The sequence below is a fragment of the Zootoca vivipara genome, chromosome 7 (genome assembly GCF_965207765.1).
Source record: "Zootoca vivipara chromosome 7, rZooViv2.hap1.1, whole genome shotgun sequence".
NCBI lineage: Eukaryota > Metazoa > Chordata > Lepidosauria > Squamata > Lacertidae > Zootoca > Zootoca vivipara.
Window position 1 is genome coordinate 68,473,263 of NC_142590.1, and position 50,788 is coordinate 68,524,050.

Genomic DNA, 50,788 nt, shown 5'->3' on the forward strand with positions numbered 1-50,788 from the left:
GTGATCAACTCTTAAGATAGGTGTGGGGAACCTGTGGACTTCCAGATACTGTTGAACTCCAACTCCCATCGGTCCACCCAACGAGGCCAATAATCAGGGATGATGGTAGCTGTAGCCCAGCAGCATCTGGAGGACCACAACTTTCTCACACTGCAAACCTGCCTTGCTGGATCCGAGCATGGTTCACCCATGCTCCTGTTCAAGATGGCCACACCCTATCCCAGGCTACTTCATTCCATTCCCCTCTCCCCTGCTTTTCTGTCCCTCCACATCATCAGCCAGCATTCCATGGCCACTGAGCATGCTCAGTCCTCCATTGCCTGTTCTGGGGTTTCTATCCTGCCACAATTAGGATTTTTTGGGGGGGTGGGGGAACTTCTGCAAACCTCAAGGTTCCTCCATGCTTTCTGATATCTCTATTTTGTGCACAGATTATGCAACTCTGGCTACATGAGGTTTCATGGTGTATAGGATGGACTTGCCCTCCATTGACCCTACAGTTCCTTTGCTATTTGATGGTTTTATGGAGTCCTTCTTGGGTGACATCCGCTTGACCAAATTCCTTGCATCAGGCATGGGTAATAATAATAATAATAATAATAATAATAATAATAATAATAATTTTATTATTTATACTCCGCTCATCTGGCTGGGTTTCCTCAGTCACTCTGCAGCTCCCAGCAGAATATTAATAATAATAAAAAAGCGATAAAACATCAAACATTAAAAAGTTCCCTAAACAGGACTGTCTTCTAAAAATCAGATAGTTGTTTATTTCCTTGACATCTGATGGGAGGGCGTTCCGCAGGGCGGGTGCCACTACCGAGAAGGCCCTCTGCAATAGCAAACCCATTATAAAAACAGTGGCTTATCATACATAGTGTGGTTGATTGACCATTGCATTTAGTACTGAAATTCTCTATATCACAGATAAGACCATAAAGATGTTGCAGAAAGCATGCAAAACAAACACAAGGTCTTGGAAATGACCTCATAAACAGAAAAGCATTGGTTCATTAAATGCTCCCTTGCTGGAAACCCAGAGCCAGTAGTGTTGATGACTCAGATTTATTCTACACAGTGGACTGCATCTTTCTGCTTTTCATTAGCAAAAGATGTCCTCTTGTACTAATCGACCTTCAGAACAACCAGCTTTTTGTTCCTTTTAATGTTACAGAGAAGTGGTGTATGCCTCATACAGAGCATACCATTTATTTTCTCTTTGCTACTGGAAGCACAAAGGAAAAGTCTTCCTGATAAATGAATAACCGGGGATATAATAATGGAGAAATCAAAGCTATGGGTCTGAATAATGAAACAAAGAATAGCAAGCTCTTAAAAGCAAGGAAAGCTGGAAGGTCTCTCTATATGAGTTACTGTCAAGGGCAACAAGACCTTAGCAGTGGAAGCTGTAGCTCAGTGGTGGTAATGCTTTACATCCAGAAGGTCCCAGTACATGTGTGGTCATTGCGTGGCTATGTCACAATCCCCCCGTGGTGAAATAAAGACACATGAGACAATATATAAGGTTGACGGGTGGAAAAGGCCACAACTTTATTGGTTATAGGTGTTAAGCGGTATTGGCTTAGGCATTGGATCTAACCGGCTATATCTGACCCCAGCCTGTGTGCTGGGAGTCTGGGACGGGTTAATCACCAGTAAGGAGCCCTGTGGTGCAAATCGACTAGGAAACCCTCCTGAGGCCACCGATAGGGGCATGCCTTAGGCCCTAACCTCCTTAGGCTTCGGACAGGGCCACGCCCCCGGAAACCTTTAATGGAATACCCTTCAAATTGTGGGGCAGGTGATGGCACAACCTCCCCTCCTCCCCTCGAAAGAAATACTCCAATGCCTAACCGCCAAAACCAAGAGTTGTGACAAATTGCTATGAGGTAGGTGAAAAACCAGATGGCCGGTGCCAATTTGCCAAAGGGAGCAAGTATTAAATTGAATGGACTAAAATGACACAAGCAGGAGGGAAGTTTCAGGACAGATAAAAAGAAAGTACGATGGAATTTGATCTCATAGGAGACAGTGACAGCCACCAACTTGGATGGCTTCAAAAGAAGATTAGACAAATCCATATAGGATAAGAGATTCAAGTAGGTAGCCGTGTTGGTCTGACGCAGTCAAAATACATATATTATTGAGTTTCATTGGGACTAGGTCTGTTCATGGGGACATTAAAAAGGTATGAATCAGCCCTTACCTACAGGTGGAGTCAGTAAGGGTTTACCATGCCATTCATCACCCTGGGCAATTTTTATTGAACAACATATAACAAAAGCTATGGCAGAAGTGAAGTAAGTTTTCTTTGCAATGCCACAGCATTTCTTATATTTAAAAATTGTGTTGTAATTGGTTGGCTTCTGAATTAGTGTTGTGCTTTGGTTCCAAGGCCATGAATAGCAGTGATTCATAAAGTTATTATAGGAAATCATAGACCAGATCTATAATTTCACATATGGGGGTTTAGCTCCATCTGGGAGTTGGGGTTGTGAGTGGAACAATGTTGAACAAGTGTGACTCATGTGGGTTTTCAAACAGAAACCAATTTACAAGGAATTCAGCAAGAAGATTTTTTAAAAGCACCTGCAACCCATTCTGAACTTCACAACTTTTTCCTAGGTGAGATTTGTTTATTAATAAAGGGACTATGTGTGGCTCAAAACGAGTATTGCTACTCTACTGGCTGTGCAATCTCACACAATAACGGCACTTCCCAACTGTTGTTATTTTCAAGTGGATTCAGTTACATACTGCCAAACTGAAGTTGCACAATTAAAGTTGATTTGGTGCACTTGCACAAGTCCCCGCCTCCAAACCAGACTTTTTGCAAAATGGAAAATGACAGGAGTATACACCGGAAAGCCATGGGAGAACAGTTGCTTGATGCAGCCTCCCTGGCAGAGTCCCACCTAACAAATCAGAATGAATTTTCTGTATATAACTGACATAGTTTAACTTCTCTGCAAATAATTGTGTGAATGAATCAGGATGAATGCTGAATAATCGAGTAATCTGGAGGCAACCTAAGATTGTCTAATAAACCAATCTGTATATGACCCAGTGAACTGAGTGAGCAATCCTAGTCTCACATTATGCCAGTACCAGAGATACACAGCTGCTAGGCCAATGGAATGTCTTGTTTGCATGTCTTGCTAAGCCAAAATCACGGACATGCCTCCTGCTCTGCTGCACAAGTCCTTTGTCTTATTACTGGCTTACCACATGTGGTTTATTATAAACAAGTAGAACACAATTTGGGGGTAGGGGAGGGGAGGTACATCACAATTAAGCCACACTTTAAAACAAACCATGGCTTCGCATGACATGGAAGCTAAGCTCCTGTAAACAAGGCGTACTTGGCCTGGAGAGGAAAAACACATGGGTGGATAATACTTGCTCGATCCATCAGTGTGTCTTCAGAAGCAGAATGGGTTTGTCAGCAAATCTGAGGTGTTCGGCCACTTTCTCTGTCATGGTGGGGGAGGCATAGTTGACATTCCACTGATTTCTATAGGCCTTCAGCTGATGGATCTTCAGTATAGGATTGCGCCATTAATTATTTAATTATGGACAGGTGCGTGTGCTATCTTTAAATCAAATTTCCAGGACAAGGTATACAGTGGTACCTCAGGTTACAGATGCTTCAGGTTACAGACTCCGCTAACCTGGAAGTAGTACTTCGGGTTGAGAACTTTGCCCCAGGATGAGAACGGAAATCGCACGCCAGCGGCAGCGGGAGGCCCCATTAGCCCCATTAGCAAAAGCGCACCTCAGGTTAAGAATGGTTTCGGGTTAAGAACGGACCTCCGGAACGAATTAAGTTCATAACCTGAGGTACCACTGTACTGCATTTCCAACAGCATGGCATGAATTCTGGGAAACGTCCTCAGCGTTGTAGGTGTGGTTTTCAGTTCCACATGTCTTCCGATCTTTTCTTCCATTTGTGCTGCAATGCTATCAGTTTCTCCTTAAAACATCAAGCAGCATTAAAAGCTTTTTTTGTGGCTCTGTATTTGGATTCATTAGGACTCTGGAGTGTGAGTGGGTGGGTGTGGGTTTGAACAGCAGGTTGTGCAAGCTGGTGCTTAGCTCCCACAGTTAAAAGCCATCGTGTTTGAACTAAGCAGAGGAGGGTAAATTGTAATAATAAACTAGGCACTTTTTAAAAAGTACTATGGATTTGAGCCCTTTGACTACTGACTAAATCTCACTTTCATTAGAATGTATGTTTAGGAAGAGGGTTTAATGCAGGGCTGCTGAAAGTATAATCCTGTCCTAACTTCTGTGCTAACCAGCTTCTTTCCTAATGCACACAACACACTACCTTTCAGGATAGCTTACATTAAGATTTCCCTTCCATTTTTTCTCAAAACACACTGAATTCTGGGAAGCTATCCCATGCCCACTGGCTGATATTTTTTTTCCATTGGGGCCATGGCAAGGACATGTCTAACCATTAATTTATGTCTAGGTAGCCAAACGAACTTGCCTTTTCTACAGACTACTCATTCCATCTATCGGATGTCTTGTACAAAAGCTCTCCTGGACACACACTTGTTTCAAAAACAATAGCCAAACATTTCCTGTTTCAAATATAGAACTAAAGGAGAACATAGGTATAATTATTATTTGAATAGTCTTTGTGTGAGAGATTTTGAAACCTGTGTAAGGCTGAAAACATCATTATAAAGCAACACATGACAGCAGTTGGAAGAACAATCCAAAATCTTCATTTTCCTTCATTTGTCAGATATATATTTTTAGAAGAGGAAGGAAGGAAGGAAGGTGGAGAAAGCAAAACAACAGGAAAGATATATAGGAAGTACTTGGACGTCTGGACATTTACATATTATGTTGATCAGAAATAGGCCATGGGGTTGTAACCAGCTACGTTTTGCTCAGATTATATACCCACTGAAATTAATGGACCCAAGTTAGTCATATTCATTAATTTGGGTCTACTCTGAGTAGGACTAGCAGCCTTTGTGACATAAGGAGCTGTACCCGGAGATTAGTATTTGCACCTCCCAAGAAGTACCTCAAAGGAGTCACTTTTGACTCACAAGTGCTTTCCTTGTTTTCTTGGAGGTTGGATTCCCCCCCCCCACTACTGTATTCATTTTATTCCATCATGGCTGCTCTAGGATTTAAAGATTCCAGTGCTACCTTAGGCCTGGCAGGGCTGGATCAACAATTTTGGGAGAATGTAAAAAATTACGTCAGTACATCTTTTAAGAGAGCAGCTGAACTATTTTAAGGCATAGTTACAGGTAGGTAGCCGTGTTGGTCTGAGTCGAAGCAAAATAAAATAAAAATTCCTTCAGTAGCACCTTAAAGACCAACTAAGTTTATACCAAAATAAAAACTTAGTTGGTCTTTAAGGTGCTACTGAAGGATTTTTTTTTATTTTAAGGCATGCCCATGTAAACAGCCCATATATTTGACTTCCAGTAAAACAGGAGTGAAATTCTTGTTGTTCTTCAGGTGACTTTTTCTCAGTTTGTATGGTATTGTGGAAGTGGGAAGCTAGGATTACATAAAGGCAAAGGACAGTCTAAGGGTCAAATTGGACATGACGTGTCACTCACATAGCAATTGGTTTTTAAAATGGCTGGTATAGGGTCCCCCAAAACCATGGCAGGGGAAGGGAAGCTTTCACACTTTGCCCCTTCAACAGTGCAGATAAGAAATGGCTCTTCCCACCAGCTGCACCCCTGTGACCCCCACAGGTGGCTATTTTATTGTGAGTGTACTCTGCAACATGGCCTTCCCACAATAATAGTGGTGGAGGATTTATTCTGCTTTAGTCTGGTGTCCAGTGCGTCTCCATTGCTATCACAATACTGCTATCTAGAGAGGCTACAGTGCAATGAAACTGGTTCAAAAACAAACCAGAACATTTGAGGCATAAATAGTTATAGGATTTAAGCAGGATATGCACTGATTGGAAATGAAAGTGTGTGACTGCCCTAACACTTTTTCAGGTGCTAACTTTATTGAAAACTGGGTCACATACAGCTGCAGCATGAGCAAAAGCCATCATGAACACACAGTGAATACGATGTCCGGCCAAAGCCAGACATCTAGATCCCTGATTCAAGACCAACTACGCTTCCCTCAGGCTCCAGAGAGGGTTGATAACAGTGCTGGGAATGCAGAGTGTGTGGAGAAATCTTCTCAGGCTTTTCATTCAAGGATAGAGTGAAAAGATTAAGCAGGATGAAATGATGTCAAGTACTGTGTCTTATTATTATCAGTTATTATTGTCAGTTACTCTGAAGTTCATGCTGTTCTCTGTCCAAATGGAAGGCTTGCACTTCTTGTTTCTGAAGGATTCGGAGAGGATTCACAAACACTTGATAGATGATCACTTAACCAAGTTATATTGGAACTCTAAAGTGAGCAACTTATCTTTTACTGTGAGAGATTATTTATGTCTGGACGGCCAATGTTATAGGAGAAGGATTTGTGAAGGATCTACAGATCATCAACACATTTTAACCACCAGGAGATGAATAGACTTCTTTGAGAGACATAATGAGGACAAGGACTAATCTCTTACTGAAACAGCTTCTGTTGGTGGAGAAATGTGATAAACAGGGAGAACTTTTAGTTTTAATATGAAGTGTCTGTTACCATTCTGGGAATTTCTGGCTTGTTTAAACTATTTGACACCTTACCAGACCCTGCCTAACTTTGCAAATTGCAAATACGCAAGCGGTTTTCTTGCTACCTCACTACCGTAGGAGGAAAACTAGCAACTGGGGAAAGAGTTAAATATACCCCTCCCACCCACTCAAAACACCTCCACTTTTCATGTCAGAGGTAAAAACTTGCTTGTAGACCAGATGCACCAGCAAATGAAAGCAACACCCACTCAAGGTATGGAAGGAAATTCAAACCCAAAGAGTGGGAGGACTGTGTTGCACAGCAGAAAGCAATGATTTAGCCCTGTATCTGCTTCCTTGCTGTAAACATCTAGGGATATTTTCATTTCATGTTTTACTGGTAGATGGGGGAGGGATGCAATGTATGTGTTATCAGATAAATATCTGGCATGTGGCTCCTTTGAGAGAAGCAGCTATGACCCAGGAGAGGCTGGGTTCTACTCATTGCAGGAGAGGCTGGGTTCCATTCATTGCAGGCACCCAGGCCACATTAGAAATAAAGTCTGGTTAACCACCAACTCACCTTGCAGTGAATTTTTACATGAGAACAGACCAAGACAACACATGCAGGGCATCTCTTCAAAGAGAGGACTCCTCCCAAGAGAAGGCTGGGCACAGGGGGCCACCACATCATTCATTTTCCTTAGAAATCTGAGGATGGGACAAACAGGCACTCACTAGAAACGCACCTTGGCCCATCTGCCATGGATGCTTCAGCTGAGATTCCTGCATTGCAGCGGGTTGGACTAGTTGACCCTTGGGGTCCCTTCCAACTCTAGGATTCTCTACCGCCTCACCGCCACCTCCCGACATGGCCACTGTGTATGGAGAAGCGTCTCTTCGGTTCTCAACCGAAGGGCAATTTGGGAAGGGAGGAAGAGACGTAGCAATGTTTATGACAAATGGGGTTTAGCATTAGCAATAAATCTCCAGAACGTACGGACCTGGTCCTGTACTAAAAAGCGTTGCAAGGACTGGTCTTCGAGAGGTTTCTTTTGTCCAACGAATTTTACGGGGGGGGGGGGAGGAAACCGGTGATTGATCGTAGGATGAGAGCGACAACCCTCCACGACGCCCCTGTGGTCTCCTGGGAAGCAGCGCTGCATAACGGAACATTGCGTTCCGCCAGCCAATGTAGGGCACGCCCTTAAGAGCACCCACACGCACGCGCTCCCAGAAGAAACTGACCCTGATGTGTGGAGTAACACCCATTCCCCTCGCACACCCCCTCTGCCCAAGCTGGAGCCGGCGAGTGCGGGGGAAATCCCCAGCACTGCAAATAATCTCGCCCAGAATCTCGGGAGCCTTGTTTCGCGCGTCTCCAGTCTGCAGTTCCCCTCGCCTTTTGCTCGCTTAGGTGAGAGACGCAGGGAGCGCCCGATGGGGCAAGAGCTGTCCGCAACCCAGTCCCAGGAGGCGGGAGGCGTCGCCAAAAGTGGCTACGCAAGAAGACCTGGAAACTCAGGCGCGTGGGTTAGCTTTGGCTGAGCAGCCTAAGGACTGGAGAGCAGAGAAGGCTGGACATATTCAATCTGGAGGCGCATGGCGAATGTTTCCAGCAGCATCCTCCTTTTTGGAAACTCCAGGAACCTGTTGCATGGATTTTCGGGTAACCACATTTTGGGGTTGCAGAAGAGAGGCTATTTGTCGCGGGAAGCGTCTCGCTGGTCTCTAGAGTAACCCCCGGAGCGCCGCTTCTTCGCCCCAGGACGGGAGCGCTGCGAAGTCCTGAAGTCCTGGGGGAGGGAGACAGTTGTCCTGAAGGTAGGAGTCTATCAAATGCTGAAGATGATCATCCAAATGTCAAGGACCAAATGGAGCAAGCAGCATGCAGACCTAGTGGTGGGACGAAAATATCCTTAAATAAGAGACATGGGGGAATGATCAACGGTCTTCAATGTCTGTATACTAATGCACAGAGCATGGGAAATAAACAAGATGAACTTGAGCTCTTGGTACAGCAAACTAAATATGACATAATAGGCATCACTGAAACCTGGTGGGATGAGTCTCATGACTGGAATGTAGTAATAGAGGGATACAATCTATTTAAGAGAAATAGACCAAACAGGAAAGGAGGAGGAGTAGCTTTATATGTTAGGGATATGTATACCTGTGAAGAGATCCAGGATTTAAAACTTCAAAGCCAAATTGAGAGTATCTGGGTCAAAATTAAGGGAGAGAAAAACAACAGTGATCTCATTGTGGGAGTTTACTATAGATCCCCAAGCCAAACTGAGGACACAGATGATGCCTTCCTGGAACAGATGGCCAAGCATTCCAAAGGAAGTGAGATAGTAGTAATGGGGGATTTCAACTATCCTGATATTTGTTGGATGTCAAACTCAGCCAAGAGCATAAGGTCGAACAGATTCCTCACTGGCCTTGCAGACAACTTCATTGTCCAGAAAGTGGGAGAAGCAACAAGAGGATCAGCCATTTTAGATCTGGTCCTAACCAATAGTGATGACTTGGTTAGTGGGGTAGAAGTGGCAGGATCATTAGGTGGGAGTGACCATGCTCTTCTGGAGTTTATTATCCAGCGGAAAGGAGCAACCAAGCATACTAAGGTCCAAATTCTAGACTTTAAGAAAGCCGACTTCAGAAAACTTAGGGAAACGCTGGGTGAAATCCCATGGACAGTAATACTAAAAGGGAAGGGAGTTCATGATGGTTGGGAGTTTGTTAAAAGGGAGATATTAAAAGCACAACTTCAGGCAATACCAATGAGACGGAAACATGGAAGGTGCCTAAAGAAGCCAGGCTGGCTATCTAAAGAACTTTTGACTGAGTTAAGATTTAAAAGGGATATGTACAAAAAATGGAAAAGGGGGGAAATCTCCAGAGAGGAATTCAAACATATAGCCAGCACGTGTAGAGACAAAGTCAGAAAAGCTAAAGCACAGAATGAACTCAGGCTCGCTAGAGAGGTTAAAAGCAACAAAAAGGGCTTTTATGGGTATGTCCGTAGCAAAAGGAAAAACAAGGAAACAGTGGGGTCACTCAGAGGAGAAGATGGTGAAATGCAAACAGGGGACAGAGAAAGGGCAGAACTCCTCAATGCCTTCTTTGCCTCAGTCTTCTCCAAGAAAGAAAACAACGCCCAACCTGAAGAATATGGAGCAGATGATTCAGCAGGGGAAACACAGCCCAGAATAAGTAAGGAGGTAGTACAAGAATACTTGGCTAGTTTAGATGTATTCAAGTCTCCAGGGCCAGATGAACTACATCCAAGAGTATTAAAAGAACTGGCAGAGGTGATTTCAGAACCACTGGCAATAATCTTTGAAAATTCCTGGAGAACAGGCGAAGTTCCAGCAGACTGGAGGAGGGCAAATGTTGTCCCTATTTTCAAAAAGGGGAAAAGAGAGGACCCAAACAATTACCGCCCAGTCAGCCTGACATCAATACCAGGAAAGATTCTAGAGCAGATCATTAAGCAAACAGTCTGTGTGCACCTAGAAAGAAACTCTGTGATCACTAAAAGTCAGCACGGGTTCCTGAAAAATAAGTCATGTCAGACTAATCTGATCTCATTTTTTGACAGAATTACAAGCCTGGTAGATGAAGGGAACGCTGTGGATGTAGCCTATCTTGATTTCAGCAAGGCCTTTGACAAGGTGCCCCATGATATTCTTGTAAAGAAGGTGGTAAAATGTGGGCTAGACAATGCTACCATTCAGTGGATTTGTAACTGGCTTACTGACCGAACCCAAAGGGTGCTCATCAATGGCTCCTCCTCATCCTGGAGAGTAGTGACTAGTGGGGTGCCACAGGGTTCTGTCTTGGGCCCAGTCTTGTTCAACATCTTTATCAATGACTTGGATGATGGGCTTGAGGGCATCCTGAGCAAGTTTGCAGATGACACCAAATTGGGAGGGGTGGCTAACACCCCAGAGGACAGGATCACACTTCAGAATGACCTTAACAGATTAGACAACTGGGCCAAAGCAAACAAGATGAATTTTAACAAGGAGAAATGTAAAGTACTACACTTGGGCAAAAAAAATGAAAGGCACAAATACAGGATGGGAGACACCTGGCTTGAGAGCAGTACATGTGAAAAGGATCTAGGAGTCTTGGTAGACCACAAACTTGACATGAGTCAGCAGTGTGATGCAGCAGCTAAAAAAGCCAATGCAATTCTGGGCTGCATCAATAGGAGTATAGCATCTAGATCAAGGGAAGTAATAGTACCACTGTATTCTGCTCTGGTCAGACCTCACCTGGAGTACTGTGTCCAGTTCTGGGCACCACAGTTCAAGAAGGATACTGATAAGCTGGAACGTGTCCAGAAGAGGGCAACCAAAATGGTCAAAGGCCTGGAAACGATGCCTTATGAGGAACGGCTTAGGGAGCTGGGTATGTTTAGCCTGGAGAAGAGAAGGTTAAGGGGTGATATGATAACCATGTTCAAATATATAAAAGGATGTCATATAGAGGAGGGAGAAAGGTTGTTTTCTGCTGCTCCAGAGAAGCGGACACGGAGCAATGGATTCAAACTTCAAGAAAGAAGATTCCACCTAAACATTAGGAAGAACTTCATGACAGTAAGAGCTGTTCGGCAGTGGAATTTGCTGCCAAGGAGTGTGGTGGAGTCTCCTTCTTTGGAGGTCTTTAAGCAGAGGCTTGACAGCCATCTGTCAGGAATGCTTTGATGGTGTTTCCTGCTTGGCAGGGGGTTGGACTGGATGGCCCTTGTGGTCTCTTCCAACTCTATGATTCTATGATTCTATGAAGTTGGCGCAGGGACTCTCGCCAAGGGTGCCTTGAACTTTGAGGCGGCCGTCCGGCTAGCTATGCTGGGAGAGGCGGAGGAAGCAAACAGCCCGGAGCTGCGCACAGCGCCGCAAAGCTTGAGAGAGCGAACCGGGAGCCTTACAGGCTGATGGGTCTCCCAGTTTGTGCTGGTTTTTTCGCGCACGTTCCTTCCAGAAGAGCGGAACCACTTCGGAGCGCATCTGAATGGCAACTCCAGGAAAGGGCCCGAGGATTGCTTTGTTCCTTTGCTTTGTTTTGAGGAGGAGGCTGTGCAGATAATCCGCGTAAAGACTTCTCACTGATGCGAGAAATTGCCAGCATGTGAATCTATGGCGGAACGTTAAGATTCGCCCTTTCCTTGCTTTTACTACGCTGGAGGCTGCTGTAACACTAATAGGTCTAGGCACGGGAGGTTCTCCTCTTCAAGAGAGGGAGAAGCGAGCGATAGTTTGTGGGATAGCTGCAACCTATGCAACCTACCTCTCATAGTATTATCCCAGGGCAAATATCACCTGAATGCTTCAAGGGCTCTCATATAAGATTGGTGACGAGTCTGTTATTATATTTGTGTGCGGGTGTGCAAGGTGTGTCTGAGAGATGTTTCTGCAAAGATCTGAGGGTTTGTGTGACATTGCAGTATCAACTCCTGTGTTTTGAACAAAGTGATGCAAGATCACAGTATTTGCAGATGATCTTTAAATAATTATTTGCTTGTGTGAACTATGCACTACTATGGTTAGACTCCTGTGTGTGTGTGTGAGAGAGAGAGAGTGAGTGAGAGGGAGGGAGGGAGGGAAGGAACTTGTTACAGTAGATTGTGTGGGAGCCTGACTGGCACCTCAAGCTTTTTCCTGTGTGGATCTGCACTTCACATCTTTGCGGGCACAGCAGTCCATCCTCCATTTGTGAATAGGCTGCAGTTTGACCCGGACTTCCACTCAAATAGTTTGTGCTGCTATTTCTTGCAAACTCCGCTTCTGGGAATTCAGTATGGAGAAAGCACCCTGTGAAGCACCTCCCATGGAATTTCAGAGGTGAAGAAACCTTAGCCTGTAACTTTTGTAGCTCCCTGCTTGTCTTAGGAAGAAAATACAACCTGGTCAATGTTGGGAAACAGCAGTGGCAGGAGCCCCAATTGCACAGACTGGAGCCAGGCCTCTGCTGGGGACATCTGCAAGCTGTTCCTCATGGTCCTCCTGGTGGTGTTGATCAGCCTCGGCAATCTGGTGAGCCTCCTGGTTTTCTTCCGTGTCAGGCAATTCAGAACCTCCCAAGGCTACCTGAAAGCCTCCTTGGCCCTAGCTGACTTGGCGGTGGGGCTCATCGTTGTGCCTTACTCAGTTTACAGGGAGGTGAACAGGTTGACCTGGGGGATGGAACCAGAGACGGATAAATATGCTTGCTTCATCACTGGGCCCATCTTTGCAGGCTGCACCTTTGTCTCGATCAGCACCATCTTTCTGCTCTCGGTTGAGAGGAGTGTAGCTGTGCTGAAGCCTCTGCACAGGAAAGCAGTGATCACCAAGCGCAGGACTATTTGGCTCATTGTGGCCTCTTGGGCCATGAGCTGCTGCTTGGCAGTGGTGCCCTTGCTCTCCAGCCCTGATATCACCTTCCAGTACAATGCCTGCAGCAAGATGTGCAACTATGCCTTTCCAACAGACAAGCCGCCTGAATCCCATTGGAATATCATGCTACTGTACCCGGTCTTTGATTTCTCAGTTTTGAGCGGGACCTTTGCGATCAATGCAATCACCTTTGCAGCCGTCCACCAATACTGCAAGAAACGGAAGCAACTGGGAGAAGAGGCACAGGGCGGTAGCAACCAGGTCTCCTTCTCAGACATTACTGCTGCCAAGACCATTGGCATTCTGACTTTTGCTTTCTCCATTTCCTTCCTCCCCATTGCGGTATTTGTTGTGGGGTCAGTAGTGGGATACCAGTGGTGCAAGTTCTCCTTCTACGCCTTCTGGATCCTCACTTCCAACAGCTGTTGGAACGTGGCCATCTACAGTGTTTGGGATCCCAAGTTCCGCCAGGGGGTTCGGGAGCTGTTCAACAAGCCGGTGCTGATATCGACCTCTCAGGATGCCGCCTGTTCACAGGAGGAGCACAGCTCTGCCCCTGCCTGTGTGGCAATCCTCAAGAAGATGTTCCGCCCAGAAAGCAACCAATAGCACAGTTGGTGTCTGCCGTTTTGTTTAGGGTGGCTGTTGTGTTGGGATGTGCAGTCCTTATTCTATTCCACTGCAAGCTCCTTTGTGGACAGGGCTGGCCAGAGATATTTTGCTGCCTGGGGTAAAGGATGAGATGGCCCCCTTATTTCCATGTATGGAATTGACAATTGAACATTGGCTCGTTTAAGGAGTGTAGGACGGATCAAACAGCCTACACATCTCTGCCTCCAACGTATCACTGTCACCCTCTGTCCAACTAAATCTGCTGCCTGAGGTGGCCACCTCACTCTCCCTAATGATGGAGCTGGTCCTGTTATCTTTTAGAAATGTGCACTTCTCTTGAAGCGCCAGACTTTTGCTTGGATGCGTTGGACTGTAACCTCCTGGATTTCATAGAATAAATGCTGCACAGATTTATGGGCATGAATTATAATGCAGACTGCAGAAGCATGCTGCTCTCTCAAAAATTGTTCTAAGTAAGTTCTGGTTTACATAAATAAGCAGAGGAAAAGGGATAGAACAGAGCCTTAAAAAAAAAAAACCCCACAGAACACAGATATCTCTACAGAGCAGAATATATCTTCTCTGCACAAACTTGGAAAATGGCCCTTTGTAGATCCAAGTCCAAGGAAAACAACAATACAATTACCAAACATGGCCCTTGGGTGCAGCTATTGCTTGTTGTATTATCACAAATATGGTTATGGTATTTCAGTATGCAACATATAAAATTCACTCAAACTCTAAATGTGCGCGTTCTGCAAAGATCATGGATACAGTACTCTTAAAAATGGAGCACTGCTTGCAGAGACTTAAGATAACATCCTTTATTCTGGGTTAATTAAATCAAAACAACTACGTTTCTTCTTTATGGTTTTGTACTCAGAATCACTATTGGAAATTAACATGGCCATATTTAAATAGGCATTGAAAGAATAGGAAGCTGGCGGTCTTGATAAAGCAAAGTTGCCGGACCACCAACTTGGAAGGTTTTGCAAGCAATGTGCCACTTGTGTTCAGCAATATAGAAGAGTAAGGTTTCAATTACCCTGATCATATGTTGAAGTATTTGTTAAAGTGGATTGGGGGCAGCTTATCTGTATTACATGGTTGCTGTTACAAAAAATGTTGATGTTGAAAAGATGGGAAGTTGTAATACGTGACAGTGATGTAATATTAAGGAGACGATTAAGTGATAGACTGAATAACTGTTTTGTTGATAGACCTTTCATCCGGCATTCACCAGGCTTGGTGGATGTTTACAAAGGCTCTCACTCTGTGTAATCCTCTGTTATGACTTTTTTTCCTATTTGGCTGCTTTAAAAGAACTGCAGTATTTGTTGTATGAGGCTATCTTGATAACACACACCAATCTGAATGTACTCATTGATGATGAATTTCCCTTGGTTAAATAGAATGCTACAAAAATAATAAATATTGTTTGCACAATCATTTTAAAAGCATTGCCTCAATGAAAAGATGCACACAGTTCATTTACGGCAGGAATGGAGAACCTGTAGTCACCCAGATGTTATTGGGCTCAACTCCTATTAGCCCCAGCCAGCATGTCCAATGGTCAAGAAGGGCCATAGGTTCCCAGTCTGGTCTCTGATTTTCAACAGCACTTGAATAGTCATCAGCCCTGAAAGGGATAGCTTCAGGAAAAGCAGCTTTGTTCCAGCTAGGTTGGAAACACACTGGGCAAAAGCAATATCTTGTTATCTGAGCTACCTGGATTATGTAAGTTTTGAAGTAGCATTGGTTTGTGCTGGTTATTGACTTAGCTGTCATTCTTTCTCAATATGTATGTTAGTATACAGGCAACAAACAAACCAATAAATCAATAGAAACCAATAATAACAATAGTTTACAATTATACCCAATTTAAAATAACTGCCAACCCCAACTAAACATTTAACCAACCCCAACCCAACAAAAACAAGAGGAACCAAAGTTAGAACTGTTTAAAACATTGTAAAACATTTTAGCCAGTTGCTGCAACCCAAGACTCGTTCCAGCAATTGGATTGCCTTACTGTACTGCATTTTGTTTCAGTATCTGCCAAAAAATATAGGAACAGAAAACAATTGAGGAGAGAGCGCATACAAGCCATGAGTGACAGATTGAAGTGGGTGAAATAGAAGCTTTCAGCCTAACACAATAAATCAATTTTATTGTTTCCTTGTTCTTCCTTTTGCTATGGACATACCCATAAAAGCCCCTTTTGTTGCTTTTAGGCTTGCCAGAGAGGTTAAAAGCAACAAAAAGGGCTTTTATGGGTATGTCCATAGCAAAAGGAAGAACAAGGAAACAGTGGGGTCACTTAGAGGAGAAGATGGTGAAATGCAAACAGGGAACAGAGAAAGGGCAGAACTCCTCAATGCCTTCTTTGCCTCAGTCTTCTCTTTTGGAAACAATGCCCGACCTGAAGAATATGGAGCAGATGATTCAGCAGGGGAAACACAGCCCACAATAAGTAAGGAGGTAGTACAAGAATACTTGGCTAGTATAGGTGTATTCAAGTCTCCAGGGCCAGATGAACTGCATCCAAGAGTATTAAAAGAACTGGCAGAGGTGATTTCAGAACCACTGGCAATAATCTTTGAAAATTCCTGGAGAACAGGCGAAGTTCCAGCAGACTGGAGGAGGGCAAATGTTGTCCCTATTTTCAAAAAGGGGAAAAGAGAGGACCCAAACAATTACCGCCCAGTCAGCCTGACATCAATACCAGGAAAGATTCTAGAGCAGATCATTAAGCAAACAGTCTGTGAGCACCTAGTAAGAAACTCTGTGATCACTAAAAGTCAGCATGGGTTTCTGAAAAATACGTCATGTCAGACTAATCTGATCTCATTTTTTGACAGAATTACAAGCCTGGTAGATGAAGGGAACGCTGTGGATGTAGCCTATCTTGATTTCAGCAAGCCCTTTGACAAGGTGCCCCATGATATTCTTGTAATGAAGCTGGTAAAATGCGGGCTAGACAATGCTACCATTCAGTGGATTTGTAACTGGCTTACTGACCGAACCCAAAGGGTGATCATCAATGGCTCCTCCTCATCCTGGAGAGTAGTGACTAGTGGGGTGCCACAGGGTTCTGTCTTGGGCCCAGTCTTTTTCAACATCTTTATCAATGACTTGGATGATGGGCTTGAGGGCATCCTGAGCAAGTTTGCAGACGACACCAAATTGGGAGCGGTGGCTAATACCCCAGAGGACAGGATCACTCTTCAAAATGACCTTAACAGATTAGACAACTGGGCCAAAGCAAACAAGATGAATTTTAACAAGGAGAAATGTAAGGTACTACACTTGGGCAAAAAAAAATGAAAGGCACAAATACAGGATGGGTGACGCCTGGCTTGAGAGCAGTACATGTGAAAAGGATCTAGGAGTCTTGGTAGACCACAAACTTGACATGAGTCAACAGTGTGATGCAGCAGCTAAAAAAGCCAATGTAATTCTGCATCAATAGGAGTATTCTGCTCTGGTCAGACCTCACCTGGAGTACTGTGTCCAGTTCTGGGCACCACAGTTCAAGAAGGATACAGACAAGCTGGAATGTGTCCAGAAGAGGGCAACCAAAATGGTCAAAGGCCTGGAAACGATGCCTTATGAGGAACGGCTTAGGGAGCTGGGTATGTTTAGCCTGGAGAAGAGAAGGTTACGGGGTGATATGATAGCCATGTTCAAATATATAAAAGGATGTCATATAGAGGAGGGTGAAAGGTTGTTTTCTGCTGCTCCAGAGAAGCGGACACTGGATTCAAACTACAAGAAGATTCCACCTAAACATTAGGAAGAACTTCCTGACAGTAAGAGCTGTTCGGCAGTGGAATTTGCTACCAAGGAGTTTGGTGGAGTCTCCTTCTTTGGAGGTCTTTAAGCAGAGGCTTGACAGGCATACGTCAGGAATGCTTTGATGGTGTTTCCTGCTTGGCAGGGGGTTGGACTGGATGGCCCTTGTGGTCTCTTCCAACTCTATGATTCTAATTACTTATAGGAGAGGGAGGTTCTTGGTTAACAATAAATACTTGAAGTATTCTTCTTGATTTGCTTGTACAAAGCTTATATGGTGGTTAGACTATGTCCGGCCTTTATCGAGCAATTGTTCTGATTTGTTTAGAGGGTAGTTTATACTATAATCAGCATTCTTCTAAATTTGCTTGTGGGATATTTACACGTTTTCCCATTAATTATTTGTTCATTCCATACTTTCCAATGCATTTCCTTGCTGCTTTCCAAACCGCAAGAAAGGGGGGATTTGTTGTGCACTTTATCCACTTTAATCGCACATAGCTAAAGTTCCGGTATGCACTGAAATCCTTCCCACAAAATACTGGCAGTCTGGAAACAGCCTTGGTGCCAATGGAGAAACAGAGAGCAATGTCTAGGAGAGCAATACCTCACCTCCCCAGTCCAGATTCAGGGAGCAGAGCAGGTGGCAGTACCTGGGCCAGGAGAACAGGATCTCTCTCCTGCCTACAGTTATTTCTGCAGACAGCTGGCTCGATAGCAGTAGGAATCCACATCTGTGGGAAGGGTGCCTCAAAGGAGGGGTTGCTCTTTGCCAGGACATCTAGAGTTCCTTATACAGTGGAACCTCGGGTTAAGAACATAATTCGTTCCGGAGGCCTGTTCTTAACCTGAAACTGTTCTTAACTTGAGGTACCACTTTAGCTAACGGGGCCTTCCGCTGCTGCTGGGCCACCGCCGCACGATTTCTGTTCTCATCCTGAAGCAAAGTTCTTAACCCGAGGTACTATTTCTGGGTTAGCGGAGTCTGTAACCTGAAGTGTCTGTAGCCCAAGGTACCGCTGTATAATGAACTGATAAAGGTGTAGCAATTTGTACAGAACAGACGACACTTACTAAAATCTCAATACAGTGGTACCTCGGGTTACAAACGCTTCAGGTTACAAACTCCGCTAACCCAGAAATAGTACCTCAGGTTAAGAACTTTGCTTCAGGATGAGAACAGAAATCGTGCTCTGGCAGCGCGGCAGTAGCGGAAGGCCCCATTAGCTAAAGTGGTACCTGAGGTTAAGAACAGTTTCAGGTTAAGAACGGACCTCCGGAACGAATTAAGTTCTTAACCAGAGGTACCACTGTAATACCCTTTATACTACTAATAATATTAATACCAAAAACAAAAATGTGGCAAGCTTCTGGGTTCTCCATAATTCTCAGTTGGGCATTACAACAAAGCAGAGGGTGAGTGGGACACAGAAAAATGGGGGGGGGGATACAAAAAATGGGCAGCTGTAGCCATGAGGTCGGCTTGTAAGTCTCAGACTTGTAGGCTGACTAAGTTTTTCCTAGGTGCTGCAGACTCTGGGATAAAGAATTTTCTACAGGAGCCATTGAAAACAAAATGGAACATTGCCAAGTTACAGTACAAAAACCAAACCACAAAAATGATGCTCCACTGGTGTGACTGAAAGATGCTGCATTCCCTACTTCGGGCTTTTCTAGACACAAAGTTGCACGTGACACAATTCCTAAATATGGGGTTGTTAATTCCCTGCAATGACGCCAATCTCAAGATAGAAGATAGTCCATGTGGTCAACTGGCTGTCTCTGCTTGGGGTTACAAGTCTGGGTGATGTAGATAAACATACTGCAAGTTTCTTTCCACTCTGGGTATTTGAAGCACGCCTGAAAGCAAACTAAGCATATGCCAAACTTCTGTAAAATTAGAATAAAAGGGTGATATTCAATAAATGGACTTCTTCTTTCCCCCTGGGGCTCCCAAAGCTCCTTCTGGAGGGTCCCCAAAACCTCTGCAGCATATGCGGGAGGGAAAAAAATCCATTCTGCCTATTATGTCTGTTCTACTGGCAGATGGGCACCTCTGATTTTCACCCACTGTGTATTTCGTTAAGCTTACATCTGGCTTGTCTGAGTTTCTAAGAGATCTCTAGGTGGTCAGCTCTAACTGGTTGAACAGAACGTTACCTGTTGGAAGAGTTTCAAAGGAAATCCAACACCTGAATTCTCCCTCACTTTCATCAGTCAAGGAACACCAGAGTCTGAAATATGAGAGTGTGTGCATATTTGGGCCTTTATTCAGGACATGCAAATATTTGGTTTCGTCCATGGAAAAGTCTGATAGGTATGACTTTGAAAAGCTATTGTGCAAAGGTCATAACAGCCACAAACATTATGAGATTTAATTTGCTTTCTATTTTGCAGGCTAGTGATCTATTTTTTTTAATAAACTTTCATTTAAAACACTGCTAGAACATGAGGAATTTAATGAGCTGATAATAATAATAATTCAATAATAATTTATTATTTATACCTCGCCCATCTGGCTGGGTTTCCCCAGCCACTCTGGGCGGCTTCCAACAGAAAAATAAAACACAGTAATTGTGGCGACCAGCCTAAAGTTAGCCAGGTTATTAAGGGTTAATTCTAATAGAATTGTTAGAACCCAGGGGGGGAGGGCTCTGGCAGAGTATAAAACCCCCACCCCTGGAGTCAGTGAGTCAGTTGAGTTGAAGTTGGTGGTTGAAGTTGGTTAGTTGAAGAGAGTTGGTCGGTTAGTGGGAGCTTGTGAGGTAGTTGGTTGGTTATCTGTAGAGAGAGAGCTGGTTTTAAATATTGAGGTGGAGAAAAGATGGTGGAATATAGTCAGACAGGATACAGAGTTGTGAGTTTATTTACAAATATTTATTTAGTTGACTTTAGCGGTAATATGCCGGTAATTTATATTTGGAGGTAATAGGCCGGTATAGGAAACATCTGTCAGCTGGAACATTCTAAGATTTATTCTTTAACCAATACGCTTATGTACACACAATAAAGCAAGAACGTTTTATTTTTACCTTATCCTGGTCTGAAGTGTTTTGAGTGTCAGGAGATATTTATTTTGTCGTTGGCACGTCATCAATAGACCGTAAAACGTCCGGGGGTGATGTGCAGGTCAGGGTGACCGCGACAGTAATCTATTAAGCATTAAAAGCCTCCCTGAACAGGGCTGCCTTCAGATGTCTTCTAAAAGTCTTGTAGTTGTTTTCCTCTTTGACATCTGTTGGGAGGGCGTTCCACAGGGCAGGCACCACCACCGAGAAGGCCCTCTGCCTAGTTCCCTGCAACTTGGCTTCTCGCAACGAGGGAACCGCCGGAAGGCCCTCAGTGCTGGACCTCAGTGTCCAGGCAGAATGATGGAGGTGGAGACGCTCCTTCAGGTATACTGAACCGAGGCCATTTAGGGCTTTAAATGATGAGCTGGAATACGTCAATGAAATGCATTGTGTTTAGGTTGATATAATATGCAAACACTGCCTGAGGTGTTTTTTTGTTAGTGTGATGCTAGAGTTCTTTTGGAAGGAAGGAGCTATATTTTCATTCTGTGGCATGTCAAAAAGAGGACATTGAATCAATATCCGGAGTGCAAGTAATTTTTATGTGCTATGTACTTATACGGAAGGGACGCGGGTGATGCTGTGGGTTAAACCACAGAGCCTGGGGATTGCTGATCAGAAGGTCAGTGGTTTGAATCCCTGCGACGGCGTGAGCTCCCATTGCTCGGTCTCAGCTCCTGCCAACCTAGCAGTTCGAAAGCACCTCAAAGTGCAAGTAGATAAATAGGTACCGCTACAGTGGGAAGGTAAATGGCATTTCCATGTGCTGCTCTGGTTCACCAGAAGCGGCTTTGTCATGCTGGCCACATGACCTGGAAGCTGTAGGCCGGCTCCCTCGGCCAATATTGTGAGATGAGCGCCGCAACCCCGTAGTCGGTCACGACTGGACCTAATGGTCAGGGGTTCCTTTACCTTTACTTATACGGAAGGCAATTAGAAATGTTCTGCAATGCTGGCATTTTTCAGTTGCCAGAGGGATTTACTCTTGGAGAAAATGCCTGCTTTGTTTGTCAACAATCTCAGTACTTGCCACACATTTCACCAACCATTTTGGACCAATTCTGAGAGAGTTCTGGGGGTGCCAGTCACAAAATGGCTGCCATAGGGTCATAGTAACATAACTAGAGAGTGAGATCCATTAAACACAAAGAGGCTTACACCTGAAGGAGGCATGTATACCACTGTACTGTAAGCAGACAGTGAATTCTTATTGAATGTCTTTTAGCGCATGTACTGCAGAATACATGCCTAAGCTTCTCTACAAAATTTTCCCATTTGCCTTTTGGGGGCAAGAGGGGATTATTTAACACCCACCCACATCTATAGTGTAGTAGTATTGGGCCGGCCCTGACAGGCACTCAGTTAGAATTTGACTTATAAATGAAATTTATTAATGGAGTGTATAGTTACTATTGTATTCCAGTGGCATATGAAGAGAGCAAGAGGAGGGAGGGCCTGCACAAACTTGAGAACGAACAAAGGAAACAACAGACCACAATGAAATAAATGGAAGTTCAAAGTAGGCCTACTGCGTGAAAAAGTGTCCTTGGGAGTTGGGTAGCAAAGAAACAATAGCAAAGAACCAAAACCAATAATTCAGTCAGCAGTCCAACAGAGGAACTCTGCACTCTCTTTTCTGGTTTATTATTTTCACTCTTCAACCAAAAGCAGTGGCTCACAAAGAACACGGGTTCAGTGAATATAATACGAAATTAACCCACAGAAAAGCATGTTCTCACTTGTGTGGGAAGAGGAAGAAATGGAGAGGGAGGAGGAATACTGGCTGTTCCAAAATAGGCCATGACATAATGTCAGCCTTTAAAAATGCTTTGCAAAGGGAGGGCCAGTTCTAATAGTACACAACTCAAGCAACCCCCTCATTTGTTACAGACTTCAGCTAGCAGGTCTGCCTTACTGATTGAGAGGTATATAATTATTTCAACATGGAGGAGCAGTTTGGATATTTTTGCCACCACATCCAACTAATCTTGCTACCATGAGGCAACCCCCCTGCCCAGGACATCTTGCAAGGCTTCCTGCATCCAAAAGATGCTCCTCTGAACATGTACAGAGTGCCTTTCACCACCCTTAGTACACTCCGTTTTCTCTCTCTTCCCTATTCCCTCACTGGTACACTCAGACACACATGCGTACATATACAGTACCACCCCCTTCACAAGGGTCCCCTCCCTGCTGTCCTCCTCGGCAGGCAACCTGCGTAGAAGACTACTGTATTTTTTAACACAGGAAAATCTTCTCAAAAGTCAGGGGGTCGTCTTATACACCGGGTCGTATTTATTATACAGCGAATATATCCCAAACTCTATATTTTAACTGGGAAAGTTGGCGGTCGTCTTATACGCCGGAATATATTATACAGTAAATACCTTTCCGCCAAGAAAATTCATGGTGATCTTAACTTTTCTGCAAGTACTCTATACTAGTACTGCAGACTAACATTAATTTGATGCTTGATGAAAAAGTGCTTCATATTTTCTTTTACTCACAAAAGTGAAAGAAAAGGTAAAATACCAAGATGTTTGTATGCAGTTAAATACAAATACCAGTATAAATACAATTTGTGAAATACAGTACCGTATGAGCCCCAACAAGGAAGTCTTAAATTAGTTTTGTGCAATGGCACCATCTAGTGTCCATAGGAAACATTACTTTTTCAGTTACAGGTAGGTAGCCGTGTTGGTCTGAGTCGAAACAAAATAAAAAAAATCCTTCAGTAGCACCTTAAAGACCAACTAAGTTTTTATTTTGGTATGAGCTTTTGTGTGCATGCACACTTCGTCAGATACAAAAATAAAAACTTAGTTGGTCTTTAAGGTGCTACTGAAGGAATTTTTTTATTACTTTTTCAGTTTGACTCCAACTGTTATGCTACATAGAAAAAAAATCTGTTTCAAGTGTATCTGAAGAAGTGTTCGACTCAGACCAACATGGCTACCTACCTGTTATGCTACAGTTCTAGTTATATTGGGGCAGCCTCCTCCTCCTCCTCCTCCTCCTCCTCCTCCTCCTCCTCCTCCTCCTCCAAGTATACAAAAATTTGAATATGTACCTGCAGAAGTGGCTGGTGCAGTGGGGTAGTGACACAAGCCCACTCTCCTGATTGAGGCATTGCTGCTGTTTACCAAGGTGGGGGCAGAGTACAGCAGTGGCAAGATCACAGCTGCTCAGATGCAACACCAGAGCCAACCCAGTGCTCCCACTGACGTGCCCATTCAGCTCTGAACTTGCTACCAAAATCAAGGGGGAATGCAAATTCTACAGCTCTGATCAGATTACTTGCTACACGTTGCAGTAAAGAGGCTCTTTGAGGCTCTTTCCAAACCTGCAAGGGATGGGGCTTGTCTGATGTCCCGTGGAAATGCATTCTACAGTTGTGAGGCCACCGTCGAAAATGTCCTCATCCAAGGCTTGTCAGTCTAACTTTCATTCTAGGAAGGCACCATAGCAGGACTTCAAGGCAGATATTAAGGTATGGGCAGGATGCAGCAGAAGATTGTGGTCCTTTAGGTCAGTGTTTTTCAACCACTGTTCCGAGATGTTGCCTGGTGTGCCGTGGGAAAAATTGAAAAATTCGATTTATATATAGTCAATATAGGCACAGAGTTACTTTTTTAACATTTTCTAATGGTGGTGTGCCTCGTGATTTTTTTCATGAAACAAGTGTGCCTTTGCCCAAAAAAGGTTGAAAAACACTGCTTTAGGTAACCCGTATCCAAGCCATTTAGGGTTTTAAAAGTCCTAACTGGCATTTTTAATAGGGCCCAGTGCAAATCTTGCTGAAGAAGCCAGAAACTTGGCTGTCTCTTAGTGCAGAACCAGGTGTGGAACAGGACTTATTGCTGCTATACGACGATGAAGGCATCCACTGCCCATGATCAAGGATGCCCATGAAGCTGGCTGTTTATGTAATGTTGCTGATTTAAACGTTCTGTTTCCTGAAGTTAAAACTCTCAGGATGCCCATTATTTGCCCCAAAACAAGATGAGGACACACTTTTGCACGTAACCTCAACTCTGACCTTCTTGTGTTGACAGGTGGTTGTACACTGGGCAATATATCTGCTCACGTCTGACAGCTGGTATCTACATTGGTATTTGTGCTTGCTACTGAGATCCCTTGTGGTGAAACTGAACAACTGTAGGTTTCATTTTTGCACTTAAGAAGAAATTAGGAATATAGGAACACAGGAAGTTTCCTTATGCTAAATCAGACCATTGGTCCATCTAGCGCTGTATTGTCTACACCAAGGTTTCCCAAACTTGGATCTCCAGCTGTAGGGCTGCCAGAGGTTGTAGTCCAAGTATGGGAGCAGGGCACAGATTCTCCATCCCTGGCATATTGGTAAGGAAGTTGAGTCCGGCTTCCTGTTCCACATTCCCACAGCAAAACAGCCACATGCTTCTCACCGCACATATGATGACATATGCTTCCTCTCTTGCTACATGAATACCATCCCCGTGCATGAAAAATATAATGTGGTGCCTATGAGAAACCATTGTGTGAGCCAGAAGAATGAATGTGTGTGGCAGGAACATCTGGAAATTTGCTGACCATGCAATCAGAGGTAATTGGTTCAATTGGTTTAAGACTCTTAAATAGTCTTAAACTTCCTGGAGGTGCATGGGCTTCTGTTGGATCTCTTTCATAATATATGATCATCCAGACAATGTTAAGCACAAACATTGTAATAAAAACTGTATCTCCAGAACCTGGGACAAGTTACTATTAGTATATACTAGTATACTATAATAGTATAATATTAGTATATTAGTATATAAAGCCATAAGAACCTGGGAAGAGTTTACCTGTGAGATTTGAAGTTTTAAACATGCAGAACACTGGATCAGGTCAATCTAGTTTAGTATCCTGTTCTCACAGGTGCCTGTCAGAAACCCACAAGCAGGACCCAAGCATAAGAGCATTCTCTCCTCTCCTCCTGCAGTTTCCAGCAAGTGGCAAAATAAATTCATAGAGTGCTTAGTTCCATGTCAAATTTCTCCCTTGCATAAAATAAACAATATGCAGATCCATGCTTATTACATCGAAAGAACACAGGACACCAGGCTACATTAAATTCCAAGGCACTGGGTGTTATTCAACCAAAATAAAGAACTTAAAGTCCTGTTGGTTTCAGTAGAAGTGATGCAGACATGTGCTTATGACTGCCAAGATAACTTTGTGGCTGGCTGGGTTGTTTCTTTTGGTAATCTTCCGGGTAGTTTCACACCAGCTCACTGCACATGACTGTATGGGAGTGGTTTGTGTCTCTGTTGCAATGTTATTCGAACAGTCACTTGTGGCCAGCCCTCTTCACTGTATTTGCAAAGGTCAGAGCTGTGCTATGTTTGTACCTTGCTCATCTCCATCCCCAGAGTTCCTTGGTAAAATGAACAATGGCTGGATTCTTAAAGTCTAATACACCACCCAATTTTTAAAATAAATGTACTAAATTAGTGACATACTGGATACGTAGTTTGGAAGCCATTGTCAAGAAAATAATGAACAATTAAAACCAGATCCTCAAATTCCTTAAATATCCAATGTATAGGCAATCGTTGCAATTATTTGCTGCAACACATGGAAGTAAAATATTCATTAAAATACTCTGTATTGTTGATACGTAGGAAGCAGCAATGACAAAACTGAACCAATCCTTCTGGCCCCCTGCAAAATAATTCAGTGTGTTGAAAAATGTCAGCACTAAGCTGCATTTATTGTTCCACAAAGCGGCACAACAAATAATTTTGCATCGGCAAGAAGTATAACTTTTCATTTTCCTACTGCAGGGGCCAGAAACAAGTCCTGTTAGTTTTCTCCTTGCGTCAACGTTATCATTTCTTCAGCTAAAGCTTCAGCATTCCTAAAGCCTTCCACTTTTCATGTCTCCTCCGGCATGTTCCTGTGTCACTCAAGCCCTATCTGTGGCTGAGTGTTTCTTAGTCAATTAACTATCTTGCTGTTATGTTGTACAATGGATGGATTAATTTAGCTAGTTATATACAGTGGTACCTTGGTTCTCAAGCTTAATCTGTTCCGGAAGACCGCTCCAAAACCAAAGCATCCCAAAACCAAGATGCACTTTCCCATAGAAAGTAATGCAAAACGGATTAATCCGTTTCAGAATGGATTAATCCATTCCAAAACAAACCCCAAAAAAGCAATTTAACATGAATTTTACTATCTAACGAGACCATTATCCATAAACTAAATGTATAGCCTATTTCTTATTGTCAGTTTAAGTTTTAAGTTCCTTTAGATGTTTGATGTTTTAATTTTTGTATGGATAAATGTTTATTTCTGACTGACGGTCGAATAAAGTCTGATAGATTATCCATAAAATGAAAGCAATAATCAATGTACTGTACCATAAAATAAACAAGACAGTATTGTAGATGACAAAAATTTAAATTAAATTTTTTTCTTACGTGCATTGATGATAGTCATTGTTTGGATGGGGAGCTTTTATCCATTTCTGCAATCACACAATCAATCAAATCAATCAGTAGCTGAACTGGGTTCCACACAGCCACAAAAACAAATTAACCAAAAAACCCTCAAAAACAAAAACGCAAAATAAATAGCAAAAACAAAAGCGCAACACTTAATCCATTCTGGAAGTCCGCTTGACTTCCGAAATATTCGAAAACCAAGGCGCAGCTTCTGATTGGTGCAGATGCCCCGGAAACAGTAGCCGACAGCCGCATTAAGACATTCAGCTTCCGAAAATCATTCAAAAACTGGAACACTTACTTCCCAGTTTTCAGTGTTTGAGAACCAAGGACGCTTCAGGTTACAGACGCTTCAGGTTACAGACTCCACTGACCCAGAAACAGTACCTCGGGTTAAAAACTTTGCTTCAGGATGAGAACAGAAATCACATGGTGGCAGTGGGAGACCCCATTAGCTAAAGTGGTACCCCAGGTTAAGAACAGTTTCGGGTTAAGAACGGACTTCCAGAATGAATTAAGTTCTTAACCCGAGGTACCACTGTAAAGGCAATGTTTGAAGAATATTTGTGCTGCTGCACTTGGGCAGTGGTGGAAGAACCCTCTCTGGCACCCGGGGTGGGATGGCGAGGGGCGGTGACGCACACGTGACTGCCATACAGACTGCGCATGTGCAGCATCCCATACGGAGTGCGCATGCGTGGCAGCCTGTCTGGATGGCACATGAGAGCGGCAGCCCGTACAGACGCTGCGCGAGCGGCGCCCGTACTGACTGCGCGTGCCCTCAGCCACTCTACAGCTGGGAGGAGGCAGGGGGCATCTTGCCACCCCCCCCCTCAGAGTGGGATCCGGGGTGACCCACCCCCTCTGCCCCCCCACTTCGTACGCCCCTGCACTTGGGTCCTGTCTGCAAGCTTCACTTAGGCATCTGGTTGACCATCATGAGAACAGAATATTGGACTAGATGGGTCTTTTGCTTGATCCAGGAGGACTCTTCTTGAGTTCTTATATGTTCTTATTCATGAATATTTAGTCTCTCAGCCTAGCCTACCCCACAGGGTTGTTGTGATGATAAAATGGGAAGGAAGAGAACTATGTATACCTCCTTGAGTTCCTTGGAGGAAAGGCAGGGTAAAAAACGCAGTAAGTAAGTAAGTATGAAATGCAATGAGAATTAATTCCAAGTAGATACAGTATGTATGGGATCCTGTATGTGTGTGTAGTGGTGCGAGTTATTAAGTTTATTTGTTATTATGGTATATATACTTGTGCTTTTATATTGTAAACCACCATGTGATCTTCAGATGAAGGGCGGTATAGAAATTTAATTAACAACAACAACAACAACATCATCATCATATATGGGAATGTTGACCATCCCCCTTTCCTTCCCTTTCTCTCACCCTGTTATAAGCTGTTCCTATGGATGGCTTTAGCAGGATCAACTGCAGGCAGGCAGGCTTCCAGAATCAGAATCAGCAGGAAGAAGAGGAGGAAATAATAATAATAATAATAATAATAATAATAATAATAATAATAATATGGGGGGGGGGAGAGAAGAGGAATGTTTATAACCCACCAACATAGCATAGATCCAGCTCTATGCCAGAATTCTTTGTATGTAAAATTGGTGACTGCTTAAGGGGGGGGGGGAACCTTTCTAGGTCATCAAAAGGTAGTGCAATAAATGTGCAGTTGTTGTTTGTCTGTTGCATAACACCCAGAGATCTTCTCTCAAGGTTGCAACCTATCAGTTGCACGTATACTGCCATTTCCCAGCACTCCAACCACAATATTTTGTCACAGGGCAAATGGGAGTCTTACTTAAGATGTGGGTGGATGATGAATCTGTCAACCTCCCAGTTTCTACATCACTCATCATCCCTGACCATTTAGCATGCCGGCTGAGGCTGGTGGACGTTGGAGTCCACAACATCTGGAGGGCACCACGTTAATGGAAAGGCCCTAAAAACCCAGAAGGCTTCTATGAACAAACATTCTTTTATATTCCGCCCGTGACTAACCAAGCTCAAACATTCAAATGCAGCCATATTTTATGGAAATAAGTCCTGGGTTTCCATTTCTTAGTCACTCTGTTACACGAGGCAAGTCCCTTTACCACCTAGAGTTTCTACAATTAACCACACTAAATAATATATATGTTGGCATCTGGTCATGGCGAGGATCCCTTACCACATTCTGAGCTTGTGCAAAATGCCATTATCTTACACAACAGGTTTGGAAACTGGTTCTTGCCCTTTGACAGCCTGCCAGTTTGAGAAGTTGAGTTGGAGGATGGCATGTAAACAAACACATTGGTGGCTGATGGAGGAAGATGGCCAGAGCTGCTTGTTGGAGGTACTGAGAAGTGAATTTGTTAAGTGACCAGCCAGGAAGGAAGTGGGTCATTTCCAAAGAGGGGGGTGGGGGTGGGGCTGATAAAAAGAGGCAGAGAAAGGTCAGCTGGGGAGATTAGAAGGGATTTGCTTATTCCAGAGGTAGGAAAGCTACATAAAGGCTAAGACAAAGGGTATGTTTACATTAGCTGCTTAAAATGCAGCAAGGTCATTCCCCACTGCTGTGTTGCACTACACACCAAGGAAGAAGCAGGGCTGTCTTCACCTGATTTGCATTACCTGTTTGGTTTTCCTACTCATGCAACCCCCTCAAACTCTTATTCATGGAGTTCTCATTGCACATTGCAGTACACACCAGAGAGGGGGTGAGGATTTCTTCACTTGATACATGTTACCTGTTTGATTTCCCCATGACTGCAACTGCAGTAGGTAAAGGGTTACTTCCCGGTGAGTGGCTAGAAGACTGCAGAGTGTAGGTATATGGAGCCTCTTTTAATTAAGTGTATTCTGCAGGGAGTGGTGTCCTGTTCTAACAACCTGAGCCAACCAGTTAACTAACCCACCCAGCTTGCAACATACTGCCAACAACAGGAATTCAATGTGCTTTGCTAATTTCATTTGTAGCCATCCCCATTCCAAAGGTTTAGATAACAGAATCATGGAATTGTAGGGCTGGAAGGGACCTTGAGGGTCATCTAGTCCAATAACAGGAATCAATAACAACATTGTTAAAAACATAACAAGTATTCAACCCTCATCCCTGGTCATTAGCTATACTGTCTGAAAGTGATGGGATTCTAACAACATCTGGAGGACTAGAGATTACCCTGCTCTAGTTCCCCTATGCTTGACTCACCCAAAGCTAATAGCAATTTTTAAAAATCTTGCATTGCTTCAGGCAGATGTTAAAGGTCTGCCGATATGGTTCACAATGGCATCACCTTGTTGCATAAGCCACACAATTTGAAATTCATGGATAGTCATTCCCAGATGGGCTGCACTTCATCGGTTATCCTTAAACCTATATCTTGCATAGAATCATAGAACTGTAGAGTTGGATGGGACCCCAAGGTGTAACAACCTACAATGCAGGACTCTCAAGTAGAGCATCCATGACAAACGGCCATCCAACCTCTGCTTAAAACCTTCCAAGGAAGCAGAATCCACCCCCTTCCAAGGGAGACCGTTCCACTGTTGAACAAATCTACTGTCAGAAAGTTCTTCCTGGTGTTAATTGGAATCTTCTGTAACTTGTACAGTATATGTGTTTCCAACTGCTTGATCCTAAGCATGTTAAAATCCAGCTGAGTTCAGTGGGACTTACTTAGCATCACTGACTCTTGATATCATTAATTCTGGCTAGGTATGGGAGAGGAGGAGAGCTCTTTGGTGATTCTGGGGCAGAGCTCAGCACCTTTTCTGCATCCAGGGGTGAAGAAACTCCAACAGGGCTGTGGTGGTAAATTCTTAAGTGCAGGTGATCTTCACAACGAGCCCAATAACCTGATCCTCGTCACCATGTTTTGTGCCAGACTATGCAACAAAAGTGAGCATTTGACCAATGCGGCCATTATGGCTTCGATGCCAAGTCAGCATTATTCATATTGCCTGCAGGCCACTTTGGTTAATGTTCAACCTTATGAAGAGTTCTGGCAGGCTCAAACAGTTGCTCACTGTTGGTCATAATCAAAGAGATTTTGGAAAATCTTTAAAGTAAAAGTGGCAGTTTAACCCTCACTCACACATTTTTATGCAGCCTAGGCTTACAAAAGTACAGACTTTGTAAATGAATGGACAGCTTTATACATGCCACCTGATACACAGTACCGGTTTGCAATGGTCAAAATTAAATCCTGGAGTAGGTTTCCCAACAACAAATTAATCCACCTGTCTCTTCATATATATGGTTGCGTACTGTATTAATGTCAGCAAAGCCCTATTGAAGTTTATGGGATTGCTGATAGATTAACTGAAACAGCTGTTGTGTGAATGGCTCTCATACTTTGCTAATGTGGCTCTCATACTTTGCTAAGTTGCATATATTGCAACTTCATTAACCATAGTAGCGGTGTATTCTGTTAACAACAACTATACTTGGAAGTAAGCCTCACGAAGCTCAGTGGGCTCACTCACAATTGTTATGACTCACCATTAATTATTATAATCGGCAAATTACTAGTTATGCTAAATGCTCATTAAGAAAAGAGACTGGTGAATGATTGCAATCAAGTGTCTTGTTTATCTCTGCATAGCAACTGATAAAAGAGGGCAACAATACCACTAGAAAAATGTAGTACGGCTTCCGGGTTCAGCGCCAGCGCCGATCGGCGGGGTTTCGTCTCGTCTCCGAGACGGCCCGTCCCTGCTAGGAGTGGGGAGGGCAGCGAGAGCGACGCTGCGCCCCTTAGAACCTCGGGAAGGGCGTCCCGGGGGCAAATTTGCTCGGCACAGCCCCAATCCGGACTCCCCAACCCTTCGGCTAGCTCTAATAAGAGCTCCGGAGCGAGGAGGGTAGAAGTCGCGGGGGCCATTTTGAGCGGCAACGTTATTCTAGCAGGGAGAAGCTTCAAGCCGAAGGCGGAGAGCGCTGGATTCTTCCGAAAATAAAACGATTGGAAACAAGACTGTAAGTAACCTCACGATTTGGATTATAAAACAATTTGGATCTGGGAGAGAGGGGAGAAAAGAGGAAGCCACCCCCCCCCACGGCAACAAAAGAGACAGTAAATAGAAACCCGAAGCCGTAATCAGAAGATTCGCAATTCAAAAGGATCCCTCAAAGGCATCAAAGAGAATCTCCCCTTTGATGCAGGGTGAAAGGGGAGAGAGACTGTGGTTTTGAGTGCCCTGCAGCAAGAGGTAAAGACTAAGAAAAACCTTTCTTTTCCTCGGGAGCCGGCAGCCCAGACAACCCAGTGAGTTGATCAGGATTTATAAGTCAATTTTTATTTCACTTTGTATTTCTGGACTTTGTGGAATTTCTTTTTTGGTTTAAATGTTTGTGAAATGTGAGTTCGAACTTTATTGTTAATAAGACTTGAAGAATGCAGCCAGTTTGTTAAAATGGAGTCGAGAAAATAAACTGTGATCATATTCCACCCCACGTGACAAGTTTTGACCTTGGCAGGATTGAACTATGTCAACAAAAAAGTGTTCCCCTGAGTTCCAGCGGTCTGTTTTGACCTTAATGTGGGAAACAAGAATAGAACTATGTCAAGAGGAGACACGACGGCAAGAGTTACAGCAACAATTTCAGATGGTGATGGCAGAATATGATTTTTTGGAAGATGAAGCTTTTGACACTGAAAAAGATGAATGTGAGAATGACAATGATGGTGATTGTGATTTGGAAGGAAAAGATGAAGATGAGGACTGTGACGATTCAACACAAAATGAAGCACACCACGAAAAAAATGATGGCTTTACTCTACAAAAAGTTGGTTGGAGTGCCCTGCCTTTGAGGGGGGCACGATTGGTATTATTGGAACTCCAGAACGCCCACAGGGAAGAAGGAAAAAATATACAGAGAAGAGAAGAAATTCAGGGGTCCTGTATGGTGGCCTGGATGGCAAAAGACTGTAAACAGGGGGTGGGGTGAAGGGAAAGTGATGTTGTGATTATAAGGATGGATTAACAGGTTTATAACTGGTCTGCTGATTATGGAATTTGCTGGATTGGGGGGGTGGAGCCGGTAATCGGGGATGTAAGGTTAAATTGAGAATAGTTATAGTTTTAAAAGTGAATGGATTTTGGAAAAATGTGAAAATATGAAGGCTTATAGAGGGAGTAAAAATTAGGCACGGGAAGATAAAATGGGAGTTTGATTTTTCAGTGATTTGAATATTAGATGAAAATGTTAACAATTGATTTATAAGTTGTATAAGATATAAAGGTGTATTTTTATAAAGTAAGAAACTGTTGCAGATGATAAAAAAGGGATGAAAACTGGGGAAGGGGGGGGGAGGGGAAGCCCACAAAATATGGTTTTACAATTATGAATGTAAGAAAATTTTTTCTGTTTTGTATTGTTTTTTTCTCTTTTTTTGCCCTTTCTTTTTTCTCTTTTTTCCTATTTCTATTTTTCTCTTTTTTTGGTATGACAATAGATGGTTGGATGGATGGCCTCCTGCGTACTGCCCTGGTTTGCTGGAGCTCCCTGGTGGCAGGGGGGGGGGGCTTTGGGGTCAGGGGAGGGGGAGGAGGACAGAAATCCAAGCATAAAATGGACCATCTCTGACTGTTCACGTACATGGGATACTTCTGTGGCAGGGGAGGACCCATGTGGGTGGGTAGGAAGGAGGTGGAAAAGGTGTTTATGTATGTACTGTTTTTTTTTTTTGTATTTTGTAAAATTAATAAAAAGTATGTTTTATGAAAAATGTAGTACTTTTCAAAGTATGTAAAGCAGGGGTGGGGGAAGCTGTGGCCTCAAAATATTCCTTGACCTGAACTCCCATCGACCCTGACCACATTTGCTGGCTGGAGCTGATGGGACTTTGAGTCCAACACCTTCTGAAGGGTCACAGTGGTTTTCCATCTCTGGTGCAAATGTTTGCTACTCCTCCAAATACTCCTGTGACATTAGTAGGCTCTTTTGGTCTTCAGTGAGATGCCAGCCAACCTGACCTACAGGTAATCAAAGGCTCTGTGCAGATGTGGCCTTTGAGACATGTAGAAGTCTTTTTTCTTTTTGCAGTGCACTTTTCTGCTGTCTGTAATTGCACACACTTTGATGCAATAACATCATTTAAAGTGGCAGCTACCACCTGTGCTGTTTGTACACACAGGTGGGCACGTTTTCAAACTATCTCACAATGGTGTTCTCTAATCCCTGTGCCCTGTGAAGTGTGGGCTAATCCGATAGGGGCTGGGACTTTCCAAGTTATCTAGACAGCGTGAGAAACAGCAATTCCCTGCACCACTTCCAAGGGCACCAGGATAACAGAAAAAGAACTCAAGTCAAAGGCTGTAAATCACATGTAAATAACATTTTAAAGCATGTGACTTCCCCAAAGAACCCAGAAACTGTAGTTTCCTCCCCTCACAGAGGACAGAGCTACAGTTCCCAGCACGTTGAACAAACTACAGCTCCTGAGATTCTTTGGGGGAAGTCATACGTCAGACACCAGAAGGCAAATGTTAACTTGTCCAAAAAGTATTTGCAGATTACTGCACAGATCCTGTTTTCCCTTCATTTTTTCAAGTGATTAAGAGATTATTCCCCCACCCCACTTACCCACCCTGTTTCTCCCCTTAGCCACATGTGCCTTTTTTATTCATTTGCCAACTCCCTGTCTCAGCCTTGCTCACTTGGGACAACAATTCAGCCATACACAATGCGGCTCTGTGAGCTCCTACAGTAACAATGGGAACCTGTTCAGCAACTCACACCACCTGACCGCCCAGTCATGTTCCTCGGCTGTGGCTCTTATAATTGCCGGGTGCTCTGATTTTGACAAGGGGGAAATAAGTCAGGCCTGTGACGCAATCGTGTAAGCGAAGAGTTGTGTCATGGCTGTTACTGACAGAAGCAAACAAATCAAAATTGTGGAAGACGTTCTTAAGAAAAGTTAGGGGCTTGAGAGGTTGTTGTATGTGGGCCCATCCCCTGTTGCTAGGCAGCTTCAATTCATTTCAGTAGAATGAATCCAGTTGGTGGATTTGCTCTTGCATTTCACCAGGGCTAATATGATGCTATAACTGTGCCTTCCAGAAATGATGGATTCATGTGCCGCTTAGCAGCATGAACAAAGATAGGAATTCTAAAAAGAATGCTTGGCAAGTTCCATCTAATGCTTAGTCAATGACACTTCAGTTTTGTGCAAACTGAACTGGGTGTAAGTTCCACTGAACTTAATAAGACAGCTTACTATGAATAAACATTCCCATTTTAAATGGACTTTACTCTTCTTCTTCTTTTTAATCTAATTGCCATCACACTCACCCGTTCCTAACAGAAACCCAGAAGAAACATTCCCTGAATGTTTAGCAATTCTGGTGCCTTTCCCCCCTGGCCATTTGTGATCATTTATTCAATAAGAATTGCAGAGCAACTATTGCAGCAAGAGACATGTATTAAAAATGGATGGCTGCCGTCTGATCACTGGCGGAGGAAGAGGAGTGTGGGAGGAGTGCACCGCCCCCGGCAGCACGATCCCAGTGGGGTGCCATCGCGGCTGCCTCCCCCCACCCGCGCTGGGCGTCACGCCCTTACAGATGGTGTGCCACGCCCCCAGGACGCACGGCAGCCCCGCCCCCACCTGCTCTCCACCCCCTGGTGCCGGAGCATGAAGCTCCACCACTGCGTCCGATGCACACTGAAAGTTTGGAAAATACAGAAATCTTTTCAACATTTCTTGTCCTTCAGGTTTGAGGCATGAAGGTGCCATTGTTGTTGTTTTTATGTAGATAGTGTGTATCATCATTGCACATGACACTTACAGCATAAGCAAAAACTCAGGGCTCGACTAAGGCGTTTTGAGGCAATAGAAAGGATGATGTCATCACAATGCCATGTATAGAAGCTGACCAAGGTTTCCAGTTGTCAATGGTGAAAGGACAGCATTCTGCAATATATATGAGTGCAGCAGGCTAGCTTTAGGGGTGCAGGGAGGCTGTGCGGTACATTTTCCAATGCCTGCCATGACTGCTGCCCATCCCCAGAAACTGCTGCCTGAGATGGACGCCTCACTCTGCCTACCTGTAGGGCTGTCCCTGTTAGAAATCATAACCAAAAAAAGGGCAGGACCTGGTCCCAAAGGGCATACAATTTAAAGTACTCCTAGGAGTGGTATCAGGTTCGAAATGTGCCCTGCTCATCCTGGTAGCATCAACATGGTTTAACTAGACTTCCCCCAGTACTCCTGGCACCTAGAACTTCTAGATCTGTCTGACTCACACGCATGTAACAGAAAGGGGAGTACTACACCCAGATGGCCAAATTCTCAACCATCTATTTCCTCATTTTATTCCAGTTTCTGTCTGGACTCCTTAAAGACAGGGCTTTGCCACTGCTGCTTTGTCATCTCAAACAAACAACCTTTCATAAGGATGGCTGCCCTCTGTGGAGTAAGACACATTGCCACACCATGACTTTAAGTGTCTCCCTTCCACAGGGACTGTAAGATTGGAAACGCCTTTTATCTTCCCGCTGCAGCGGTACCTATTTATCTACTGGCACTGGCGTGCTTTCGAACAGCAAAGTTGGCAGGAGCTGGGACAGAGCAACAGGAGCTCACCCCGTTGCAGGGATTCGAACTGCCAACCTTCTGATCGCAAGCCCAAGAGGCTCATTGGTTTGGAGTCTTTAGACTGATGATAGTCAAAAAATTTTTTACAACTAGGGTAGAAAATCTGGCCAACGTTGTACAAACAAACAGAGGACAAGGCAGTGAGTTGCAGGGAGGCTGTTAACCATTTTGCCTGTAGTCCTGAGACACACCTAGAGAAGTTCAAAACTGCCTCCCCCTGAATCAGCAAGGGGAAAGATCCAAGGTTGAACACTTTGCAATATTGTACACCCCACATCCATAAACCAAAGGGCATTTCCTGAAACAGGGAGATCAAAAGTTATTTATTGAACAATCCTAACTGAAAATGCTGTTTTCCCACCTGTGCTTATTTACTTTTCCTACTATGGCGCCCTGTGAAAAGCCTAGAGGATGGATTGATTGGTGTGTGTTTCAGTTGTATCTCTTTTTAATTCATGTTGTGAGCTGCCTTTGGTCCTAAGATAATTGTGGCTCCTTTTTGTAATAAAAAAGTAACAGATGACCCCTCCCCATTTTTACCAAAAGTAAAAATAAAAATAAAGTAAATATATGCCATTTCATGTATATTTGATATGCATTTGATCTAATTTTTTAAAAAGTTTGTTTTAGGGTACCGTGTGACCTATGTATGTGAATGTCCCATTTCTGCTGATCTGATGAAGCAGATTTTGAGCCTCCTTCCTCTACATAAAATGTGGGTGATGATCCTAAATGCTCGGGGCTGTACCCCTGTATGTGGATGTATGGAGAGCCCCTCTGTAGATTTAGTCCCTGTGCCATCCGGGCTAGGTGTTTGAAAGACTTTTTTATTTTTCAAACCTTACAGTGATGCTATTACTATTTACATGTAGCTACATGGCCCATGGAGGAGACTCTTGAGAATCCCGTGGACTGCAAGAAGATCAAACCTATCCATTCCTATCTGAAGAAGTGTGCATGCACACGAAAGCTCATACCTATGACAAACTTAGTTGGTCTCTAAGGTGCTACTGGAAGGATTTTTTTTATTTTGTTTTGACTGCATCAGACCAACACGGCTACCTACCTGTAATTCATTCTGAAGGAAATCAGCCCTGAGTGCTCACTGGAAGGACAGATCCTGAAGCTGAGGCTCCAATACTCTGGCCACCTCATGAAAGAGAAGAATCCCTGGAAAAGACCCTGATGTTGGGAAAGATGGAGGGCACAAGGAGAAGGGGACGACAGAGGACGAGATGGTTGGACAGTGTTCTCGAAGCTACGAACATGAGTCTGACCAAACTATGGGAGGCAGTGGAAGACAGGAGTGCCTGGCGTGCTCTGGTCCATGGGGTCACGAAGAGTTGGACATGACTAAACAACAACAACAACAACATGGCCCATAGATCTTTGCTTTCATAACACAGATGTAAAAATGATTATTTGGGCCCCCAATGACTACTTCTCCAATGGTTCTGTGGTCTAAGCTGCTCCTCCTCTTTCTTTCTTTCTTTCTTTCTTTCTTTCTTTCTTTCTTTCTTTCTTTCTTTCCACCAGGGGATGCTAGCTACACCCCCATTCACTTGGAAAATGTTTGTTCAGGTTGCAACAGAGAGACTAACTTTCCACATATAAATTATGGCCATGCCTCAGAAGAGTTGGTCATGGAATTAACTACAAGCATGACGACCTTGGAATTAATCCTGTACGCTGCCCAGAATCTGGTACAAAATATACTTTTTGTTTAGCTGATCAGGAAGAGTGACCAAAGTGACACTGAGTGTAACATATACTTAAGTGACAAGTTGCCCAGGAAGTCATCTTTAATTTTAAAAGGGGAAACTCCTTCAAACTAGGTGATTAATTAAAAGTTGGTTGAAAGGGAGATTCAAGAAGGTCAAATCCCTTCAGGATGTCTGGAGGTCATTTAAAACCATGATAAGAAAATAGAAGCTTAGACAGAATGTACTACAGATTAGGGAAGGTACAAGTACAAATAATTCCAAGAGGATGCAATCACAGCAGAGTGAAGGAAGCTAAAAAAGGCAGAAGTGGTGCATTTGAAAAATGGAAGTCTTGCCCAAGTGAAGAAAACAAAAAACCACAAAAAACCAGGAAACTGACAGTAAGTGTGTGTGTGTGTGTGTGTGTGTGTGTGTAAAAACCATTGATAAAGCAGCAAATAAAAATTATTTAAATACATTCAGAGTATGAAACCAACAAGGGGTGGTGGTGGTGGGATGAAAGGACTGCTGAAGAAAGAAAGGGAAATAGTAGAGACATTGAATTAATTATTTGCATTGGTTTTAACTGTGGAAGATATTGGACAGACACCTGGATTATTGGGAAAGAGCTGTCTGAAGAAATAAATTAAATTGAGATGACAAGTGATGAAGCTCTAGGGCATGGATGGGAAACATGTGGCCCTCCAGATGTTGGACTCCAACTCCCACCAGCCCCAGCCACCATGGCCAATGGTCAATGATGGGAGCTGTAGTCCAGCAATGCCTGGAAGGCCACTTGCTCCCCACTTCTGCTCTGTGGCTAATTGGAATTTGGAAATTAGCAGAACCCAAGAGTTCTGAAGGCCTTCAAATGCAAAACTGCTGGCCTCCTGGCAGAAATATGCATCTTGTCATTAACATCAGCCTCTTTGCTGGAGGACTGGAAGATAGCCAAGGAAACACTGAAGGGATTGTGTGGAGGATGGGGAGACAAGAAATTAACACACTGTTTAACGTAATGTCTCTCCTGAGTAAATTGATTGAGCACATTATTAAAACCAGAATGATTAAACGTATAAATAAGCAAGGCTTGCTGAGGAAATCTCTTTGAGATGTCAACAAGCACATGAGTAAGGGCAAGCTGGTAGACATGACACATTTGAGATTTTCAAGAGCCTATTTTTTGTTTTTATGTTGTTCCATTTACAGTATTTTTATTTCATTTATAAAATGTCACGGTAAAAACCATTCCATATAGAAAAATAATTAAAACCATTTCATACATAAAAACCATCCCAATACTGAATTCTTTCCATAGGACTGAGGGTGCTGAGCCAGTCATGTAGATGGTTGCCACAATGTGCTGAAACAAACTTACGTTCCTCACTTCAACATCTGGGTTTAGGAACTACACAGAAAGTCAGGGAGACTCAAAATCCATTCCTTACAATTGGTGGGGGGTGGGGGTGGGGTGAGACGATTGCAGCTAACCTCTAAAACAATGTTTAAGCCTGTCTTTGAGGCACTTCAGCTAAAATAGGGTTTAGAAGCCACACAGACTTGAAACCCCCTCTGAAGGATTGGGGCAACAACTCACCCCTAAAACCTTGTTTAAAAATGGCGCTACAAAATAGCACTTTAGGGGAATCTTAAAGAGCTCTGCTGGGATAAAAGTCGACAATTCCAGAGAAGGAACCACATACAGAAACCAAAAGGAGAGTTGGAAACAAAATAGCATCAGGAAGTAACCTGAAAAACCTCCCTAATGGTGACTTTAATTATTGAGAATGTATCAAAATACTTACACAGTGTTGTACAGAGAGTGGCATGTATTATGTGACCCAAGGACATACTACACACAGCAAAAACCTTGAGGAAATCGTAAATCATGGGGCATAGCTGTTATGGTGTAGAGTGGGACCCATTTAGTGTGTTGAGTTTAATGGGAAATTCTACTGGCTCCACATATGACCTCCAGTGCACACTAACAAAGCTCGGCAATGGAATTGCTCCATCTCTTGCCAATTAAGGTTATTGTCTGAGCAGGAGGCCTTTGTGATATGGCACCAGCTCCTATCTCATTTGCATTCACAGCTTATCATTTACAGTGTCCTGGGGCCCTTTGATGATAAAAATATACGCTAGCCTTTTGCTGAACTGCTGAGCCAACCCTTTTATAACTCTCTGTGTGCATAAAGAATGCAAGAGGGCTGAGGGCTGCTTGCAAGTGACATTTAGCAACTTGAGTGAGGAAAGAAAGGAGAGCTCAGAAGTGTTGCAGCAGCACAAAGTCCAATTCTGTCATCTATATTTAGTGCATTTTTCAGAAAGCCAAGATCTTCTATAGCTCTATAGTTACACTGGCTTAAGTAAGCCTCTTGTGCTTAAACATAAACAAGCATTTTTGTTGTGGATATATAAGTTTGTGGGGAGTGATGGCAGCTTTTTAAAATGCACAAATAAGCATCGGTGCTGGTTGTTGTTTAATTTAATGCTTCTTATCTATCTAACTCATTTATAATCCACCCTTTACCACAGAGGTTTTCAACCACTTAGAGTCCATGGCTCCCTTTGACCAACTACATTCTTTCGGTGGCACCCCTTTTCCACAGAGCCGGCAGCCCCTCACCCCTTTTTCAACACCCTCCTTTGTGGAGTGTTCCCTCAGCCTCCTCTCCTCTCTACTTTCCTTGGGAGTCCTCTGGGCAGCCACTACTGCCCAGCCTGGTCTCTGAGCTGCGCCCCCCTGCCCCAAAGGGAGGTGCCTCTTCACACTGCCCCACAGGGGCCTGGGAAGCACTCCCTGGCCAGCCCCAGAGGCACCATTCACCTGGGGAGCTTGTACATAGCCAGGGCTGCTGCAACAAACAGCCACACAAGCCTTTGGGAGCAGAGACGTGAGAGGGCATCAAAGGAGGGAGGGAAGGAAAGAGGAACAGAGGCCAGTGCTGCCCGCAGCACCCCTGACCATCATTCAAGGCACCCCAGGGTGCCACGGCACACTGGCTGAAACCCACTGCTTTACCATATGGTCCCAGGACAGAAATGCATCACACAAAAATAATGAACGTCAACCATTACAAAATTTTACAATAATAAAGTACAACAGCATATTAAAGCAGGCGATAACACTTATCTGGGAGGGTCTTGTTAGCACTGGCCACAGGGTTTGGGGAGGTATTGGATAAGATGCCCTCCTTAGGCCCCCTTCTTCATGCAGCTATCTCCACTCCTAGTCACTTGCATCCTTCCTCTGGGCCCAGTCTGCTCCACCATCCAGAAGGAAAGGCAGAGGTGTAAATGGACGCTGCTGTGCTCTCAGTCACTACCTCTTTCCTTCAAAAGTGATCAGGCAGCAAATGAGAAGCAGAACGGGGAATTTCTAGGATTTGGCAGCAGGACCTCTCCTGGGAACTCCAACACCTGATGCCAACCCTTCCTCCCTCTCCCTCTCCCTCTCCCTCTCCCTCTCCCTCTCCCTCTCTCTCTCTCTCTCTCTCTCTCTCTCTCTCTCTCTCTCTCTCTCTCTCTCACACACACACACACACAGACACACACACAGAGAGAGAGAGAGAGAGAGGGAGAGAGAGAGAGGGAGAGAAATTGAAGTCTGAAGTAGTGTATTTTCTATCAAAGTTCTTCCAAAACGCGCATGTGTTGACTCTGCACACTCAGTCACAGACAGGGCTATGATTCCACACAAACATGATGCATAGTGTGAGGTGCAGAAATCACTCCCAGGGAATCTGAGGTGTTTGTGGATTTTATTTTATTCATCTACAATGGTCAGGCAGCATCCTGTGGCCCTTGATTGCTCTCAGTCCTCAATGTTCTGTTTTGGGAAGTCTGTCCATTTAGCTCCCCCTACAGAACAATGGTACTTCCGCAAACCTTGGGGTTCCCTCCAACTGGCTGACGCTGCCTTCTTTTGTATGTGTGGATGATGCTATTTTGGCTGCTAAAGAATCAGCATTAACCTATGAGCTTCAAAATAGAGGAAATGACTGAGAAAAGAATCCTGCTTGCGTCTTCTTAGCTCAGCTATTTCTGGTTCCCTTCTACGTCATTAAGCATACCAGGGAATAACGCTAGTTCTTTTATTTTTCTTACGTTGGGCACCTTTAAAGCTAGTACTGAGAAGTATATTGATGACACTGAGCTCATTCACACAATACACATTTCACATCAAAATATTGTTTCCTTGGTGATGCCATTCTAAACAGGATAACCACAAGCAGAAGAATTGTAAATTTCCTAAGAACTGCATACCAAAATTCTGGGGGGAAATATCTGGCTTCCAAAAAATTCCTATCCCTATTTCTTTTTTAAGCAAATAGTCCTTGAACCGGCACCATTTCCACAAGTGACTTTCTATAGAAATATCGTTGTAAGGACTATGGAGGGAGGCAGTCACTGTGGTGCAATTTAAACTGGAAATGTGCTTCAAATCATAGAATCATAGAGTTGGAAGAGACCACAAGGGCCATCCAGTCCAACCCCCTGCCAAGCAGGAAACACCATCAAAGCATTCTTGACATATGCCTGTCAAGCCTCTGCATAAAGACCTCCAAAGGAGGAGACTCCATCACACTCCTTGGTAGCAAATTCCACTGCTGAACAGCTCTTACTGTCAGGAAGTTCTTCCTAATGTTTAGGTGGAATCTTCTTTCTTGTAGTTTGAATCCATTGCTCCGTGTCCGCTTCTCTGGAGCAGCAGAAAACAACCTTTCTCCCTCCTCTATGTGACCTCCTTTTATATATTTGAACATGGCTATCAAATCACCCCTTCTCCAGGCTAAACATACCCAGCTCCCTAAGCCGTTCTTCATAAGGCATCATTTCCAGGCCTTTGACCATTTTGGTTGCCCTCTTCTGGACACGTTCCAGCTTGTCAGTATCCTTCTTGAACTGTGGTGCCCAGAACTGGACGCAGTACTCCAGGTGTGTTTGTTTCGTCGGGCTCCCCCTGGCACTTAATTTCTTACTATGCTACTCAGTATTTATGCTTTCATGTTTTGCTTAACATTTTATTGGATTTTCATTGCATTTTGATGTTGTGTATTTGCTTGTGATTTGATGTTTCTAATTTCTGTGAACTGCTTAGAGATGTTGCTATATTACGTGGCATATAAGTGATACAGATAAACAAAGAAATAGTTGCCTTATACCAAGCCAGTCCATTGGTCCATAGTTCAGTGCTGTCTACACCAGAACCCCAACCTTGGGTCCCCAGATATTGTTGGACTCCAACTCCCAGGAAGCCCCAACCAGCATGGCCACTGGGTCAGGGACGATGGGACATGTGGTCCATCAACACCATGGAATCAAAGTCTGGGAAAAACTGCTCCACACAGGCTTGCCAGCAACTCTCCTAGGTTTCAGAGAGGACTCTTTCCCATCAGTAGTAGGAGAAGCTGTGCACCCACCCTTAAGAGAAAAGCAAAAGTCTGCGAGGTTGTATTGTTTTGTCCTGTTCTAACAGATGTCTCATCTAGCTGCCTCCAACTCCCTCATTCTATCAACACAAGGATTTCCACTTGCGCAATGGAACTCCCCTCCCCCATCTCCCCCCATGTGTGCACCATCCCCTCCCCAAATCTGCTCAAGAGGGTTGGGAGGAAACACAGAACCCATTTAGGGGCCACAAGGGGGAGAGGAGGGACGGTGGAGGTTCCATTGTACAAGTGGAAATTCCTTGTGAAAATGGAAAGAGGGAGTTAGTACGTCAATGGATTCCACCCGTTGCTTTTATATTGCATGCAGTGTACACTGCGTGGATATTTTTTTATGAAGCTGTTTAGCAGTACCTTTAAATAAATAAATGAAATGAGTAAAATGTTTTCATCTTTTCCGTCCTGTTCCCTACTTTTAAATAACTATTTCCTGGAAAGAGCAGAAGTCAAGTGTTGAATCCTTTAATGTGAAGTCATTAGCCCGGCTGGCCCACATGTCCAAACGGATTGGGTGCTCCTGCTGGGAATGGATAAATATCCACTTCATGCAGATTTTAAGCACTTTTATTTTTTCACCATGTGTTGGCATCTCTGATGCTCTCTTCCGGTGTTAGGATTCCAATCAAACTGCTTTACGGATATATAGTCACATTTACCATAACTAATTAGGTGTTTGGCAGCCCATTCAAGAAGGAAACACTATCTGCAGCAGGGATAAGGGAGAAATTCAGTTTGGTTTGCATTTTAATGCAAACCTACCTAATTTGCACTCCACAAACTGAAACACCACAGCTATCCTCTGAATTTTGCCACTTCTCCACATTTTGCAATGCAGTTCTTAAACCAAAACAAGGTGTATGTGCGCTGGAAAATGCGCACATTAGTGAGAATTATATTTAAAAACAATTATATTAGGGGAATCACTTTGCAAAAATGTATATATTTGGAGAAACTGCATACAAAAATATGCTGGTGAATTTCTATGAGGAGTTTCCCCCCCCCCAAAAAATAATAATAATAAAAGAGCAAACTGATGAGGAAGTGTGGGTAACTGAATTTAAGACTGGAAAAAATTAAAAACTAAGAGAAATTAAACCTGACAGATTCATCCATCCCTACATTGAAGTAAAATAATAATTAATCCATGTGGATTTGTTTGTCTTTCCAGTGAACACTTTCCACATGTTTTCCTCCCTGGGGAATTCTGTTTCCCCAGGAATGATTTAGATAGCAGATGTTCCTACATGGGAGTTCAGATGCTTTTTGGATTTAACATCAATAATGGGGAATATTTAATGTAATAAACCTACATGCACATACTTTAGCTAATGAACGGAGCTTCACTGCCATGACAAGGCATTCCCGAAGCAAATCTACATGTTACTTGGCATGCTTAAGCACATCTGCTTGTTTTGATTACCTCCACAGGGTTACATCCTAAAGTTGTTCCTTGAAGATAAATTATTGTACGATGCCTGGAAACAGGGAGATAATACTGTTCAGGAACTAGCCACAAACAACTTTCCCTCTCAAAACGCCACCCAATTTTCCCTTTAATCCCAAAGTATTCAGAAAGCTTGTACCAAACATGGATTCTAAACGGCAATAGCCTATGTTGAGTATTCAACAGGGACACAGTGTGTGACTGTATGCAAATCATGTTTATGCACTGGTGGTTATCAAATTCTGTGCGCTGATAATTTCATTCCCATGCCTGGCCTTCTTCTATTTTTGGGAGCAGAGTTTGCCAGATCAGATGGAGCAGACTCTCCAGCTTCCCAGCTAGCAAAGCACACAACCCTGCTTCCTCCTCTCTTCTTATCTCTCCCTTTTTTTTAATCCTGGGGGGTAACTGGAAGCTAAGAAATGCAAAACATGCTTACCAAACCTTTCTTACACACTGCTACAAATGGGGACCAGACGGTTTTTCAATGGCTGTTTTGCAGTGGGGAAAGGCCTGCAGCAAAATGGAAAAGCCCATGCTTGCATGCGGAAGGGCCATGTTCAAGCAATAAAACACGACTGTTCATGAAAACTGTCCTTGGTGTAAATTGAAGTCTTTGGAGTCTAACTCATTGAGTTAGAAGTTCTCCATCCATGCTACTCTCCCTGTTTGTCTACACTAGTCCTCCATTTTCCCATTATCTTCCAGTATTTGGTAATGGTTTTCCTGGCTACCACAGGAGAAGATGAGGAGATCCTTGTGCCAAACATCATACCAGGTTCCATACTTCACCTCCACTGCTGTCGTTACCTTTTGAACACAGAGATAGCTCAGCTGGTAGAGCATGAGACTCTTAATCTCAGAGTCATGGGTTCAAGTCCCATGTTGGGTGAACAAGTCCTGCACTGCAGAAGGTTGGACTAGATGATCCTCATGGTCCCTTCCAACTCTACCATTTTGTGATTCTGTGAAGTTTCATGAAGTTTGGTTACCAAGCACTGAGATGGCTGCACCCTCCTGCAAATATCCAAGGACATACTACTTTTTGCACATGCTCGCTTACTATAAGTATGTTACTGACTATGTGAGGAAGAGGAAATATTTTGACTTTATACAGTTATGGCCTCTTTTCTGTAACCCCTGGGATTCAGGGGCCTAAATTACATTGCAGTTCTGCTTTGAAATCACAAAGGAAAGCACTGTGGGAGTGTAGAGTTTCTGTCAGCAGTACCAATAACTCTTTGAAATCCCTTTCACCTTGACTTTTCTTTTTCTCTTTTTTTCCCCAGGACCCAGAATAACTCAGACAGATGCTAAATTTATCCACCTCCTCCTCTTTTCTCCAGGATCGTTAGATTAATTTTCCAGCGCAGGGCCTATCTACATACCAGTTTGTGTTCTGGATCAGTGAGACAAACAGCTGAGATAAATGATACACAGCAAGCAAGTGCTGGCTTGGGGGGGATACTCAATCCCTCTGTATGTTGATGTATTGGTTGGGAATGCATTCATGAGGCAGCAGGTGAAGTTCCTATCTGTGGAGGACAGCCTTGTAAAAAGCAGCCTTTCAGTTAGCAAAAAGCAATCCTTTAAAACTCAGCGAGACACAAAACAGACCCCAAAAAGAGGCACTTTGCTGCCACAACTTTGTAGGATTGCTGACAGTAAATTGTGGCGATCAGTTGAGAGCATGGAAGCAGACTCCTCTTCCACTTGTGAAATGTTGACATTTTTGTGAAACGTAGTTGTGTATTTAATACTTCTGTAATATGTTTATTAACAGAGACGCATCCCAGACATCCATGAGAGATTCACCACGCGGATGAGTTGATGGGTAAATTTATTTATGGACATTACTAAACTAGATGGAGAAATTGTCTGACCTGGTATAAGGTTGCTTTTTCATGGCAGTTTATTCCATCTTCCACACATTCCCCTAACTGTTCATTTCTGTAGTCTATTTGAGCTTTCACATTACATAAATGACACTTCCCAGAACATTGTGCAAGACTGCATTCTCACAGCTGTTTATCCTGCTTTCTCAATAATTTCCTGTTAATCTCCACATTGTATTTGAGCTTTTACATGACACCGAAGTCGGTAAAGTAGAATAAACATGTCATGTGAATGCCATTTTGCACTATATTCTGGTATATTACTAGAAGCTGCTTTTACGGTTTATTTCATTTTCTAGACATTTCCTTAACTGTTAATTTCTGCATTATATATTTGAACTTTCACATGATGGAAAAGTCGTTCTGGAAATACAGTGGAATATAACGCAAATTTAGTGCTCATTTGCATGTTACTTGCTTCCGGGGGGGGGGGGGGCAGGATGCAAATTACATGGAGGTGAGAGGTAAACTTGTGTTATATTTTACTATATTTCTGCAAGTAGCTTCTACGTTGTGTGGAATATACTGTAATAGAATGTGGAATACAATGTGGAAAGTAACACCTAGGGGAATGTCAGGAAAATGCAATAAACTGACATGTGAATGCAACTCGTCAGCATCATATGTTCCCCTTAGAAGAAAGGCTGATGAATGCTTAGCCAGTGCCCTCTGAGGCCAGCTTGACCCACAGCTTGCCCTAATTTAGTCAGCATTTCACTCCATGTTAACTGGTAAACTATTTATAGGCCACATTTTAGAAAACGTATCTGTGACCTTCACAAGTACAGCCAGCTGGGATGAATAGCTGCCTAGGCTGAGTGTTCAAACAGGTAGAAACAGAAATAGGCCTTTTATTGTAGAAGGCCAGATTATAAATTTTAAAGCACAGGCCTACATCAATGCACACACGTCCCACTGGAAGCTATTCAGTGCGGGGAGAGGGTCCTTCAGATGGACATGTGAAAGCTCTCCTTTGGAGTCTTCCAGCTCCCCTTCCCCTCTCAGAGATCTGAATTCCCACCATATCATCTTTTTGCCTTTCACTCCCATAAGCTCCTCAAAGGAGCTCAGGGCTGGCACAATACATATTGCTGCCTGAGGCAAAGGGCAAGATGGTACCCTATCTCCAGGCAGGATAAGACTGTCGACTGAATCTATTATAGCACACTACAAGGGGGAGTTACAGGTAGGTAGCCGCATTGGTCTGGCGGAGTCAAAACAAAACAAATAAATAAATCATTTACCCCCCCCTTCCAGCAGCATTCACAGCTCTGTCTTTCAACAGAGGAAAATGGCCAATGGACTTAGGAGAAACATACAGGGGGCTGCTGCTGCCTGAGGGCAGTCGCCTCAGTTTGCCTAAAGATAGGGCTGGCCCTGAAGCATTTTGTCACGTTGAGAGCACCCGGACCCCTAAGAGGCAGACATTGGTTTTTTTTCTCCCACCTGAGGTTCCCATTGTTTTTGTGCTTTTAACAACTGAACAGCAAGCAGAAAATATGATATAATAATAATAATAATAATAATAATAATAATAATAATAATAATAATATAATTTATACCCCGCCCATCTGGCTGGGTTCCCCCAGCCACTCTGGGCGGCTTCCAACCAAATATTAAAAACAGTACAGCATCAAACATTAAAAACTTCCCTAAACAGGGTCGCCTTCAGTTGTCTTCTAAATTCAGCTGATGCAACTCTCCCCGCCACAAAGGTGCTGATTCCTCATCCCTAGGTATCATTTTTGGTCAGATGTGGTCAGACTGGAGACTGACCACAGAAGCAGGAGGCCAGCAGATTGAGAAAAAGCTGAAGATTAATACAGCTTGATGTTGTCCTGGATTGCATACATTGAATATTTTGAATAATTGCCATATACATAATTGGCAGAGAATGGGCAGCCCCTCTTATTTCCTTATATTTCTTTTTTAACCTTACTTTTCTATGAACTTTAACTGAGAGTGTTCACTCTTCTGTGGTGTTGAAGATATACAGTAATTGTGATAGAGGGCCTTGTATCACCTTTCTCTTCTTTTCCCCTTTCCTTTTAAAACTGATTAAAGGTATTACAGGAGTCCAGCTCACATCAGCTGCAGCCAGTGGTCAGGGATGATGGAAACTGTAAACCAGGGATAGGCAAACTCTGGTCCTCCAGATGTTTGGGACTACAATTCCCATCATCCCTGACCACTGGTCCTGTTAGGGATGATGGGAATTGTAGTCCCAAACATCTGGAGGGCCGGAGTTTGCCTATGCCTGCTATAAGCCAAAAACAGCTAGAAGGCCACAGAGAAGAGAAAGAATATGCTATCTACCTTTTAGGTTTGATAATTAGCAGGGGGAAACTGAGGGTTTTGCTTTTTAAATTATACAGGTTATGGTATTTTTATGAGAGTCTGGGAATGTCTGTGGTATGAGTGGAAACCCTCCCAATCTCATTTTAGTCAGATTGTGTTAATCATCCCCATTGCACTGTTAGGACCTCCTGTTAGTGCCTCATACCCTACGAAAATGCATGCATGTGAATCTTCGAATTTGGTGGGTGCCGACATTTGCATGTGAATGCTGACAATCCCAGGTGCATTTTGTGACTATCCAAAGAGAGAGATGTTGCCCCATTTTTCAGATATACATAAATGGATGCTGACAATCGTTTTTAGTAGATTGCTGTCGATATTCACTGGTGCGTCAATGGAGTTTCTGAGACATTCACAAAACTTACCTGGGATTCTCAACTTTCCCATATCAATGTTGATATTCTTCATATTTCAGAAATTCACAGATGGTATGTGCGAGACACATAACATGCAAGGCAAGATCTACACCAAGGCTAGGAATCTTGGGGGATTAGGAGAGGACTTTAGTGTCCCCTAGCTGTCTTCAGCATACACACCAAGACATTTATAGCTATCCTGGTGTCCAATATAACGGCTGTGATTTGCAGCCTCTCTTCTCCCTTCTCCTCCCACACCATAGGATTACACAAGCATGTGTGTCTAGCCAGCAGTTGACCCAAGGACATCAACAAACTAAAATAGATGACTCCTTCTTCCTGTTTGGTGCTGCTTGACAGCACCAAGAAAAGAGCTCTAAGTTGAGAATGGCTTTATATAAATTAAAGGACATGCCATTTAAAGTCAGGAGTTTCAGTAGCTACACTGGATCCACAAGATGACAGAGACAAGAGGCGAGTGAGAAAACACTTTTTTATTTGAGTAACAAATGGCCAAAAAAGAGAGATAAAAGCAAGTTGCAAAAGCAGTGTGACTGATATTAAATGCAGTAAGTCCCATGTAGTCAGTGTATGGCTTTTTCCTAAATACTATATACATGTTTAACATCAGGCCATTGGTGGGGAATAGGTCACACTAGAAGCTTGATGTTTGCCCAGCTAAGCTGAGGGTTTTGTGAAACAAAGAGTTGTAAGATTTTATTGCAAGATTTTATTGTAGCTGGTTTATAAAACAGTCTGGCATATGGGCAAAGGCAATTAAATTACACACAGCTCAAAGGCACGCAACACAGCCAAATATTTCAGCTTGATACAGTGGAAATTTTTCCCAACTCGGAATATTTCCAGCCAGGAAATATACAGAAGCTCAAATGATTCATTTTCGGGGATTGTGCCATGCCCGGTGCCCCAAGGCTTCTGAAGGTTGAGAGCAGATAATAGGACAGCAGAAGATTAAAAGAATTGGAGGTAACTAAACAGATGTCAATTCAGGTAAAATTCA

General features: G+C 43.5%; 1 protein-coding gene and 1 long non-coding RNA gene across 2 annotated transcripts; one reads left to right on the forward strand and one right to left on the reverse strand.

Annotated features, from left to right (window-relative positions):
• The first annotated feature begins 11,415 nt into the window (after positions 1 to 11,415).
• On the forward strand, positions 11,416 to 15,067 carry LOC118089554 (trace amine-associated receptor 9-like). The gene has a single exon (XM_035124351.3). It carries the CDS (start codon positions 12,542 to 12,544, stop codon positions 13,613 to 13,615), a length of 1,074 nt encoding a protein of 357 aa, XP_034980242.3. The 5' UTR covers positions 11,416 to 12,541; the 3' UTR covers positions 13,616 to 15,067.
• A 7,035-nt stretch (positions 15,068 to 22,102) lies between these two features.
• LOC132592452 (uncharacterized) lies at positions 22,103 to 28,447 on the reverse strand. The gene is made up of 4 exons (XR_009557933.2): positions 28,355 to 28,447; positions 26,931 to 26,977; positions 25,311 to 25,441; positions 22,103 to 24,047 (listed from the first exon to the last, which is right to left on the reverse strand). It is a non-coding gene; the product is annotated as an uncharacterized LOC132592452 (long non-coding RNA).
• Positions 28,448 to 50,788: the final 22,341 nt, after the last annotated feature.

Coding starts and splice junctions, on each gene's coding strand:
- LOC118089554 (XM_035124351.3), top strand. CDS start 12,542: ATGTTGGGAAACAGCAGTGGCAGGAGCCCCAATTGCACAGACTGGAGC.